This window comes from Somniosus microcephalus, unplaced genomic scaffold (assembly GCF_052327205.1).
Source record: "Somniosus microcephalus isolate GS21.2 unplaced genomic scaffold, FLI_Smic_1.0 unresolved_chr2, whole genome shotgun sequence".
Lineage (NCBI taxonomy): Eukaryota > Metazoa > Chordata > Chondrichthyes > Squaliformes > Somniosidae > Somniosus > Somniosus microcephalus.
In genome coordinates, this window is record NW_028225180.1 from 55,196,713 (window position 1) to 55,268,801 (window position 72,089).

The window sequence follows — 72,089 nt, forward strand, 5'->3', positions numbered from 1 at the left end:
GGCCAGCTTGTCAGGGGCTTGCACCCGTGGGAAGCCCCTGACACCAATTTCTGGGCCAACAATTTAAATTTTGAAAAAAAAAAATTAAGTTTCTAACGGGGCTAAAAATAAACTTACCTTGCTTTAAAGTATTTAAAAATAATAAACCTGTGGAAAAAATGTTTTCATTTTAATTAATTCACCACTTACCTTGTAAAAAGCAGGCCTTATGCCTGCTTTTACATGTCTAACTTCTGGAGACTTACCCTGTAAAAAAAAACCTAAGACTTACCCTGCAAACCTGTAGAAAAAAACTAACTTTGATGCACATGCGCAGCCTCTCCCACGCACGCGTTCGACATCTGAACCCTTTCTTTCAGGGCAATGGAAGTGTTGGTTTCCCACGCATGCGCAGTGCATGCACGACACCGGCACTTCCATTGGGCTTTGTTTATTAACCTCTTCCATTACCTTCTCCTTTTACATTGAATATCTCTTAATGTCTCTTAAACTCTCCTGCCTTCCATCCTATCACAGACCTTCCCTTTTGTCCTTTCATCACCTCCCCACTTTCCCAGCCGCTTCACTTGCTTAAAAATCTGTTCCATTTCCTGCTTTTTTCCAGTTCTGATGAAAGGCGATCGACCTGAAACGTTAACTCTGTTTCTCTCTCCACAGATGCTGCCTGACCTGCTGAGTATCTCCAGCATTTTCTGTTTTTATTTCAGAATTCCAGCATCTGCAGTGTTTTCTTTTTGTAATTAATAACAGTCTCGGCCTTGATCAGGTTGCTCACAACCACGAATATCAGGCTCCAGGTTTCACTTACTGGAACTGAATCAGTAAATATGTGTGGTAAACAAGCGAACCGTCGCTATCATTGGACAGTTAACTTTTATTGGTGGTGCTGCAAATTTACATTTAATTTCAGTAAAAAAAGTGGAAAGCAAATTCATTTCATTATGAGCCTGAGTGACTCTGAAAATTAAATCAATTTCCTAATTATAATTTGCATTTAACATAAATAATATAAACTTTATAAAATATCTCCCGATTCCTCAGTATCTGATTCCCCCTCCTCCTTCTCCGTGCCGCTCCTTCCAGTGCTTCATCTCTGGTTCCCCAACTATTCTGCTCCTGCTGTTTCCTCCCCTCCCCCACCTGTTACAATCCTAATTCTCTCCTTTGCCTTCCTTTCCACCTGCACAGGTCCTGATTCAGCCCCTTCATCCGTTTGCTCTCCGGCTCTCAATCTGATGCTCCCTGTCTTTCTTTTTCCTCTATACCTGATTAGTTTCCTTGCTTCCCTATCCATCTTGATTCACGTCTGGCTCCCCATTCACCACAAAGTTATTCAAATTACTCCAGCCTCACACTAAGTGTGCGCATCATTCCCCATAAACTGCAGAGTCCCTCTTCTATTATCTTCACCGAATGCAGTTATCGATTGGGAAAATGGTATCGACAATATGAGGCTAGCAATAAAAATGTATTTTTGCTCACAAAGCTTCATATCAAAATGGTCCATTGTTTATCACTCGACCCGCTTGTTTTGATCTGTCATCTCCCACTGCCCCACATCGGTCCTGTTTGGCCTTTTCGAATTGCTGCAATCCTTGCGATGATGATGCTACTAGGATTGTGCTAAGAATGCAATTGCAGGATTTTCACTCACTAACAATGTGGCGACCATGACATGTGCCTAAGTTAAGATCGGCAGTGACTTGCAGGGGATATTGGAACAGCGGGTACCTCACAACTTCGCTGCTCTGATCCTTATCAGTGGTAGACAGGGTAGATATGAGAGGCGATGCTAATTTAGCTTCGTGAGATGCTGTGGATAGTACGTACTACAGCAATAATGCACTGTTGGTGGATGGGGTGGATATTACAGTCTTAGAATCAAGCAGACTGTTTTGTCTTGTATGACACCGAGCTTTATGAGTAGTGTTGTGAGTATATCCTTATGACAATTGCTGATTACTTCATCACATTCTTAATATGAGATCTGAACCCGGTGGAGAGGCTGTCAGCAGTCAGAAAGAGAAACCCTTATCATGGAGAACTCTTCACTTGTAGTGTTGATATGGCTGTCCTGTTAATCATCTAGTCGATGGTGACCTCCGTGGTCTTCATGGGGCGGCACTAAGCGATTGTGTTGCCGTAAAATGTTGGAGGGAGATTGTACCTTTTCCTGTTAGAGCTGGTAGTTGCCTGGCACTGACACAGCACAAACGTTACCTGCCTCTTGTTATGGCTGGAAAATGTCCTGGTCCTGAATTTGACTGTCATCAGCTGATTTTTTATGTATGGAGTAGTAAATGGAGCAGGGCACTGTTGAGTCATCAGAGAACGGGTTGACTTGAGAACTTTTGACAGGTTCACTAGACTGATCCCTGGGTTGAGAAGGTTGTCCTATGAGGAGAGATTGAGTAGACAGGGCCTATAATCTAGAGTTTAGAAGAATGAGAGGTAATCTCATTGAAACACATAAGATTTTGAAGGGGATTGACAGGGTATAAGCTGAGAGGTTGATTCGCCTGGCTGAAGATTTTAAATTCTCATCCCTGTTTTCAAATCCCTCCATGGCCTCGCTCCTCCCTATCTGTGTAATCCCCTCCAGCCCCACAACCCCACGAACTCATCTAATTTTGACCTCTTGAGCATCCCTGATTATAATCGCTCAACCATCGGTGGCCGTGCCTTCAGTTGCCTAGACCCTAAGCTCCGGAATTCCCTCCCTAAATCTCTCCACCTCTCTACCTCTCTTTCCTCCTTTAAGTCGCTCCTTAAAACTTAGCTCTTTCACCAAGCTTTTGGTCACCTGCCCCAATTTCTCCATAGGTGGCGTGGCGTCACATTTTGTTTTCTAACACTCCTGTAAAACGCCTTGGGACGTTAAAGGCCTATATACATACAAGTTGTTGGTGTTCGCTGGTGATTCTTGAACTAAGGGGCAAAATCTCGGGATAAGGGGTCGGCCATTTAAGACTGAGAGGAGGAGGAACTTCTTCACTCATAGCGTTGTGAATCTTTGGATGTGAATGCTGAATCGTTGAATATGGTCAAGGTTGAGATAGATTAATTGTTGGACTCTAGGGGAATCAAGGGATATGGGATCAGGTGGGAAAGTGGAATTGAGGTCGGAGATCAACCAATGATTTTATTTAATGACGGAGAAAGCTCGAGGAGCCGTATGGCCTACTTCTGCTACTAATTCGTATTTGCTATTTAATATTTGGAACAATATTAAAAATGATAAGAACACGAAGTTTTGTAGTCTTTCCTCGGCTGTAGTTATCTCTACAAACTTAAATTCATATTCATACAGATTTGCGTCTATAGAGCTGGCAGATTCCCTTTACATTTAACGATGTTATCACGATGTTGCTCAAAGTAGTGTTTGACAGAGTGCGCCTGTTTCTATTGACTTGTCCAAGCGGCAGTGTGTTGAAAATTTAGTTATAGTGAGCCTTCACGGAAATTTGAAATGCAATGTGAGTTTAAATCGTATATCTATTCTGCAATTTTATCAAACTTCGGAATGAATTTTTGTCCTTGCAGCTCACAGTACTGATAAGAGAATCTGAGTAAAATAATTTGTCAGCGCTGCACACATTCTTTGTAACAATATGCAAAAGCTCCACAAGTCTGACTATTCAGCAACATTTCAACATTTACCTCAAATATCTGACAAGTTCCTTTCACATTTTTTACCTGCACTATTTATCAATCACAGTTATGTGGTGGAGCCACTAAGGGACTCTGATCAACTGTATATAATTCCCGTTAACAATATGTTAGCTACAGCCTGAGTCTGTATCTTTGTATATACTGTTTGCATGTACAGAGCACGGTCCCTTTAAGAGCGCGGGCAAACACGATGACGTCACACCATTCATCATGTGATCCTCCACCGGCGGGGAAAACGTGATGACGTCATGACGCCAGCCATGGGACCGCCCAAGCAGTCCTCGTGGAGCCTCCGAACTGACTAGACCTGTATTCGTAGTTCTCGTGCATTTGTCCGTTAAACTCAGTTTGTTTTACATTAAACATCGTTTGTTTGATCGCCTGAGTTGACCTCAGTCTCTTGATAGGGACTAGACATTCCTACATTGGTGACCCCGACTTTTGCAAACGGTTTTCCCAGAAGGAACGAAGCATGGAAACAAACGCCGTTGCATTGAAGCTACCGCAATTCTGGGAGCAACAAGCGACCTCGTGGTTCGTCCAGGTCGAAGCCCAGTTTGCACTACGGAACATCGTTGTGGATCAGACCCGTTACTTTTACGTCATCTCCACTCTCGACAGCTGCACCGCCTCGCAGATCGTCAGCCTGCTTGAGAACCGCCCGGACGACCGCAAGTATGATACAATCAAGGCGCGGTTGTTACAGGTCTTCGGGCTCATGAAGTCGGAGCGCACTCGCCGACTGCTCGCTATGCCCGGCCTCGGGGACTCCAAGCCGTCTGAGCTCATGAGCCAAATGCTCACGCTCCTTGGCTCCGAACCGGAATGCTTCCTCATTAGGAAGCTCTTCCTCAGTCAGTTACTGGAGCAAGAACAAGCTGCCCTGGCCAGGACCGAAGTCACAGACTGCGCAGCACTTGCAGCCAAAGCGGACAAGATTTTTGTGGTGATGCAGCAGAACGGCACTGCCACGAGGCGCCCATTCCCCACAGATGCTGCCCCAGCTCCTCAACCTTCGGGGCTGTGCTTCTACCATGCGCGGTTTGGTGCGAAAGCCAGATGTTGCCGCCCTCCCTGCAGCTTCTCTCCCAAAAAAAAACAACTGCAACCCCAGCAAAAGAGGAACAGGTCTGACAGGTGCCCCGCAGCTGCGATGGTAATCGGAAATGCTGGCAAGCTACTGTTCATCACTGATTTCATCTCTGGTCGGCGATTCTTATGTGACACCGGCGTGCAGTGCAGCATTCTACCCGCATCCGCTATTGATGTACAAGCTGGGAGGCACGGCCTCTCCCTCGAAGCAGCTAATGGCAGAGCTATCTGGACTTTCGGCAAACGGCGGGTCCAAGTGTGCTTCGGCGGCCAGCGATTTGTTTGGGAATTTGTTATGGCCAGGATTTCTCAAGCCATCCTCGGCACGGATTTCCTGTGCGCCAATAGCCTCCTGGTGGATGTGCAGAACCGGCGGCTGGTCAACGCGGCCATGTTTCACTCCATTCTTTGCCACCATTGTAACACCATGTCGCGCACCATCTCCTGCACTTTCCCAACTCCGGATGAGTTCGCTCGCCTGCTCGGTGAATTTCTAGACCTGACCAGACCTACGTTCTCCTCTACGGCCATGAAGCATGCTGTGAATAACCACATCACCACCACCGGCCCCCTGGTCCACGCGCGGGCCCGGCGCCTTGAACCCGGCAAGCTGGTGGTCGTGAAGGTGGAGTTCGCTACGATGGAACGCCTGGGGATCATTCGCCAGACGAATAGTCCCTGGTCTTTGACTCTCCACATAGTACCGAAACCTGGTGGCGGATGGAGGCCATGCAGCGACTATCGGCGACTTAATGATGTTACCACTTCTGATCGATACCCGATCCCCCACATTCAGGATTTCTCTGCCCATTTAGCTGGGAACACCGTGTTTTCTAAGATGGATCTGGTCCGAGGCTACCACCAGTCCTGGTACACCCGCAGGACATGCCGAAGACCGCAGTCATCACCCCATTCGGCCTTTTGAATTTTTGAGGATGCCTTTTGAGTTGAAGAACGTCACCCAGGCCTTCCAGCACCTCATGGACTCCGCGCTGCAGACCTCAAGTTCCTTTTTGTCACATCCTCGTGGCCAGTCGGAGTAAGGAGGAACACATAGCGCACTTACGCACACTCTTTCGATGCCTCAGCGAACATGGCCTGATTCTCAACACGGCCAAGTGTCAGTTTGGTCTGCCCCACATTGATTTCCTGGGACATCGCATTACATCGGAAGGAGTGGTGCCTTTGCAAGTGAATGTAGAGGCGGTGACATCCTTTCCATGACCGCAGACCACCAAGGCCCTGCAGGAGTTCCTCGGGATGGTAAATTTTCACCACCGTTTCGTGCCCAAGGCAGCTCTGCTCATGCAGCCCCTGTACGAGGCCCTCAAGGGCAAGTCTGGCAAGGACTCGGTAAGCTGGATCTTCGTCATGGACTGGGCATTTGTTGACACAAAAAGCACCCTAGCCAATGCAACCATGCTGGCGCACCCGCTGCCAGGTGCCAACATTGCCCTCACCACCGACGCATCAGACTATGTCATCGGCGCAGTGCAGGAACAGTGGGTAAATGGAACATGGCAAGCTATAAAAATAGGGAGGTATTGCTTCAGTTGTACAAGGTATTGGTGAGACCGCACCTGGAATACTGCATACAGTTTTGGTGTCCATACTTAAGAAAAGACATACTTGCTCTCGAGTCAGTACAAAGAAGGTTCACTCGGTTAATCCCGGGGATGAGGGGATGGACATATGAGGAGAGGTTGAGTAGATTGGGACTCTACTCATTGGAGTTCAGAAGAATGTGAGGCGATCTTATTGAAACATATAAGATTGTGAAGGGGTTGGATCGGGTTGATGCGGGGAGGATGTTCCCGATGAGGGGTGAAACTAGAACTAGGGGGCATAGTCTTAGAATAAGGGGCTGCTCTTTCAAAACTGAGATGAGGAGGAACTACCTCACTCAGAGGGTGGTAGGTCCATGGAATATGCTGCCCCAAAAAGCTGTCGAAGCTACATCATTACATAAATTTAAAACAGAAATAGACAGTTTCCTAGAAGAAAAGGGAATTAAGGGTTATGGGGAGCGGGCAGGAATTTGGACATGAGTCTAGGTTCGGATCGGTCATGGCCCTGTGTGTAGCGGAGCGGGCCCAGGGGCCATGTAGCCTGATCCTGCTCCTGTTTTGTGTGTCTAATTCTGTTAGATTCAGGAGATAGTCCTGTCATAGTGGATTGGCAGTTAGGATCAGATCAGCCATGATCTTATTGAATGGCGGAGCAGGCTCAAGGGGCCGATTGGCCTACTCCTGCTCCTATTTCTTATGTTCTTATGTTCTTATGTTCTTCGGCCATCAACTCCGGTGAAACGAGCGGAAGTACAGTACCTTCAACCGGGAGTTGCTGGCTCTTTTTCTGGCCATCTGCCATTTCCGGTTCTTGCTGGAAAGACGTCCCTTCACTGCTTTTGTGGACCAAATGCCACTAACTTTCGCAATGGCCAAGACCGCCGAACTGTGGCCTGCCCGACAACAACGTCAAGTAATGTTTATCTCTGAATTCACTACTGATATTCAGCACGTGGCCGGTAAAGACAACCTGGTGGCAGATTGCCTCTCCTGCGTGACCGTTCAGGCAGTCCAGCTCGGCATCGACTATGCCCTCATGGCTGCGGATCAAGCCTCGGATCCAGAGGTGCAAGCTTACTGAACCAGCCCCTCTAACCTCCAAGTGGCCAGCATCGAATTCCATGCCGCAGCCACCACACTACTTTGTGACGTCTCCGTAGGAGATCCTCACCCTATCGTGCTGGTCGCCTGGCGCCGCAAAGTTTTTGATGCCATACACGGGTTGTCAAATCCTGGCATGAAGACCTTGCAAAGGCTGATGTCATCCAAGTGCGTTTGGTGGGGCATGCACATGGATGTCCGCGACTGGGCCAACACCTGCGTGGTCTGCCAAAGGGCCAAGGTGCAGCGTCACGTCAAAGCTCCATTGGCCACCTTCGCTGTTCCGGAGCGACGGTTCGATCACGTGAATGTGGACCTGGGTTTACACATATCCTTACAATGGTAGGCCGCACCACTAGATGGCCAGAGGCAGTTCCCTTGTCATCCACCACTTCGGCAGACGTGGCCAGGGCATTCATCTCCTCTTGGGTCACCCGTTTTGGGGTACCGGCGGACATCTCTTCTGATCATGGACCGCAGTTTTCCTCTGAGCTCTGGAACGCAGTGGCTCAGGGGCTCGGCATCAAGCTACATCACACCACAGCCTACCATCCACAGGTGAATGGCCTGTGCGAATGATTTCACAGGTCGCTCAACGCCGCACTGAGGGCCAGCCTCCAAGGCGCTGGATGGGTTGACAGGCTACCATGGGTCCTGTTGGGTCTTCGCACGGCACCCAAGGAGGATCTTCGCTCATCCTTGGCAGAGCTCGTCTATGGCCAGCCATTACGCTTACCAGGGGATTTCCTTCCGACTCCAACAGAGCGATGGTTCGTATCCAATCAACTCATCAGCCACCAGGAGGCAGCCAGGTGTTTTGCACCAGTACCAACATCGCATCACGGCTTGCAGAACTCCCACGTCCCAGCAGAGCTGAAGAACGCCGAATATGTGTTCATCCGCCACGACTCTCATTGGGATCCGCTCAAGGCCCCTTACACTGGTCTTTTCCACGTGCTAGAGCCGGGAGACAAAACTTTCTCGGTGGATATCGGAGGTAAACCGGACCACATTTCGGTTGACCGGTTGAAGCCGGCACACTTGGACCTTGACCGTCCGGTCGAGACTGCACAGCCGCCAAAACATGGCCGACGGCCCACAGTCGCCATGCCAGATCAAGGGCAACCACCCGCCAGCCCGCCCGCCATCCAGCAGCTTCCACTTCATGTGTACAGAAGTCGCTCTGACAGGCTTGTCAGGCCTCTTCGCCGTTTCACTTTTTCTGTTCAAGACAATTCTGGGGGTCGCATGTGGTGGAGCCACTAAGGGACTCCGATCAACTGTATATAATTCCCTTTCACAATATGTTAGCTACAGCCTGAGTCTGTATCTTTGTATATACTGTTTGCATGTACAGAGCGCGGTTCATTTAAGAGCGCGGGCAAACGCGATGATGTCACGCCGTTCATCATGTGATCCTCCACTGGCGGGAAAAATGTGATGACGTCATGACACTAGCCACGGGACCGCCCAAGCAGTCCTCGTGGAGCCTCTGAACTGATTAGACCTGTATTCATAGTTCTCGTGCATTTGTTTGTTAAACTCAGTTTGTTTTACATTAAACATCATTTGTTTGATCGCCTGAGTCGACCTCAGTCTCTTGATAGGAAGTAGACATTCCTACAGTTACATAAATCTTTCAGTATTGGTGTAATTCAGAAAAAAATATATTACTCTGTTTGGATTCAGAAAAGGTTAAAAACGTAATTTCATTTTCGTTGATTAGTTTTCAGCTTTGGTCACCAATCGTGATTTTTCGTTTATATTGAAGAAGGCAAACATTACAGTTAAGAGATGAGTTCCCAATGTTTTGTATCATTAGGAAATTTACCGAGAGACTTGTGCTCTATTCCACGTGGCCCAGAAACTGTATGAAGTGGCGGCTGAAGCTGAGACCCCCATCTACAGAAAACATACCGAGGCAGGAGGGCAAATTACGTCACTGGTTCTGTGCCACCGGAAACTTGATTTGACAATTTATCTGATAAATCTAAATTGCTGGGCATGTGTTAGAAGGCAATTGTCTCTTTTTCTCAAGAATGTTATTCCATCAATAAATCTCGCCAGTGTCTATTCAAATGCCACCTTCGGAAAAAAGGTACAAACTGGTCGCTCTGAAATTGAGGTGTAACAACCCAGCAGCAATGACGACATAGAAGCATAGAATAGTACATAGAAAAAAATAGGAGCAGGAATAGGCCATTCGGCCCTTCGAGAATAGCATAGAGGCATACTATTCGGTCCATCCAATCTGCGCCGGCTTTTTCGAATAGCAATCCTGTTAGTCCCATTCTTCCATTCTTTCCCCATATCCCAGCAATGTTTTCTCCTTCAAGTATTTATCGAATTCGCTTTTGAAAGTTACTCTTGAATCTGACTCCACCACCTTATCAGGAAGTGCATCCCAAATGCAAGCCAAACGTTGTGTAATAAAGTTTTTCCTCATGTCACCTCTGGTTCTTTTGCCAATCACCTTAAACCTGTCCCCTTTGGTTATCGACCCTTCAGCCACTGGAAACCGTTTCTCTTTGTGCACTCTATCTAACCATTTCGCGAATTTAAACACCAGTATCTAATCTCCACTTAAACTTCTTTGCTCTGAGGAGAACAATTCCTGCTTCTCCAGTCTATCCACGTAGCTATAATCCCTCATCCGTGGAAGTATTCTAGTACATCTCTTCTATACCCTCCCAAAAGACTTCATGTCCTTCCTAAATTGTGGAGCCCAGAATTAGACACAATACTCAAGCTGGGAAAGGGGTGGGTGCAAACTAATCTTTTATATAGATTTAACTTATTTCTTGGCTTTTGTACTCTATGCCTCTACTTATAGAGCCCAGGTTCAAATCTTTGAAAGTGGCAGTACAAGTTAGTAAAGCAGTTCTAAGAGCCAATGGGAACCTGGGCATAAGTAGAGGCATAGAGTACAAAAGCCAAGAAATATGTTAAACCTATATAAAAGATCCCCTGGTCTCTCTCTGTTCTCGCACCCCCTGTAAAATTGTACCATTTAGTCTATATTGCCTCTCCCCAATCTTCCAACCAAAATATAGCACGTCACACTTGTCTGCGTTGAATTTAATCTGCCATGTGTCCGCACATTCCATCAACCTAACTATACCCTCTTGAAGTTAACTTCTCTAATCCTCATTTTTACTGCACTTCCAAGTTTCGTGTCATTTTCAAATTTTGAAATTTTCCCTTTACCCCTAATTTTAAGTCATTGATGTTTATCAAAAACAGCAGTGGTCCCAGTACTTAATCCTGGGGAAGACCAGTGTATTCCCCCCTCCAGTCCAAAAAAAACAGACATTCACCACAGCACTCCGTTTTCTATCCCTTGACGATTTTGTACACATGCTGCTAATGCCCGTTTAATTCCATGGCCTTCAATTTTGCTAACAAGCCAATTATGTGGTGCATTCATCAAATGCTTTATGAAAGTCAACATACACCACATCAACTGCACTGCCCTCATCCACCCACTCTGTTAGCTAATTAAAAGAACCAATCAAGTTAGTAAAACACGAATTGCCTTTAACAAATCCGTGCTGACTCTTCTTTATTAGTCCATGCTTGTCCAGTTGGCTGGTAATGTTCTCCCGAATTATTGTTTCTAAACATTTCCCCTCCATCAACGTTAAACTGACTGGCTTATAATTGTCAGGTTTCTTTAGGCGAATGTCAAGGAGATTGGGTGAATAAAACGACCCCCGCTTGGAGTTCTAGTCAGTTACAGCCTTGCTCAATGGAAAAGATCCCCCTGGGACTGGGTGGCAGGAGGAATTGCGGTAGGGCCGGTGTGAACCGAATGGATTTGTCACTAGAAGTTCAAATGAAGAGTGTTCTAAGTCAGCAGAATGTGTTGGTAGGATGATAAATAAAAGATTAACCCCAGGCCGTCCTTTCATTTATGGAATTGACAAATGAGGATAAGGAAGTCATCGAAAAAATAAATGCTGTTAAAAATATTCAGGACAAAATAACCTGCACTATTACAAATGCCGTGGCATGTGCTATCTCTCTGGCATATTGGGAAAATGCAATTAGTGTAAGTTTGAGGGATCTCTGTGAAGGTCGCCCACCAGAATGTGTTCCCCACTCCGCCTCGGACGGATGGTTGGGAACATGTTACCTTACTTGTCCAGCTGGACAGTTTGTTAATGCTTACCTGCTTAGGAGTTCATGCAAAAATATGAGAGATACTACTCGTGTTCCTCTGTTGGTTTGTTGATAAAGAAGGAGAACCGGTTCCACTTGTTCTGAGTATAGTTCATTGGGCAAGTCGAGGGAGGTCGCTTTGTGCAGATGAGAGACCCATCCCACTACTTGGAAAATGGAGAGAAGGAATGGGGAGCCGGAGGCCTTACAGGATGTGAGTGAGATGGGAATACTTGGCCTGAGGGCGCTCTGCTTCTTCCTTGAACAGAGGCCAAACCAGTCCCCATCCAACACCACCCTCCTCCGCCTGGCTGAACTTGTTCTCAAATTGAACAAATTCTCCTTTGACTCCACTCATTTCCTCCAAATCAAAGGTGTTGCTATGGGTACCCGCATGGGTCCTAGCTATGTCTGCCTTTTCGTGGGATACATGGAACACTCTTTGTTCCAGTCCTACATAGGTCCCCTCCCTCATCTCTTTTTCTGGTACATTGATGACTGTATTGGTGCCCTTTCCTGCTCTCGCCCTGAACTAGATAATTTCATTCACTTTGCTTCCAATTTCCACCCTTCCCTCACCTTCACATGGTCCATCTCTGACTCTTCCCTTCCCTTCCTCGACTTCTCCGTCTTCATCTCTGGGGCTAGGTATTGACAAACATTCACTACAAGCCCACTGGCTCCCATAGCTACCTGGAATACACTTCCTCCCACCCTGCCTCCTTTAAAGACTCTATTCCATTCTCCCCATTTCTCTGTCTCCACCACATCTGCTCTGACGATGGCACCTTCCATACCAGTGCTTCCGATATGTCTTCCTTTTTCCTGATCCGAGGATTCCCCTCTACAGTGGTTGACATGGCACTTGGCCATGTCCATTCTATCTCCTGCACTTCTGCCCTCACCCCTGCCCCGCCCTCCCGGAACCACAATAGAGTTCCCTTTGTCCTCACCTTTCACCCCACCAGCCTCCACAATCAACAGATCATTCTCTGCCATTTCTGCCAGCTCCAGCGTGATCCCACCACCAAAAGCATCTTCCCCTCACCACCCCTTTCAGCATTCTGTAGGGACTGCTCCCTCCATGACACCCTAGCTCACTCCTCTATCACCCCCAGCACGCCTTCCCCTTCACCCGGCACCTTCCCTTGCAAGCGCAGGAGATGCAACACATGCCATTATACCTCCTCCCTTCGCACTGTCCAGGGCCCCAAACACTGCTTCCAGGTGAAACAGTGATTTACTTGTACTTCTTGCAATTTAGTATATTGTATTCGCTGCTCACAATGGGGTCTCCTCTACATTGGGGAGACCAAACGCAGAATGGGTGAATGCTTTGCAGAACACCTCCATTCAGTCTGTCAGGGGGCCCCCGAGCTTCCGGTCGCCTGTCACTTTAATTCACCACTCCATTCCCACTCAGACCTCACCGTCCTCGGCCTCTTGCATTGTTCCACAGAAGCTCCGCGTAAGCTCGAGGAACAGCACCTCATCTTTCGATTAGGCACTTTACAGCCCTCTGGACTTAAATAGAGTTCAACAATTTCAGCTCATAACCTTGGCCCCTATCATATATATATTTTTTATCCACACTTTTTGTTTGTGCCTTTTTGTTCTTCTCTCCCACATGGCAGCTGTCTTTCATTCTGTCAGCGCAATTCACATCTCATCTAGAAGAAGTCAAGATGGCGGCCGAGATGGTCCGGTGCTGAGCGCGCTCTCCCTGCTTCGGGTGGCCAGCTCTTGCCACTCGCTCCCGCAACCGGAGCGAGGTGCTCGGCGAGTCGGGCAGAGGCAGCGCAGCACGGTGAGCAGCAGCAGCAGCCACATTGACCCGCTGGAGCACGTCGGCAGGCAGCTCCTCGGTGGGAAGGAATTCCGACTGGGAGGAGGGGAGCCGAGCATGGCGGCCAGAGGCCGAACTGTGAGAGGGAGAAGCAGGCCCCGGGCCGCCGAATGGTGGAGCTGGCGACGGTGAGGAGGAGGCCGCGGCGACCGGAGCATTCACATCCCGATGATGTGTTCGGTGAGTCGGGCGGAGGCAGTGCAGCACAACAAGGAGCAGCAGCAGCCACGACAACCCGCTGCAGCACGTCGGCCGGCAGCTCCATGGCAGGAACCTCGCAGTCTGACTGGGAGGAGGGGAGCCAGGCATGGTGGCCAGAGGTTGGATCATGAGCGCGAGAAGCAGGCCACCACTTGGAGCTGGCAACAGTGAGGAGGAGGCCGTGGTGACAAGGAAGATGGAGTGGCTGAGCGACATTGTGCTCCCACTGCCACGGGAAGCCACTGTATTGACTTTCTGAACGCGGCGCTGTATGAATAGCTGATGCGTCCCTACGGGGAGTAAGCATTCCATTGTAATTGTACTTATACTGGTTGCATATGGCAAATAAAATTGAATTGAATAAAATTAAATTGGATCTAGAGCCATGCTTTGTTTCTTAACCTGTTCCATTACCATCTCCTTTTGCCTTCAATATCTCTTAATGTCTCTTCAATTCTCCTGCCTTTTACCCTATCACAGACTTTCCCTTTTGTTCTTTCATCCCCTCCCCCATTTCCCAGCCCCTAAACTTGCTTTATAATCTGTTCCATTTCCTGCTTTTTTCCAGTTCTGACGAAAGGTCATCTGCCTGAAACGTTAACTCTGTTTCTCTCTTCATAGCTGCTGCCTGACCTGCTGAGTGACTCCAGCCTTTTCTGTTTCTATTTCAGATTTCCAGCATCTGCAGTATTTTCTGTTTGTAATACTTGGTTATGTGGCTATGTCGTCCTCAAAGACCAGGCGTGTGGTAACACATTGCCTCCCAGTTCCCAGTCTGTAAGATGTTCCTAATGTCGAACTAAGAAGGAACAAATATAGAAGGGTTGTCGCCTTTGGGCATCCGATATTCCCGCTCTCATTTGATTTCATGTTGGTCCTGGATCGGACTGCTATGTCCCATGAACATCTGGTCCACAGGCAGCAAAATAGTACCAGAACCAAACAGGAGAATCAACAGATAGGGAACCATTCATGGTGCGAGATGCTGTATAACACCGATCAACAGCCATGGTATCGCCTACTGTCTGAATCTCTAATCACTGGCCAGCGAGCTGGTGGGATTTTACTCACCTTAGTCTGGTGGATCAGATGGGTGAAAAGGCAGCTACATGAGCGAGCTAACGTACATGAAATGGCAACATGACTCAAAATGTAATCTTCTTATAATCGTATAATATTATAATAATAAGTATGTGTGTGTAACCAGGCTCCAAAACCACGGTTTGCGCACGGTTCCGTAACATTGTCACAGGATGCACAATAATGTTACATGCCTGAATGCTGAGATTTACATGGCCCGACTCCAAGCGATGGAATGTCAGTAATGCTGCTCAACCATTCTGTGAGACTCCACAGGAAGTAGACATGATAATGTTTTCCAATTCTTCATCTCGCCCTGCCTGTTTATGGGAAGTTAATTTGTCCTTCCGCAATACAAGCTGAGCCCGCAGGTTACTGTTTGGGAACTAACTGAGATCAAATCAAAAATCAAATCAACTTTTATTGTCATTGCTAGTGCACAAGTGCAGTACAATGAAATGTAGGCTTGCGGCTCCCGAGAGTGTACATTTAGATTAAGACATTTAAACATTCAACGTACATTTGGCTTGTAATACATTAACATAAACATAACCATAATAAAGTGCATTGGCAGATGTGCAGGCTTTAGAGTTTATTTGTGGAGTTCAGTAGGATGACAGCCCTGGGAAAGAAGCTGTTCCTAAATCTAGTCGTACGGGTGCGAATGCATCTGTAGCATCTCCCAGATGGCAGGAGGGCGAACAGACTGTGGCTGGGGTGGGTAGGGTCTTTGATGATGGACCGTGACCTCCGTAGACAGCGTTTCTGGTATATGTGTTCTATGGTCGGTAGTTGTTGCGGGAGCCTGACACTTACAGGTAACAGCTGGTGAACAATATACGGTTAGGGACAAGACCAGAGTGTACTAATTAGACCCTGGCATTTTGTGTATAATTATAGGGCGAGTGGTCAGTGGGGTGGTGCGGTGGGTACCAGATCACCCACATTCGAGTCGCAGTCTGAGCAGTTCGCGATCCACAGTAGTCAAGTTGTACAATTGCTTACTGTTATCATACTGTGATGGAGCCTTGAAGGGACTCTGATCAATTGTATATAATTCCCTTTAATAATATGTTAGCTACAGCCTGAGTCTGTATCTTTGTTTTCACTGTTTACATGTACAGAGCGCAATCACTTTAATAGCATGGGTAAACGCGATGACATCAAAAGTGATCCCCCACCGACGGGAAAAACGTGATGACGTCATGACGTTGCCCACGGGACTCCCCAAGTAGTCCTCGTGGAGCCTCCGAACTGACTAGACCTATATGCGATGTTCTCCTGTAATTATCTGTTAAACTCTGTTAGTTTTCATTAAGGCTCATTTATTCGATCGCCTGAGTGGACCTCAGTCTTTTGATAGGAACTAGACATTCCTACATTGGTGACCCCGACTTTTGCGAATGGTTTTCGCAGAAGTTACTGAAAATGGAAACGAACGCCATTGCTTTGAAGCTACCAAATTTCTGGAAGCAACAGCCAGCCGCGTGGTTCATCCAGGCTGAAGCCCAGTTCACAATCTGGAACATCTTTGCAGATCAGACCCGTTACTATTACGTGGTCTCCGCCCTCGACAGTGCCACAGCCTGGCGGATTGTCAGCCTGCTTGGTAATCCACCAGAAGATCGCAAGTATGAAACGATAAAGGCGTGGTTGTTACAGGTCTTCGGGCTCACGAAGTCGGAGCGCACCCGCTGGCTGCTCGCTATGCCCGGCCTCGGGGACTCCAAGCCGTCTGAGCTCATGAGCCAAATGCTCATGCTCCTGGGCTCTGAACCAGAATGCTTCCTCTTCAGGGAGCTATTCCTCAGCCAGCTACCGGAGCAAATTCAGGCTGCCCTAGACAGGTTGGAAGTCACAGGCTGCGCAGCGCTGGCTGCCGAAGCGGACAAGATTTTCGCAGTACTGTGCTGCCACGAGGTGCCCATCCCCCACAGACACGGCTCCAGCCCCTCAACCTGCGGGGTTGTGCTTCTACCATGCCCGTTTTGGCGCAAAAACAAGATGCTGCTGCCCTCCCTGCAGCTTTTTGCTCAAAAAAAAACAACAGCAACCCTGTCGAAAGAGGACCGGTTATAACGAGCGCCCCGCAGCTGCGATGGCAATCAGTGATTCGGGAAAACTCCTCTTCATCACCGACTCCCTATCTGGTCGATGTTTCCTCTGCAACACCAGGGCACAGTGCAGCATCCTACCCACGTCAAATCTTGATATACAAGCCGGGGGCCATGGCCTCTCCCTCGAGCTGGCTAATGGCAGGGCCATTCGGACCTTCGGAAGATGGCGGGTCCAGGTGTGCTTCGGCGGCCAGCAGTTTTACTGGGATTTCATCACGGCCAAAGTCTCCCAAGCCATCCTCGGGGTGGATTTTCTGTGTGCCAATGGCCTCCTGGTGGATGTAAGGCACTGGCAGTTGATCAATGCAGCCACTTTTCACTCCATCCCGTGCCACCACTGTAACGCCATGTCGCACACTGTCTCCTGTGCGTTCCCACCTCCAGATGACTTCACTCGCCTCCTCGGAGATTTCCCAGACCTGGCCAGACCCACTTTCTCTTCCACGGCCACGAAACATGGTGTCAAACATCACATCACCACTACTGGCTCCACGGGCCCGGCGCCTCGAACCTGGCAAGCTCGCGGCTGTGAAAGCGGAGTTCGACATGTTGGAGCAGCTAGGGATTATTAGCCGGTCGAATAGTCCCTGGTCTTCGCCTCTCCACATTGTTCCAAAACCTGGCGGTGGATGGCGGCCTTGCGGCAACTACCGATGCCTGAATGACGCCACTACTCCTGATCGGTACCCGATCCCTCATATTCAGGATTTCTCTGCCCATTTGGCAGGAAATACCATTTTTTCAAAAGTCGACCTTGTCTGTGGCTACCACCAGGTCCCCGTGCACCCGCAAGACATCCCGAAAACTGCAGTCATCACCCCATTCAGCCTGTTTGAATTTCTGCAGATGTCATTTGGATTGAAGAACGCTGCACAGGCTTTCCAGTGCTTGATGGACTCCGTGCTTCGGGACCTCAAGTTTCTATTCATCTACCTCGACGACATCCTCATCGCCAGCCCTAGTAAAGAGGAGCACATCTGCCATTTATGCACCCTCTTTAGATGCCTCAGTCAACACGGCTTGATCATCAACCCGGCCAAGTGCCAGTTCAGCCTGCAGCAGATTGATTTCTTAGGCCATCGCATCATATCGGATGGCGCAATTCCCCTGCAAACGAAGGTGGAGGCAGTTACTTCTTTCCTGCGCCCGCAGACTGTCAAGGCCCTGCAGGAGTTCCTTGGGATGGTTAATTTTTATCTCCGGTTCATCCCTAATGCAGCTCTGCTCATGCAGCCCCTGTATGAGGCCCTCAAGGGCAAGTCCGGCAAGGATCCGATTAGCTGGACAGTCAAAATGGACCGGGCATTCATTGACACAAAAGGCGCCTTAGCCAACGCAACCATGCTGGTGCACCCGCTGCCAGGTGCCACCATTGCCCTTACCACCGACGCGTCAGATTACGCCATCGATGCAGTGCAGGAACAGTGGGTGAAGGGGACATGGCAACCACTGGCGTTTTTCAGCCGTCAACTACGGTGAAACGAACGGAAGTACAGTACGTTCGACCGGGAGTTGCTGGCCCTTTTTCTGGCCATCCACCATTTCCGGTTCCTGCTAGAGGGACGTCCGTTCATGGTTTTTGTGGACCATAAGCCACGAACGTTCACTATGGCCAAGACCGCTGAACCATGGTCAGCTCGGCAACAACGTCAGTTGAAGTTTATCTCAGAATTCACCACTGACATTCAGCATGTGTCCGGTAAAGACAACCTGGTGGCAGATTGCCTCTCCCGCGTGACCATTCAGGCAGTCCAGCTCGGCATCGACTATGCCCTCATGGCTGCAGATCAAGCCTCGGATCCGGAAGTACAATCTTACAGAACCAACCCCTCTTGCCTCCAAGCGGCCGACATCACATTCCATGCCATGGGCACTACGCTACTCTGCGACGTCTCCATAGGAGATCCTCACCCTATCGTGCCGGTCGCCTGGCACCAAAAAGTTTTTGACACCATACACGGGTTGTCGCACCATGGCATGAAGGCCTCGCAATGGCTGATGTGATCCAAATTCGTGTGGCGTGGCATGCACATGGATGTCCGTGACTGGGCCAACACCGCATGGTCTGCCAAAAGGCCATGGTGCAGCGTCACGTCAAAGCTCCATTGGAAACTTTTGCTGTTCCAGAGCGTAGGTTTGATCATGTCCATGTGGACCTGGTGGGGCCACTTCCGCTTTTGCACGGGTTTACTCATCTTCTTACAATGGTGGACTGCACCACTAGATGGCCTGAGGCGGTTCCTTTGTCATCCACCACTTCCGCAGACGAACCAGGGCATTCATCTCCTCTTGGGTCGCCCGTTTCGGGGTACCAGCGGACATCTCCTCTGATTGTGGGCCGCAGTTTTCTTCTGAGCTCTGGAACGCTGTGGCACAGGGGCTCGGCTTCAAGCTACATCACACCACGGCCTACCATCCACAGGCGAACGGCCTGTGCGAGCGATTCCACAGGTCGCTCAAAGCCGCACTGCGAGCCAGCCTTCAAGGCGCGGGCTGGGTGGACAGGCTTCCATGGGTCCTTTTGGGTCTTCGCACGGCACCTAAAGAAGATCTTCAATTGTCCGCGGCGGAGCTCGTATAGGGCCAGCCACTACGCGTGCCAGGGGATTTCCATCCGACTCCAGCAGAGCCATGGTCCACATCCCAGCAGCTCATCAGCCACCAGGAGGCAGCCAGAAGTTTCGCTCCAGTGCCTATGTCGCATCACGGCTTGCAGAGCTCCCACGTCCCAGCTGAGCTGAAGAACGCCGACTATGTCTTTATCCACCACAACGCTCATCAGGATCTGCTCAAACCCGCTTACACTGGTCCTTTCCGCGTGCTAGAGCCAGGAGACAAAACCTTTTTGGTCGATAGCGGAGGTAAACCGGACCACATTTCGGTTGACCGGTTCAAGCCGGCACACTTGGACCTTGACTGCCCAGTCGAGCTCGCACAACCACCGAAACGTGGCCGACCGCCCAGTCGCCAAGCCAGATCAAACGCAACCACCCACCAGCTCGCCCGCCGTCCATCAGCTTCCACTTCTAGGCTACAGAAGTCGCTCTGACAGGCTTGTCAGGCCTCCTCGCCATTTTACTTTTGCTGTTAAAGACAATTTTGGGGGGGCGTATGTGGCAGAGCCACTAAGGGACTCCAATCAATTGTATATAATTCCCTTTAATAATATGTTAGCTGCAGCCTGAGTCTGTATCTTTGTTTTCACTGTGTACATGTACAGAGCACGATCATTTTAATAGCGCGGATAAACGCGATGACGTCATGCCGTTCATCACGTGATTCCCCACCGGCGGGAAAAACGTGATGACGTCATGACGTCAGCCACAGGACCGCCCAAGCAGTCCTTGTGGAGCCTCCGAACTGACTAGACCTATATTCGATGTTCTCCTGTAATTATCTGTTAAACTCTGTTAGTTTTCATTAACCCTCTTTTATTTGATCGCCTGAGTGGACCTCAGTCTTTTGGATAGGAACTAGACATTCCTACAATACTAACATTGTTACCGTTACTTAACTTCAATAAACTTAATCTTTGTAAGGAACCTCGCCATCACAAATTTACAATCTGGCATCCCTGGGTGGACCACAGATCTCAGGGCGTTAGAAAGTTCTAGGCCCTTATGACATCGTTTGACTGAAGGCCTTGAAATTTGTCTCGGGCGATGTCGAAAAATGGACCATATCAGATCGGTCGCCCTTTATCGGGAGGGCCTGGTATTCAGTTCCATTGACTACACTAGAACTGACTATCAGGCGCTGCATATAGCTTGTGTTCCGACCATGAAGCTGCTGCGACTCTGGAGTGGTGCCTATATCTCACTGGGTCTGGCTGTGCAGTCTGGGCTCCCGGAAGTGCAGATGTGGAGTTGTTGAATAGTTGTCTCCTGGCCGGGGCAGGAATCTTAATCTCAGGTCTCGGGGTGGTTATTGCCGATCAGTGGAGCGCATCTGATGAGTCAGTGGGAGAGGTGCAGAATATTGGAACCGTCCAAAGCAAATATTGGAAACTCCAGTCAATCTCCCAGGAAATCAGGCAATTCAGTAGGAACTGGAGCTCCGGGTACAGGAATAGAACTGGGTTAAAAATGGCATTGTTTGGGGAAATTTCTGAAGATCGCATTCTCCCCACGGAGCTGCAGCCGCAGGAGTGAAACCGCAGGTAAAGTCTGATGGTTCTGAGACCTCCAATGGCAGATGCACTAGATTCTTTTCGCCAAATATATAGTTACCATGTCTCTAAAATAATTTGTGTTGAGGGCTGTCGCATCAGACACAACTTCAGATATGTGCACATTCTAAAATCAAATGTAAGCTTTATTTATGACAGACTTGAAAATGAACAAAGCAGCGACATTCCCCAACAGTAAAAGCATTATCTCACTGCATTCCATAATCAGACAACCTTACCTAGCACAGGAGACAGCAATCACAACACACACGGCTTCCATGGAGGCTTCTCGCAGTTCGACTTCTAGGTGGAAAATTACTATTTTAATGCTGTTGCTGATGACTGTGCCATGGGTATTTGACCATCAGCATTTATCAACAGTTGTGTCCCTTCCAGTCCCCACACTCTTTGATTCACAGGAAATGTCAAATCAGATGTGTCCCTTCCTGCAGCGTAACACCTCACCTTATTCCTCCTTATCCTAACACCATGTCGCCCAGCACATACTCTTATGTAGTTGGTCACCCGTCTCTCACTGGGTACTCTCAGCTCCGAAGTAGTTTTCTCAACGATGTCTCTCTTTAGAAACGAGCGTGTCTGTGTCTAACTCTGACCACCGTGACGTTCTCACATTGGGTTCCCTACTGTGTCAAGGCAATAAACAGTCAGTTTGTCTTGTTTTTCATCTCTCCTGTTGGACGTGAACCCTATTGAACAGAAAGTTCCCCATCACACACATTTACATTAGTGAATCTTTCGTCTAGTAGGCCTCGCTGTGGAGTTAGACTATCGTGTTATTAGACAGGAGCTGGGAATGAGCATCAGAACACTCTCACAGCTAAGTGTTAATGAACTTTCATGAACCTTCCCTGATCCCAGCTGGTGTGGCTGCTGCCTCAGCGAACACTGCATCAGGTATTACTTTATTTTATATAGAAATATAGAAAATAGGAGCAGGAGTAGGACATTTGGCCCCTCGAGCCCGCTCCGCCATTTAATGAGATCATGGCTGATTATCCAAATTCAGTACACTGTCCCTACTTTTTCCCCATATCCCTTGATCCCTTTAGCCTCAAGAAATATATCCAACTCCTTCCTGAATATATTAATGAATTGGCCTCAACTGCCTTCTGTGGCAGAAAATTTCACAGGTTCACCACTCTCTGGGTGAAGAAATTCCTCATCTCTGAACTAAATGGCTTAACCCTTATTCGTAGACTGTGACCCCTGGTTCTGGTTCTGGACTCCCCCACCATCAGGAAGAACCATCCTGCATCTAGTCTGTCTAGTCATGTTAGAATTTTATAAGTTTCAATGAGATCCCCTCTCATTCTTCTAAACTCTAGCGAATATAAGCCTAATCGACCCACTCTCTCTTCATATGTCATTCCTGCCATCCCAGGTATCAGTCTGGTGAATCTTCGCTGCACTTCCTCCTTGGCAAGAACATCCTTCCTCAGATAGGGGAACCAAAACTGCATACAATACTCAAGGGGTGGTCTCACCTGTACAACTGCAGCAAGACACCCTTGCTCCTGTACTCGAATCCTCTCACTATGAAGGCCAGCATACCATTTGCCTTCTTAACCGCCTGCTGCACCTGCATGCTTACCTTCACCGACTGATGCACAAGGACACCTAGGTCTCGTTGCACTTCCTCTTTTCCCAATCTATTGCCATTCAGATAATAATCTGCCTTCCTGTTTTTGCCACCAAAGTGGATAACCTCGCATTTATCCACATTGTACTGCATCTGCCATGAATCTGCCCAATCGCCCAACCTGTCTGAATCATACTGGAGTTTCTCTGCATCCTCCTCACTGCACACACGCCCACCCAGCTTTGCGTCGTCTGCAAACTTGGAGATATTACATCTAGTTCCCTCATCTAGATCATTAATATATATTGTGAATAACTGGGGTCCTAGCACCGATCCCTGCGGTACCGCTCTAGTCACTGCCTTCCACTCGGAAAAAGACCCGTTTATTCCAACTCTGCTTCCTGTCTGCCAACCAGTTCTCTATCCAAGTCAGTATATTACCCCCAATTGCATGTGCTTTAACTTTGCACGCTAGTCTCTAATGCCGGACCTTATTGAAAGCCTTCTGATAGTCCAAATACACCACATCTACTGGTTCTCCCTTATCTATTCTACCAGTTACATCCTCAAAAAATTCCAGTAGATTAGTCAAGCATGATTTAACTTCTGTAAGTCCATGTTGACTTTGTCCGATCCTGTCACTGTTTTCCAAGTGCTCTGCTATTACATCTTTTAAAATGGACTCTAGCATTTTCCCCACTACCAATGTCAGGCTTACCGGTCTATAATTCCCCATTTTCTCTCTACCACCTTTTTGAAATAGTGGGGTTGCATTAGCTACCCTCCAATCCATGCGACCTGTTCCAGAGTCTATAGAATTTTGGAAGTTGACCAGCAATGCATCTACTATTTCTAGGGCCACTTCCTTAAGTACCCTAGGATGCAGATTATCAGGCCCTGGAGATTTATCGGCCTTCAATCCCGTTAATTTCCCTAACACCATTTCCCTACAAATACTGATTTCATTCAGTTCCTCCCTCTCATTAGACCATATGTTCCCCGACATCTCTGGGATATTATTTGTGTCCTCCTTTGTGAAGACAGAACCAAAGTATGTATTTAAATGGTCTGCCATTTCTTTGTTCCCATTATAAATTCCCTTGATTCTGACTGCAAGGGACCTATGCTTGACTTTACCAATCTTTTTCTCTTCACATATCTATAGAAGCTTTTACAGTTAGTTTTTATGTTCCCTGCAAGCTTACTCATAAATTCCAAAAATCTCTCATTTTGAGATTACAGGAAAGAAGATCATTCTTATACAAAAAACAAATTGAAATTCCGCTTTTGTCATGAGAGGAATATTTGGTTTCAATTAGTGTTTTTCGCATTTGTAATCAATTTCAGGATTATTGTCCAGGGAGATTTTAACACATTCACCAACTCTTCTCTAAATTTCCCCTGTGTAGCTGCATAAATGCATGTGTTTGTGCAGGAACTCAAATACATAAGCAGATACCTGCTTTCTGTGGCGATATATCCAGTGTTTGAGTAATCGCCTTGGTAATAAACGGTGCTTGACAGCCTGGTGGCTGCAAAACTCCTGACAGCTGTCAGCCACAGGAGTATAAAACTGCCCGATACAGTGAACAGTAAAATAATGGATTTCTTTCGGTTCTCCATCTCTGAATCGCTCGGATTCTCACTGCTGTGATCCCGGAGTCCCCTGCGGGCTCTACTGGCCAGTAAAATGCGTCTGACTGTCAAACAATTAAACAGGGCCACGAAAGTGAAGGGGAGCAATGGGACTGATAGTGTCTGGATCCAGATGTATACTGACCATGCGGGTAATGTAAAAACGTCCACCGTTGTCCAGCATCCCCACTGCACATATCTATAGAAGCTTTTACAGTCAGTCTTTATGTTCCCTGAAAGCTTATTTTCATAATCTATTTCCCCCCTCTTAATTAATCCCTTTGTCCTCCTTTGCTGAATCCTAAACTGCTCAGGTTTGCTGCATTTTCTGGCCAAATTATATGGCCTCTCCTTGGATCTTATGCTATCCCTAATTTCCCTAGTTAGCCACGGTTGAGTCACCTTTTTTGGTTTATTTTTATGTCAAACAGGGATGAACAAATTCTGTAGTTCATCCATGCGATCTTTACATGTTTGCCATTGCCTATCCACCGTCAACCCTTTAAGTAACGTTCCCCAATCCATCCTAGCCAACTCGTGCCTCATACCATCGTAGTTTCCTTTATTTATATTCAGGACCTTAGTCTCTGAGTCAACTACTTCACTCTCCATTTTAAATGAAGTATTCTATCATATTATGATCACTCCTCCCCAAGGGGCCTCGCACAACAAGATTGCTAATTAATAATTTCTCATTACCAGCCCAGTGGCATTACCACTACGCTACCTGTCGCATGTCTCTCCCGGATATCGGAGAAGGGTGTGACAAAGTTCCCGCTTTAGCGCCAAAAGCTAACCAGGCGCAAATGAGCTCAAAATTGTTCCAGTTTTAGAAGCTTTTTCACAGTTTCTGCTCAAACTAATTTGCATATCACAGAACGGAAAATCTTCCATGACTCAACACAATCGGGCAATGTTTTAATAAGTTTTTTTTAATGCTTTAAATATGCATTGATTATATTTAAGAGTTTTAACTTGGTGCAGTTTGATTAACAAGGCTGAAAGTGGGTTTAATCGTAAAAGAAATAAGCATTTTTAATCAGTCAATCCACCACCTTTGCAAAACTGGATTTTAATTTATTGAAAATAGCTTTTAAATATATACAGAACCATTTGTCAGTTATGTTGAGGTATAGTAATCATTTTCTTAGTAAATTAATAAAAAAAATTCAAAAAGCTTTTATAACTTGCTTATTCTGTCCTTGCACCTAAAATAAACAGCTTAATTTTTTAGAGCCTCCTCAAATATTATCCTCAAGCTCAGGAATACTGGTTCCAATTGGCATTGTCCCTGTGCTGCCCAGATGGAGCCGCACCCTGGGTCGTCCCTGTCTGTACATTTCCCCAGTGCCCCATTGATAAGGTTATTATCTAATAGGATGACACTGTTCATAAGTGAAATGTTCACACAATCACACTTAGTCCGGGTCTGGATAACCGCAGCGATTCCAGGTGTCTCTTTCCGTTTGAACTGAACTGATTCCCCCACAGCCTGAAACAGATTAAAGATTAAACAGGAAATAAACAGACTGAACAACAGTGTAAATAACAGGAGAGTCTGTTAATTATATAATTATAGTACTTGTCAAAAATTATTACACATAAGTGACTGAATCCGATTCACATTTTATTTATTATATAAATCATTAACACAAACACTCACCATATCCGCTCCAGACTCCTGCAGTTCAGTATGAGGCGGCATACAGCGGGGACAGATTCGTCTGTGAAGGCGTTTGATCCCAGGTTCAGATCCGTCAGTGACCGGTTTCTACTGAGAGCGGAGGCGAGATCCTCGGCACAAGAATCTGAGAGACCGACATCATCCAGACTTGGAATCAGAGAGAGAGAGAGAGGAATATCAGAAATCAGTAAATCCCTTATGTTTATTAATAATACTATTACTGATAATAATGCACTATTAGATATGCTGTTATTATAACAGAATCCCACATTGTCTGGTACAGCATCTTCTGTATTTTACATTTAGGTACTTACCGAAGTACCTGTATTTTACAGTCAGAGTTCCTCAGTGTCGCAGACAGTAGTTTCACTCCTGAATCTCCCAGTTTATTGGAACCCAGGGTCAGAATCGTCAGTGACTGGTTTGTACTGAGAGCGGAGGCGAGATCCTCGGCACAAGAATCTGTGAGACCAACACGATCCAGCCTGGGAATCAGAGAGAGAGAGAGAGAGAGAGAGAGACAGAGAGAGAGAGAGAGAGAGAGAGAGAGACAGAGAGAGAGAGACAGAGAGAGAGAGAGACAGACAGAGAGAGAGAGAGAGAGAGACAGAGAGAGAGAGAGACAGAGAGAGAGAGAGAGACAGAGAGAGAGAGAGACAGAGAGAGAGAGACAGAGAGAGAGAGACAGAGAGAGAGAGAGAGACAGAGAGAGAGAGAGAGAGAGACAGAGAGAGAGAGAGAGAGACAGAGAGAGAGAGACAGAGAGAGAGAGAGAGACAGAGAGAGAGAGAGAGACAGAGAGAGAGAGAGACAGAGAGAGAGAGACAGAGAGAGAGAGACAGAGACAGAGAGAGAGGTAAAAACAGAGATAGAGAAAGATAAAGAGAGAGCTAATCAGAATCAGGGTAAACACCCACTGTTTATTAATAACGCTATTACTGATATTAATAAACACTGCACATTATTATTAGTATTAGTAATATTGTTATTAATAAACACTGCACATTATTAATAGTAACGCTATTACTGATACTAATAAAAATGTTCAGAGTCAGACATCCAGTTATTATAAACACAATCTCACAGTCTGGTACTCACTTCAGTTTCTGTATTTTACAATCCGGGTTCCTCAGAGCCGCAGAGAGTAGTTTAACTCCTGAATCTCCCAGTTTATTGTAACTCAGTCTGAATAGAAACAGAGAGAGTGAGAAAAAAACTGAATCAAACCCCATATCTGATAACATTTCTATCTCTCACGTTACAGGAAACACTGAAAACAAATCAGGAAACTAATAGCCAGATTTTTCTGTCGCTGACAATATGTCTCAGAGGGTCAAAGTCCCCCTATATTCAGGGGCTGTTGGTAAATGTATCATAGAAATTTATGGCAGAGAAGAACGCCATTCTGCCCATTGTGTCGGTGCCGGCCGAAAAAGAGCTATCCAGCTTAATCCCACTTTCTAGCTCTCGTTATTTGGGGGTCTATAGTATACTACCAACAGTGTGATTGCCCCTATTTTGTTCTTCAGTTCAACCCATATGGCCTCATTTGTTGATGCTTCTAACATATCACCCCTCCTCACAGATGTAATTGATCCTTCAACCAATATTGCGACCCCCATTACTTTAATTTCCCCTTTCTATCTCATCTGAAAACCCTGTAATCAGGAATGTTAAGATGTCATTTATTCTCTTCTTTCAGCCATGTTTCTGTAATAGCCATGTTTCTGTAATAGCTATATCATCATACTTCCACGTGTCCATCTGTGCCCTCAGCTCATTTGCCTTATTAACTAGACTCATTGCATTGAAGTATATACCATTAAGCACTGTCAAACCCCTTTGTTGTCTATTTTCTAGCCTTTGTTTCCTCTGCTTCCAGATTCACTTACTAAATTACTGCCTTCCATTTCCAGCTTTGCTTCTCTCCTTTTTGAATCTACCCTCAGGATCCCATCCCCCGCCAAGTTAGATGATACCCTCCCCTACAGCATTAGCAAATCTCCCCGTGAGGATATTGGCCCAAGCCCTGTTGAGGTGCAACCCATCTGGCTTGTACAGGTCCCGCCTCCCCCAGAACTGGTCCCAATGCCTCAGGAATCTAAAGCCCTCACTCCTGCACCATCTCTCCAGCCACGCTGTACACTCTAGCACGTGGCACTGGATAATAATACCTTTGAAGTCCTGCTTCCTAAAGTGCTGTCTGTGTGAAGCCTTTAAATGTGCAGGAAGTGCATCCAGCTGCAGCTACTGACAGACCGCATTGCAGCGCTGGAGCTGCGATTGAATACATACTGGAGCGGTCACGATGCTCAGGACATCGTGAATAGCACATTTATCGAGTTGGACACACCACAGGTAGAGGTTGGACAGGAAGAAAGGGAACAGGTGACCAACAGGCAGAGTACTAGGCGCAGGCAGGTAGTGCAGGGGTCCCCTGTGGCCATCCCCCTCTCCAACAGATACACCACTTTGAGTACTGTTGGGGGGCTGGCTTATCAGAGGAAGGCAGCAGCAGCCAACTTCCTGGCACCAGGGGTGGCTCTGCTGCACAGAATGGGAGGAAAAAGAGGGGTAGAGCTATAGTAATAGGTGATTCAATTGTAAGGGGAATAGATAGGCGTTTCTGCGGCCACAAACGAGACTCCAGGATGGTGTGTTGCCACCCTGGTGCAAGGGTCAAGGATGTCTCCGAGCGGCTGCAGAACATCTTGGAAGGGGAGGGTGAACAGCCAGTTGTCGTGGTGCATATAGGCACCAACGATATAGGTAAAAAGCGGGATGAGGTCCTAAAAGCAGAATATAGGGAGTTAGGAGATAAATTAAAAAACAGGACCTCAAAGGTAGTAATCTCAGGATTGCTACCAGTGCCACGTGCTAGTCAGAGTAGAAATAGAAGGATACTTCAGATGAATACGTGGCTAGAGGAATGGTGCCAGGGGGAGGGATTCAAGTTCCTGGGACATTGGAACCGGTTCTGGGAGAGGTGGGACCAGTTCAAACCGGACGGTTTGCACCTGGGCAGGGCTGGAACCGATGTCCTAGGGGGAGTGTTTGCTAGTGCTGTGGGGGAGGGTTTAATCTAAAATGGCAGGGGTTTGGGAACCTGAGCAGGGAGACAGAGGAAAGGGAAACAAGGATAAAAGCAAAAGATAGGAAGGAGAAAAACAAAAGTGGCAGTCAGAGAAATCAACGGTTTAAATCAAACATGGCCACAGTAAATAATAATTCTAATAGGTCTAAGAGCGTTAACAAAACAAGCCTGAAGGCTTTGTGTCTTAATGCGAGGAGCATTTGTAATAAGGTGGATGAATTGGCTGCGCAAATAGAAGTAAACAAATACGATTTGGTTGGGATTACGGAAACGTGGCTCAAGGAAGGCCAGGACTGGGAACTCAACATCCAGGGGCATTCGATATTCAGGAAGGATAGGCAAAAGGAAAGGGAGGTGGGGTAGCATTACTGGTTAAAGAAGGGATTAACACAACTTTAATAAAGGATATTAGCTCTGATGAGGTGGAATCTGTATCGGTAGAATTGAGAATACTAAGGGGAACAAAACGTTAGTAGGAGTGGTTTATAGACCTCCAAACAGTAAGACGGAGGTTGGGGATGGCATTAAAAGGGAAATTAAAGAAGCGTGCAATAAGGGCACAGCAGTCACCATGGGTGACTTTAATCTACATATAGATTGGACCAACCAAATTAGTAACAATACTGTGGATGGTTTCCTGGACCAATATGTCGAGGAACCAACCAGAGATCAGGCCATCTTAGACTGGGTATTATGTAACGAGAAAGGATTAATTAGCAATCTTGTTGCACGAGGCCCCTTGGGTCGGAGCGATCATAATATGATCGAATTCTTCATTAAGATGGAGAATGAAGTAGTTGACTCGGAGACTAGGGTCCTCAATTTAAATAAAGGAAACTACGATGGTCTGAGGAGCGAGTTGGGTAGGATTGATTGGGGAATGGCACTCAAAGGGTTGACGGTGGATAGGCAATGGCAAACATTCAAAGACCGAATGGATGAACTACAGAATTTGTTCATCCCGGTTTGGCATAAAAATAAAACAAAAAAGGTGACCCAACCGTGGCTAACAAGGGAAATTAGGGATAGCATAAGGTCCAAGGAGAGGGCATATAAATTGGCCAGAAAAAGCAATAATCCTGAGGATTGGGAGCAGTTTAGGATTCAACAAAGGAGGACAAAGGGATTAATTAAGAAAGGGAAAATAGAATATGAGAGTAAGCTTGCAGGGAACATAAAAACTGACTGTAACAGCTTTTATAGATATGTGAAGAGAAAAAGATTGTTGAAGTCAAGCGTAGGTCCCTTGCAGTCAGAATCGGGGGAATTTATAATGGGGAACAAAGAAATGGCTGACCAACTAAATACATATTTTGGTTCTGTCTTCACAAAGGAGGACACAAATAACCTCCCAGAGATGCCGGGGAACATAAGGTCTGATGAAAGGGTGGAACTGAAAGAAATCAGTATTTGTAGGGAAATGGTGTTAGGAAAATTGATGGGACTGAAAGCCGATAAATCCCCAGTGCCTGATAATCTACATCCCAGGGTACTTAAGGAAGTGGCCCTAGAAATAGTAGATGCATTGCTGGTCATCTTCCAGAACTCGATAGACTCTGGAACGGTACCCATGGATCGGCGGTTGGCTAATGTTACCCTACTATTCAAAAAAGGTGGTAGAGAAAAGGCGGGGAATTATAGACCGGTAAGCTTGACATCGGTAGTGAGGAAAATGCTAGAGTCCATTACAAAAGATGTAATAGCAGAGCACTTGGAAAGCAGTGACTGGATCGGACAAAGTCAACATGGATTAACAAAAGGTAAATCATGCTTGACTAATCTACTGGAATTTTTTGAGGATGTAGCTGGTAAAATAGATAAGGGAGAACCAGTGGATATGGTATATTTGGACTTTCAGAAGGCTTTCGATAAGGTCCCGCATAAGAGATTAGCGTGCAAAATTAAGGCACAAGGCGATTGGGGGCAAGGTATTGACTTGGACAGAGAACTGGTTGGCGGACAGAAAGCAAAGAGTTGGAATAAACGGGTCATTTTCCGAGTGGCAGGCAGTGACTAGTGGGGTACCGTAAGGATCGGTCCTAGGACCCCAGCTGTTCACAATATATATTAATGATCTGGACGAGGGAATTGGATGTAATATCTCCAAATTTGCAGGCGACACAAAGCTGGGTGGGAGGGTATGCTGTGAGCAGGATGTCGTGAAACTCCAGTACGATTTGGACAGGTTGGGTGATTGGGCAGAAACATGGCAAATGCACTATAGTGTGGATAAATGTGAGGTTATCCACTTTGGTGGCAAAAACAGGAAGGCAGATTATTATTTGAATGGCAATAGATTGGGAGAGGGGAAGTGCAAAGAAACCTGGGTGTTCTTGTGCACCAGTCGCTGAAGGTAAGCATGCAGGTGCAGCAGGCGGTTAAGAAGGCAAATGGTATGTTGGCCTTCGTAGCAAGAGGGTTCGAGTACAAGAACAAGGATGTCTTGCTGCAGTTGTACAGGGCCTTGGTGAGACCACACCTTGAGTATTGTGTGCAATTTTGGTCGCCTTACCTGAGGAAGGACGTACTTGCCATGGAAGGAGTGCAGCGAAGATTCATCAGGCTGATACCTGGGATGGCAGGAATGACGTATAAGGAGAGATTGTGTCGATTGGCCTTATACTCACTGGAGTTTAGAAGATTGAGAGGGGATCTCATCGAGACCTATAAAATTCTGTCAGGCCTGGACAGACTAGATGCAGGAAGGATGTTTCTGATGGCTGGGGAGTCCAGAACCAGGGGTCATAGTCTAAGGATAAGGGGTAAGCCATTTAGGACTGAAATGAGGAGGAATTTCTTCACCCAGAGAGTGGTGAACCTGTGGAATTCTCTGCCACAGAGGGCGGTGGAGACCAGTTCATTAAGTATATTCAAGAAAGAGTTGGATATATTTCTTAAGGCTAAAGGGATCAAGGGATATGGGGAGAAGGCAGGGACAGGGTACTGAATTTGGATGATCAGCCATGATCTCATTGAATGGCGGAGCAGGCTCGAAGGGCCGAATGGCCTACTCCTGCTCCTATCTTCTATGTTTCTATGTTCCTCAGTCTAATCTCATTCCCTGATGATCAGAATTACCCACCTGGAGCTCAGTGACCAGTCCCGTCAAGTTTCGGGAAACTGGTCTCATTTCTGTTGATCCTAAATTCCAGGATTTTATGGGAATGGTGCGATTTCAATTAATATATTAAAGTGATGATTTCCTATGATTAATAATCAATACATTATATTAATCTGTGTGATTTTATGTAACACAGAGGGAATTACATCTTTAACCTCTTGCTATTATAATATTTTTTCTCGAATTAGACTCTTTCCTGTTCGACTGGACTGTTTTTCTTTTCTTTTAATATGGAGCAAACACGGTGAGTTTTCGACAATATATCCAACAGTTCGAAACAATAAACGTTACCTCAATTGCTCACACTTGTGCAGTACGGGTCCCAACCGCTGGAGTTCTTCACACTGGATGTAGCAGTTCCGTAGATCGAGGTGTTTTATTGTATCACAGAGACCAATGACATGAGACAGGACCACAGAGTCAATCGGGGTCAATCGCAATGCTTTCTGTGATTGCTTGTCTCCAAATGCAAGTGTTTCCACAGATCCCACTGTGGCCCGAGCTAGTCCTTTATTCTGAGACTCAAACAGGTAGTGGAATGTGTTCAGGAGGTTCCTTTTACCAGTTTCACTCCCTGTGTTTCCAATCTGTCCTTCAACCTTCTCCTTCACCCAGTCAATCACTCGGCAGGTGGTTTGATGAAGAAATGGACCCAGAAACTCCTCCAGGGGCCGAGCTGCCTGTGGGGAGGAGAGACCAGCAACAAAACGGAGAAATATCTCAAATTGTCCATCTTCCTTGCTGTGGGCTTCTCTGAGGAGTTTCAGGATGTCCCCGGGATCTGGAGTCAGGAATTGTGTGAGTGCGGCTACAAACTCTTGGATGGTGAGGTGCGGGAATGTGTACACCACGCTCTGGGCAGAATCATCTCTCTCCAAAAGTTCCATCATGAACCCAGACAGGAATTGGGAAGGTTGCAGATTGTACTTGATCAAATCTCCATTTCTAAACACAATCTTCTTCTCGGAGACTCCTGTGAAGGCCATCTCACCAAGCTTCAGTAACACATCACGGGGGCTTTCAATCTCTCGGCCGTGGTTTATCAGAATGTTGTAAATATAGTAGGAATATAGTTGGGTGATGGTCTTGGGAACTCGCTGCTGATTCCTGTCTCTTTGTGTAAAGAAAGGACCCAGTGCCAGACCGAGGATCCAGCAGTAGGAAGGGTTGTAGCACATGGTGTACAGGATCTCGTTCTCCTCCACGTGTTTGAAAACAGCTGCTGCCACCATCTGATCTTCAAAAAACTTGTTGAAATATTCCTTCCGCTCTTGACCAACAAATCCCAGGATTTCAACCCAGACACTGATCTCAGCCTTTTCCAATAAATGTAATGCAGTGGGGCGGCTGGTCACTAGCACTGAACATCCTGGGAGCAGCTTGTGCTGTATTAAACTATACACAATGTCAGACACTTCACACCAGTCTTCGGGATCTGTGCACATGTGCTGAGGTTCTGTACTTCTCCGATTGTCGGCAAAATCGATGCTGTCCTTGAATTCATCCAAACCATCAAATATAAACAGCAATCCCTCTGGGTTCTTCCAGAGCTCTCCCAGAATATTCCCAAAGTAAGGATACAGATCCAGTATCAGATTCCTCAGGTTTATTCTACAGTTAATAGCGGTCAAATCCCGGAATTTAAAGCTGAAAACAAATTGAAAGTGTGGGTATATTTTCCCAGTGGCCCAGTCATGAACAATCTTTTGTAACATTGTTGTTTTTCCAATCCCCGGGACTCCGCTCACTGCTACTGAACTCCCACATTTGGATTTTCTCCAGGAAAAACTGCTCTGGAACAATTGATCAGTTCGGATTTTTTCCAGTTCTGTCCGGAGATGTTTCTCTCTCCACTCTTCATGGTCTCGGCCTCTTGCCAGCAGTTCATGTTCTACAAGTGTCCGATCTCGAACAGTAGAAATGACCGTTAGCTCAGTGTATCGATCAACCAGCTGGAAAATCTTAACCTTCTCCTTTATTAGGATGGTGTTCACTCTCAGTGTTTCAGTTTGTACCTGAAGTGTTTCCTTGTGTTTCTGTTGAACATCTTCAATTAGAACAGACAAAAAGTGGTTCTCAATAATAGTTCTATTTACATAAAACAAATTCACAATACCTTTTGACTATACATTTAGTTGTTGAAAGATTTAATTCACAGCTTCAATAGACGTGTGGGTAGAAATTAAAACTCAGTTTATGGAAACTTCGCTTGGAAGTGAACAATGGCCGAGAAAATCTCCAGTCCTCACTGGGTTCCAATATTTACTGAACATAGAGATTTCTATTCAGTTGATATTTTCCTCTGAAGGGTAATTCTTTCCGGCCTGCCCTGTACTATAGACATCTCATTACAAATCCACACTTGATCGTGGTGCTACGACAGAAGAGGTACTCGCTGATCTACACTGGCTCCCTCTCCGGAAACGTTATCGTTTAAAAAATCTCATTATGGTTTACAAATCCCTCCATGGCCTCGCCCCTGCCCATCTCTGTAACCTCCCCCAGCCCTACTACCCTCGTGATCTCAGCACTCCTCCAATTCTAGCCTCTTGCACATCACAGCTTCTTATCACTTCACCATTGGTGCTCCTACCTTCAGTTTCCTAAGCTCTTGAATTCACTCCCTAAAGCACGCCGTCTATTTACAGAAGTTCCACTGTTATTGTATTATGATACGGAAGATTATTGGGGTATTTAGTGCAGTGAGAGAGGGACGGACAGTGAATGGACAGGAGTTAAATTGCTGTTGTTTCAGGACTCGGGTAGGTTATCTGGGTATTACCTGTACTTCTATAGTCATTGTGCTGTCTCTCCCTCTAACTTAACCTTACTGTATGTACATAACCTACTTAAATATGTATAACTTACCTGTTAGGGCCGTTGCCCCTTTAACTCACCGTTTAGGGCCATTGCCCCTTTAAGACGCGCCTTAGCGTGCTGACGTCACGTCACGTACGACGTGACGTACGTGCGTGAGGCGGCTGCCGGCCCGACTCGGCTCTCCAGAAAGGCTGCCGGCACAGCCCGGCCCAGCGTCTTCGGCCGCATCGATCAGCCGCCGGGAGCGCCGCTATCCTCCGCTCCCGCGGCAAGCACCGGCCCAGCCTGGCCTCCAGCTCCTGCTCCCGACCTAGGCCCCAACGGCCAGCGACGCAACTACCGGCAAACGCGACGACGTCACGACCCCGAGCGTGATGAGGTCACCACGCTCCCCACGGCACTGCGAGTTCATTCCTCGTGGAGCTGCCGCCGGAACAAGACCTGCGCCACGGTGCTCCTCGGTTGTATTGTCCCAATGCTTCAGTCTTGGAAATTGTTTGTCTGTGAGTACTTAGAATGCTATAGACGATTAGCGTACACTGCATGTTGTAGAAAATGTTTAGTTGTAACTTTCTCTGTCTGGCTGGTTAACTAGCAGCCGTATTTGATACACTATGTAAAGGGCTAATTTAAAGAGAATGCCTTCCAGCTTGCTAAATGTAATTCGTTGCCAGATGTACCGTGTTGCCCAGGCGTACCTAAATTTGTGTATACATATCAATTATGCGTCTGTATACTAATGTGTCCTTCCATTTCTGTGTTGTATTTCAGTTTTACAATTAGAATCGTTCAGTAAAGCGTTACAAGAAAAGTCAAGCCTTGTGATTTTATTGGAAGATATCGAGTTGTTCGCTATCTGTCTAGCTCTGCATAGAATCGCGTTGCGAGGGCAGAACAGTAAAAAGACAGCAGCACAGCGGGCTCAAGCACAGGAAGATACCACTCAGCTACCATGAGTCTACGCTCAGGAAAACAATATACTCTAGAGGAAGTCGACCAGCCAATCGAGAAGACTGAGCCTCTCCCAGCAAACGAGGCCAAGTCACAGTCCTCTAAAGCAGCCTCTAGAACATATCGGCGGTCCAGCAGACCGTCGTCACCGACAGCTCTCCCAGCAAACGACGCCAAGTCACAGTTCTCTAAAGTATCCTCTAGGTCATCTCGGCGGTCCAGCAGACCGTCGTCATCGACAGCTTCTACAGCCGCCAAAGCACGTGCCAAGGCAAAGGCCACCCAAGCGCAATTGTCCTTCGCTGAAAAAGAAGCTGACCTCATGAAGCAGAGAGCCGACCTCGACGCTAGTGTGATGAAGCAGAGAGCTGACCTCGAAGCTAGTGCGATGAAGCAGAGAGCTGACCTCGAAGCTAGTATGATGAAGCAGAAAGCCGACCTTGTAAAGCAGAGAGCTGATCTCGCTGCCATTCTCCACATTCTCCAAAGCCAGAGAGCTGCCGCTGCCGCTAAAGCCGAAGCCGCAGCTTATGAAGAAGATGAGGAGAGCGAACGCGGGGAGCCCAGCCAGGAAACATATGACCTGGAACAGCCCCTCAGTCCAGTGCAACGTACAAATGAGTATGTCCAACAACACTCCAAAGTGTTCTCAAAGGAAACATTCAGGTATCTCGACGTAGAACTAGCTACTCACCCCAGCAACAAACGGCCCGTTTTCGGAGACACTGAGCTCAAAAGAGAAGAAACGAGTAAGACTCACCTGCAGAGACCTCCACAACACTCGGCCAATCCAGCTAAGCAGTCCTCGCCCGAGCCGCAAGGCGCACAAGACTTCGCCAGGTACCTTACTCGCCGAGAATTGTTAAGTTCAGGCCTCCTAGAATTCGATGACCGTCCTGAAAATTATTGGTCATGGAGAGCATCCTTCCTGAGTACCACCAAGGACTTGAATCTGTCAGCCAGAGAAGAACTAGACTTGATGACAAAGTGGCTCGGAGCCGAGTCGTCAAGGCAGGCGAAGAGAATTCGCTCAGCGCACGTCCTCAATCCCACAGCAGGCCTCCACCTGGTTTGGCAACGTCTCAACGACTGTTATGGGACACCAGAAGTCATCGAACACGCACTGCTCAAGAAGCTTGAGGACTTCCCGAAGCTGACCAACAAGGATAATGTCGAGCTCAGAGAACTGGGCGACATTCTCCTCGAACTGGAGTGTGCCAAGGGAGAAGGTTACCTGACCGGCCTCTCGTATTTGGATACGGCTCGCGGGGTAAACCCAATAGTGGAAAAGCTCCCCCACAATCTTCAAGAGAAATGGATAGCTAAGGGATCCAAGTACAAGGAGGAAAATGGAGTGGCATTTCCCCCCTTCTCTCTCTTCTCCAGGTTTGTCCAACAACAGAACAGGCAAGGGTGAGGAATGATCCAAGTTTCGCTTTCTCCACCTCCAGCAGTTACGCTCCTTCGAGAACAGAGAAACCCACAAAGGACAGCAACAAAGCCTCTGTGAGTGTGCACAAAACAGAGGTTCCAGCCGAACCCTCAGTCAACCAATCCAGTTCTGCTGGGAATGAAGTGGATGACCCAGATCGTCAGTGTCCTATACACAAGAAGCCCCACCCACTCAAAAAGTGTCGAAGCTTTAGAGACAAGCCCATTGATGAGCGCACGTCATACCTGAAAGAGAACCACATCTGCTTCAGGTGTTGTGGGTCGACTACGCACATGGCAAAAGACTGCAAGGCGACAATCAAGTGCCTTGAGTGCAACAGCGAAAAACACATAGCAGCCCTGCATCCAGGTCCTCCTCCGTCAACCACCGAGAGCGCCGCGGTTGACAAAGAGGATAGCGGGGAGCAAAGCGAAAGCACATCTTCAGTCACCTCCAAGTGTACAGAGGTTTGCGGAAATGCAAGGAGCCCACGCTCATGCTCCAAAATCTGCTTGGTTAAAGCATATCCTGCAGGAGAAAGGAGAAGGCAATCAAAATGTATGCAGTGCTCGATGAGCAAAGCAACAAGTCCCTAGCGAAGACGGAATTCTTCAATCTCTTCGACGTCAAGGCCAGCACCGCTCCGTACACGCTAAAAACCTGTGCAGGGACAACAGATACTACGGGTAGGAGAGTCGGGAACTTCATGATCGAGTCCATGGATGGGAAACTACAGCTTCCCCTCCCCACCTTGATTGAGTGCGACATGATGCCAGAGGACAGGACGGAAATCCCCTCCCCAGAGGTCGCACGCCATCAGCCCCACCTACAGCCAATTGCCAATAAGATTCCAGCTGTGGACCCGGACGCTCCAATCCTCCTACTCTTGGGAAGAGACATCTTAAGGGTGCACAAGGTACGTGAGCACATCAACGGGCCCCACGATGCTCCCTATGCGCAGCGGCTTGACTTGGGATGGGTCCTCGTGGGTGGAGTTTGCCTGGGAACAGTCCACAAACCAGCGGATGTCAGCGTCTATAAAGCAAACGTGTCGTGCAACGGTCGCACATCCTGTCTCAGCCCATGCCCAAACAGGATCCAGGTAAAGGAGGACTACGACGACATGACGCAGCATCATAGGTCAACCTCCTCTGCCTGTGAGGAAGAGGCAGGCCCCACTGTGAGCACAGATGGCCTAGGATGCTCAGTGCTTGAAAGGTCCAAGGACGATAGACACAGCTGGGCGGCACCCCTGCCGTTTCGCCCTCCTGGACGCCATCTTCCGAGTAGCGGGGAGCAGGCTGCGGGGCGCCTCTGCTCGCTCAGGAGAACCCTGGTGCCGGGGTCCACCGACCCAGACACGCCTGCAGTCCCCACCCCAGCGATGCTCCTGACTCAAAAGATGAGTGCTATTTCAGCTCCCTCTGGAAACTTCGACATGGCCGAGCTGCACGGGAAGCAGTGGAAGCAAGTACAGTGTCATGCAGACACTTCTTGGAAGAGATGGGGAGGAGAGTATTTGCCCACCCTACAGAGCCGTAGGAAATGGACAGAAGACAAGCCGAATGTCAAAGTGAGAGATGTCGTCTTGCTGAAAGACAGCCAAGCACACAAACGAACGGTCAGTGGGACTGGCCGTCAAAACTCTGCCGAGCAGGGACAAGAGGGTCCGCAAAGTGGAGGTGAAGACCGTCAAGGAAGAGACTGTCAAGGTGTTTCCGAGGCCAGTCTCAGAGATCGTAGTCCTCCTTTCCGAAGAAATCTAGAGGACGGACTCTGAGCGTGTGGCAGCCAAAGGACGTTTTCTCCAGGTTATTTTGTATCTGTAGTGGTACAAATGGAATTGTACCAAGCGGGGAGTGTGCTGTCTCTCCCTCTAACTTAACCTTACTGTATGTACATAACCTACTTAAATATGTATAACTTACCTGTTAGGGCCGTTGCCCCTTTAACTCACCGTTTAGGGCCATTGCCCCTTTAAGACGCGCCTTAGCGTGCTGACGTCACGTACGACGTGACGTACGTGCGTGAGGCGGCTGCCGGCCCGACTCGGCTCTCCAGAAAGGCTGCCGGCACAGCCCGGCCCAGCGTCTTCGGCCGCATCGATCAGCCGCCGGGAGCGCCGCTATCCTCCGCTCCCGCGGCAAGCACCGGCCCAGCCTGGCCTCCAGCTCCTGCTCCCGACCTAGGCCCCAACGGCCAGCGACGCAACTACCGGCAAACGCGACGACGTCACGACCCCGAGCGTGATGAGGTCACCACGCTCCCCACGGCACTGCGAGTTCATTCCTCGTGGAGCTGCCGCCGGAACAAGACCTGCGCCACGGTGCTCCTCGGTTGTATTGTCCCCATGCTTCAGTCTTGGAAATTGTTTGTCTGTGAGTACTTAGAATGCTATAGACGATTAGCGTACACTGCATGTTGTAGAAAATGTTTAGTTGTAACTTTCTCTGTCTAGCTGGTTAACTAGCAGCCGTATTTGATACACTATGTACAGGGCTAATTTAAAGAGAATGCCTTCCAGCTTGCTAAATGTAATTCGTTGCCAGATGTACCGTGTTGCCCAGGCGTACCTAAATTTGTGTATACATATCAATTATGCGTCTGTATACTAATGTGTCCTTCCATTTCTGTGTTGTATTTCAGTTTTACAATTAGAATCGTTCAGTAAAGCGTTACAAGAAAAGTCAAGCCTTGTGATTTTATTGGAAGATATCGAGTTGTTCGCTATCTGTCTAGCTCTGCATAGAATCGCGTTGCGAGGGCAGAACAGTCATCTTATCACAGGTAAAGGTTACTGCCATTCTGAAGGTTCAGTGGGGATTCAGAAAGATATTAGATATTAGGAGTTTAGGTTGAGGGAAGGGTGAGGGGATTTGATGTAATGTGTTTCAGCAAGAGACTTCGCTATTGAATGTTCTAATGAAATTCTCAAACATTAGTGCAGGAAACAGATTCACAATTACCAAAATAATTAATAACGGAAAAAATTAAGTCAGAAGAATGGGTCACCGGGTAATTATTATTTTTATTTTTACACAAAGTGTAATAGAATGGGAAACCAGTTAAAAGGGAAGGACACAAAAGGGGCAATGTACATGGAGTCAACAGACAATTAAACGCGTTTGTGTGGATACACTGAGAGGAGGGGTAGTTGGGTTCATCTCTAACAGGGACAGGCTACTTTGGGCCAAATGGCCTTTTCTTGTCCCTAATCATTCCCGTTATATTGTGTTTCAGAAATTGCGATCAATTTTCATCAGTTTTGCGCACACATTCATTAAACGTGTTTTAGTAACAGCCTTGTCATATTATCGAATAGAATTAAAAATAGAACTGTCCACTTCACTCAGTGTAATGTAAGAAAATGAAACATTCACAGTTCATTTGAACTGGTCTACCAATAATTACACGCCGTAGTTTCATTTAGGTCATGGTTTCCTATAATGTAGTTTTGGGAAATTAGAAATATGTTACTTTTAGTCATTACCTTGGGTCTAAAAGAATTAAAGGACTATTCTTTGCATGGAACAAAGTTCTCTTTCACTGCCATTAGGAAGATAGCAAATAACTTCCAAGTCACCCCGAACATTGTCTTTTCCGCACGTCTCCACGGATTAATGTTCTATTGACTGAACAGCTATACATCGTCTCAGATTGAATTGAACACTTTTTGACGTTGCGTGCACTAGTAACTTTTGCATTTCTTCACCGCTTTCTCTGCAGTTTATGGTGGGATAGATTTCTATGTGCGCAGATAACACTAAAAATCTGGCTCAAGGCACTGCTCTTTACTGATGACATGAGCATCTGTGCAGCATGTAGGAATTATATATTAAGGTTAACTGCGTATCAGAATCTTACCAGGTGTGTATGGGGTTTTACACTGTATCAGGATCCTGCCAGGTGTGTATGGGGTTTCACAGTGTATCAGGATTCTGCCAGGTGTGTATGGGGTTTCACAGTGTATCAGGATTCGGCCAGGTGCGTATGAGGTTTCACAGTGTATCCGGATCCTGCCAGGTGTGTATGGGGTTTCACAGTGCGTCAGGATCCTGCCAGGTGTGTATGGGGTTCCACAGTGTATCAGGATCCTGCCAGGTGTGTATGGGGTTTCACAGTGTATCAGGATCCTGCCAGGTGTGTATGGGGTTTCACAGTGTATCAGGATCCTGCCAGGTGTGTATGGGGTTCCACAGTGTATCGGGATCCTGCCAGGTGTGTATGGGGTTTCGCAGTGTATCAGGATCCTGCCAGGTGTGTATGGGGTTCCACAGTGTATCAGGATCCTGCCAGGTGTGTATGGGGTTTCACAGTGTATCAGGATCGTGCGGGTGTGTATGTGGTTTCACAGTGTATCAGGATCCTGCCAGGTGTGTATGGGGTTCCACAGTGTATCGGGATCCTGCCAGGTGTGTATGGGGTTTCAGAATGTATCAGTATCCTTACAGGTATGTGCAAGACTTCACAAGTGATAGCGATCACCCCTTGGATTAAGTGAAGTAATGCACCGTTCGTATATTTACAGGTTGTGTCAGAAATCATATGCGTTGTAAGTTGAACTTTTTGAAGAATACTTGAAGATTCATGAAAAATCCAAACATCCTTCCATCCTTTTTCCCCCGCCATTGAAATTCTGATTCAACTGACAACCTTTAAACGATCGTCAAGAGTCAAACATTCTGATTCTCAGAGGTGAATTAAATGTTTTGAAATCTGCAGGTCATCACTTACCTTTCAGCTGACTGGGTATTTCGGATAAACCTTGTGCGATGTTCATGTAATCAAATGGATCAGAACCTGTTTAAATCAATTAACTTTCATGTAATCATATCTGTGTAATATTATAGTAAAATCTGCAGTGTTTGAATCTGAATTTGCATTCAGTGTGTGATTTAACCATACCAAGTTCCTGTATTTCTTTCAGTATTTTGTCCAGCTTTAGTACCCCATGGCGCATTTTCACAAAGGATTCCCACATCACCCTTCGGGCCCGAGAGCCTTTCTCCATCACCAGATTTAGGAGTAGTTTGGAACTGTCCGCCCGGTTTCCCTTCTCCGCGAGCTCAGTGACTTTCTGTAAAGAATAATTATGAATATATTGAGGAGTGGAGTGAAAGACAAACACTGAGAAGGAAAGGACCTGCTCAGTGATGGGGTCTCCGAGTCGTTTTGCACAAACAAAGTAATCACTGGGCTGGGCACTGATCCATTCAGAGAACAACTTGATTCTCTGGAAATAAATGTAATGGAACTAAAACTGGATTCAGGTTTATTTTTCAATGAGTGGGGAGTCACTGACAATCTGCGGTAATTTCAGAACGTAAGAATTAGGAGAAGGATTAGGCTGTACGGCCCTTAGAGCCTGCTCCGCCATTCAGTAAGATCATGGCTGATCTTTGACCGCAAATCCAATTTCCCGCCCGATCCCCATAGCCCTTGATTCCCCATGAGTCCAAAAATCTATCATTCTCGGCTTTGAATACACTCAACGGCTCAGCATTCACAGCCCTTTCAGGTAGTGCATCCAAAGATTCACAACCCTCTGAGTGATGAAATTGCTCCTCATTTCAGTCTTAAATGGCCAACCCCTTATCCTGAGACTATGCCCCCTAGTTCTAGACACTCCAGCCAGAGGAGACAACCTCTCAGCATCAACCCTGTCAATCCACCTCAGAATCTTGTTTGTTTCAATGAGATCTCCTCATTCTTCGAAACTCCAGGGAGTATAGGTCCAATCTACTCAATCTCGCTTCATAGGACAACCTTCTTCAGAAATCAATCTGGTGAACCGTTGTTGCACCGTCTCAAAGGCATGCGTGTCCTTTCTCAGATAAGGAGACCAAAGCAGTGCACAGTACTCCAGATGTGGTCTCACCAAAGCTCTGTACAATTATAGTAAGACATAAGAACATAAGAAGTAGGAGCAGGAGTAGGCCATACGGCCCCTCGGGCCTGCTCCGCCATTCAATAGGATCATGGCCGATCCGAACTTAGACTCACGTCCACTTCCCTGCCCTCTCCCCGTAACCCCTTATTCCCTTTACAGCTAGGGAACTGACTATCTCCGTTTTAAATTTATTTAATGTCGCAGCTTCCACAGCTCTCGGAGGTAGCAAATTCCATAGATTTACTACCCTCTGAGTGAAGAAGTTTCTCCTCATCTCAGTTTTGAAAGGGCAGCCCCTTATTCTAAGATTATGCCCCCTAGTTCTAGTCTCACCCATCAGTGGAAACATCCTCACCGCATCCACCCGAACAAGCCCCCTCACAATCTTATATATTTCGATAAGATTGCCTCTCATTCTTCTGAATTCCAATGAGTAGAAGCCCAACCTACTCAACCTTTCCTCAATTCAACCCCCTCATCTCCGGAATCAACCGAGTGAACCTTCTCTGAACTGCCTCGAGAGCAAGTATATCTTTTCTTAAATATGGAAACCAAAACTGTACGCAGTATTCCAGGTGTGGCCTCACCAATATCCTGTATAACTGCAGCAAGACTTCCGTTTTTATACTCCATCCCCCTTGCAATAAAAGCCAAGATTCCATTGGCCTTCCTGATCACCTGCTGTACCTGCATACTAACCTTCTGTGTTTCATGCACCAGGACCCCCAGATCCCTTTGCACTGTAGCACTTTGCAGTTTCTCTCCATTTAGATAATAACTTGCTCTTTGATTTTTTCTGCCAAAGTGCATAACCTCACACTTTCCAACATTATATTCCATCTGCCAAATTTTTGCCCACTCACTTAGCCTGTCTATGTCCTTTTGCAGGTTTTTTATGTCCTCTTCACTCACTGCTTTCTCTCCCATCTTTGTATCGTCGTCAAACTTGGATACGTTGCACTCGGTCCCTTCATCCAAATCGTTAATATAGATTGTAAAGATTTGGGGTCCCAGCACTGACCCCTGCGGAACACCACTAGTTACTGATTGCCAACCCGAGAATGAACCATTTATCCCAACTCTCTGTTTTCTGTTAGCCAATCTTCCACCCATGCCAGTATATTGCTCCCAATCCCGTGATTTTTTATCTTGTGCAGTAATCTTGTGTGGCACCTTGTCAAATGCCTTTTGGAAGTCCAAATACACCACATCCACTGGTTCCCCTTTATCCACCCTGTTTGTTACGTCCTCAAAGAATTCGAGCAAATTTGTCAAACATGACTTCCCCTTCGTAAAACCATGCTGACTCTGTCCGATTAAATTATGCTTATCCAAATGTCCTGTTACTGCTTCCTTAATAATGGACTCCAACATTTTACCAACCACAGATGTTAGGCTAACTGGTCTATAGTTTCCAGCCATTTGTCTGCCTCCCTTTTTAAATAAGGGCGTTACATTAGCAGTTTTCCAATCTGCTGGGACCTTTCCTGAATCCAAGGAGTTTTGGAAAATTACCACCAATGCATCCACAATCCCTACCGCTACTTCTCTCAAGACCCTAGGATGTAAGCCATCAGGTCCAGGGGATTTATCTGCCTTTAATCCCATTATCTTACCGAGTACCACCTCCTTAGTGATTTTAATCGTGTTTAGCTCCTCCCCCCCTATAGCCCCCTGTTTGTCCAGTGTTGGGATATTTTTAGTGTCCTCTACTGTAAAGACCGATACAAAATATTTGTTCAGCGGTTTTGCCATCTCCATGTTCCCCACCACTAATTTCCCGGTCTCGTCCTCTAAGGGACCAACATTCACTTTAGCCACCCTTTTTCTTTTTATATAACTCTAGAAACTCTTGCTATCGGTTTTTATATTTTTTGCTGGTTTACTTTCATAATCTATCTTCCCTTTCTTAATTAATCTTTTAGTTATTCTTTGCTGGCTTTTAAATGCTTCCCAATCTTCTATCCTCCCACTAGATTTGGCTACTTTATATGCCCTTGTTTTCAGTCGGATACTATCCTTTATTACTTTACTTAGCCACGGATGGCTGTCTTTTCTTTTATGCCCCTTTTTCCTCACTGGAATATATTTTTCTTGATAGTTGTGAAATATCTCCTTGAATGTACACCACTGCTCATGTACCGTCTTACACTTTAATCTATTTTCCCAGTCCACTTTAGTCAATTCTGCTCTCATACCTTCATAGTCTCCTTTATTTAAGCTTGGTATGCTGGTTTGAGATCCAACTCTCTCACCCTCCAACTGAATTTGGAATTCAACCATGTTATGGTCACTCATTCCAAGGGGATCCTTTACTGGGACATTTTTTATTAATCCTGTCTCATTACACAGGACCAGATCCAAGATTGCCTGCCCCCTGGTTGGTTCAGTTACATACTGCTCAAGGAACCCGTCCCTAATGCCCTCTATGAATTCTTCCTCAAGGCTGCCCTGCCCAATTTGATTTGTCCTGTCAATATGAAAGTTAAAATCCCCCATGGTTATAGCTGTTCCCTTATTACAAGCCCCAACTATTTCCTGATTTATACTCCGACCAACTTGTCCTTTCTCTTGTCAGTCGTGGCTCAGTTGGTAGTACACTCACCTCTGAGTCGGAAGGTTGTGGGTTCAAGTCCCGCTCCAGGAACTTGAGCACGTAAAGCATGGCTGACACCCTAGTGCAGAGAGAGTGTTGCACTGTCGGATGTGCCGTCTCTCAGATGAGACGTTAAACCGAGGCCCCATCTGCTCTCTCAGGTGGATGTAAAAGATCCCATGGCACTATTTCAAAGAGCAGGGGAGTGATCCCCGGTGTCCTGGCACATATCTATCCCTCAACCAACATAATAAAAAAAAAACAGATTATCTGGTCATTATCACATTGCTATTTGTGGGAGCTTGCTGTGCGCAAATTGGCTGCCGCGTTTCCCACATTACAACAGTGACTGCACTTCAAAAGTACTTCATCGGCTGTAAAGCCTTTTGAAACGTCCGGTGGCCGTGAAAGGCTCTATATAAATGTAAGTCTTTCTTCCTTTCTTTTCTTGTACTCCAACCCCATGGAATAAAGGCCAACATGCCATTTGCCTTCTTAATTGGTTGCTGTACCTGCATGCTAACTTTCTTTGTTTCCTGTACAAGGACACCAACATTTAATGTGATTAGTTGTCTCTATCCTTCAGTGTCCAATATATCATATTATTGATTGATCAACTTTTTTTCCTGCTGTCACACTGTGTGATTTACTCAGAAGTAAATCAGCAGTGAGCCAGAACTCAATTGGCAGGAAATGGACAAATCTGAAGTGAGGGCAGCAGTTAGAAAACTATCGCGTGCGGTAGTGAGCTGGTTATATTACAGGACCAGTAAGCCAGAGACAAGACACAATCCCAGCAGGAATGTTTGTGAATTTGAATTTAAATTTCAAATTGAAACATTTGGAAACAAAACGCCGGTGTCAGTAAAAAAAAGATTCTCGCAAAACCGAACGTCTTTTAGGTATGTATTTATGTGACTCCAGTCCTTCACCAAAGCAGTCGCCTCTGAAATGACCTAGCACACCTCTATAAAGCAGGATATCAAACCGGGCGGGCCATGTGGCTTTAGCCTCGGCAACAGGTTCAGACACGCTGAAGGAACACCCAGGCAAGTCGACCCTGTAAATCCTCCTCATTAATATCTGGGGTCTGGTGCCAATGTGGGGAAGAGGTCAAGCAATAGTGATAAAATCATACTTATTAGCCAACGTCCCAGATTCCTTTATCAGAATCCCGGGCTATGTCTTTTCCACCGGCAGAACAGACCTACTAGAGGTGGCAGCACAGTGGGAGACACTCGGCTGGGAGCGGCCATGAAACCGCTCAATATTGACTCCGGACCCCATGCAGCCTCATGGATTCAGGTCAAAAATAAACATGGAAACATCCTGCTGATGACCATCTACCGCACGCCCTCCGCTGAAAAATCAGTACTCCTCCATGTTGAACACCAGTTGGAAGAAGCACTGAGGCTAGCATAGGCATTGAATATACTCTAGGTGGTGGACTTCGATGTCCATCACAAAGACTGGCTCATCAGTACCACCACTGGCCAAACCTTGAATGATATTGCTGCCAGGCTAGGGTTGTGGCAGGTGGTGAGAAAACCAACACGAGGGAATAATCGACTTGACCTCCTCCTCACCAATCTACCTGTTGCAGATGCATCTGTCCGTGACACTGTTGGTAGGAGTGACCACTGCACTGCCCTTCCTAAGTCCAAGTCCTGCCTTCACGTTGAGGACACCCACCAGCGTGTTGTGTGGCATTAACGCCATCCTAAGTGGGAAAGATTAGAAACAGATCTGCCAGCTCAGAATTGGGCATCGAGGTGGGCCATCAGCAGCAGCAGAATTGTATTCCACCATAATCTGTAGCCTCATGGCTCGGCATATCTCTCAATCCTCCATCACCATAAAGCTAGATGACCACCCCTGTTTCAATGAGGTGCCAACCTGGTGAAGCCACAACACAGGATTAAATGCATGCAAAACAGCGGAAGCTGCATTCTATAAACAGAGCGAAGCAATCCCACAAACAACGGATCAGATCAAACCTCTGTAGTCTTTCCACATCCAGTCGCTGTGAATGGTGGTAGATAATTAAGCAAACAACGGGAGGAGGAGGCTCCATGAACATCCCTATCCTCAATGATGGCAGAGCCCTGCATGTGAATAAAAAAAAAGGCTGAAGCACTCGCAACCATTTTCAGCCAGAAGTGCCAAGTGGATGATCCACCTTGACCACCTCCCAAGTTCCCCACCATCACAGATGCCATCTTTTGGCCAATTCAATTCACTCCACGTGGTATCAAGGGACGGCTGCGACCTGGACTAATACTCTAGGGTGTGGGAGTTCAAATCCAACCATGACTGTTGTGAATTTGAATTCAGTTTTAAAAATAACCCCCCCCCCCCAGGAGTCTTCAACATTGACTCCGGACCCCATTAAGTCTCATGGATTCAGGTCAAATATAGGCAAGGAAGCCTCATGCTGATTACAACCTACGGTTTTCCTTAAGCCAAAGAATCAATGTTCTTCCATGTTGAACACTATTTGGTGGAAGGACTGAGGTTAGCAAGGGCACAGAACATATTCTAGGTGGGAGAGTCTAATGTCCAGTTTCCACCCAATTCGATTCACTCAACGTGATAACAAGAAACTGTTGAGTGCATTGGATACAGCAAAGGCTAAGGGTCTCGTACAGCCTTGGTCCAAACATGGACAAAAGAATTGAATTCCAGAGGTGAGGGAGTATGACTGCTCTTGACATCAAGGCAGTATTTGACAATGTGTGGCACTGAGGATCCTTAATATAACTGGTCAATGGGGATCAGAGGGTATTCTACAGTGGCTCGAGTCATAGCTTGGACAAACATAGATGGTTGTGGTTGCTAGAGGCCCATCATTTCAGCTGCAGGTTGCAAATGGTCAAGTTCAGTCTCAGACAGTGGGCATGGACAAGACGAAATGAATTGGCGAGGAAACGGAGGTTGTGGTGAGGGTGGGAGACGATGGCTTCAGACATCCCAATATTTAACTGGAGGCAATTTCAAACTAAAGAAATGGCGGGAGCTAAAGAAAGACACAAGTTCTAAACAGTGAAAGAATATAAGATGTCACTACCGATATTTCGTGCCTCAGTCGTTTTCTCCGTAACCAAAGCCGAACAGAAAACAATACATTAAAGTGAACCGTCGGAATAATTATTGTCTGAATGAGCTCAAATTACTAATGATCCCTCTGGGAGTGACGTTACACAACAAGACCACAGGGGCAGGAAATTTCCTTGGCAGTGTGCAGTTTTGGGAATCCATTATCGGAAGGTGCAAAATCAATGGGAAAAACTGCCGTGCAGATTCATCAGGATGTAACCAGGAATGTGCAGACACTGCTAGAGAGGGATTTGAGAAATCTGGGCTGATTCCACTAGAGATGAGCAGATTAAGTGAGGAGTTGCTGCAAGTGTTCAGATTCTGAAGAGTTATGATCAAAATTAGTTACTGATACTTACCACTGATTGACCAGAGGGCACATATTTAGGCAAATTTAGGGCATTCGGGGTGAAGCTGGATAAATTTATCTATGCAGGAAAGTTTTGAAATTCACTCCCATTAACTACAGTACTGTGGAAGTAAATTGTCTAACCTTTATAGAAGATAATCCAATTGTTGATTGCATTAAAAGGAAAAATAGAGTATGGGGAGTGAACAGAAGATTGGGAACAAGGCTTTTTTTTAAATTCGTTTATGGGATCAGGGCGGCGCTGGCAATGCCAGCATTTATTGCCCATCCCTAGTTGCCCTTTGTAATGATCATATAACATGTCATTCTATAGTGGACACTAGGTGGAGCCGTAGAGCTGTATATAGCTGTATATGTATATAAGACTACACTACCCAGCTGTATGTATATTAAGACTACATTACCCATGAGGCACTAGGCTACCCACAAGGCAGCAGTCAAGATGGATGCCTCTACAGATACTGTACCTAGTCCACATGTGCTCAATAAAAGTGTCTAGCAAAAGCTAGCTGTGTTCATAATAAGAATGTCTATTTATTAATGAACATAAGACCCTTGAGAAGGTGGTGGTGAGCCGCCTTCTTGAACCGCTGCAGTCTGTGTGGCGATGGTACTCCCACAGTGCTGTTAGGTAGGGAGTTCCAGGATTTTGACCCAGCAACGATGAAGGATCGGCGATATACTTCTAAGTCAGGATGGTGTGTGACTTGGAGGTGGTGGTGTTTCCATGCGCCTGCTGCTCTTGTCCTTCTAGGTGGAAGAAGTCGCGGGTTTGGGGAGGTGCTGCCGAAGAAGCCTTGGTGAGTTGCTGCAGTGCATCTTGTAAATGGTACACACTGCAGCCACGGTACGCCAGTGGTGGAGGGAGTGAATTTTTAAGGTGCTGGATGGGGTGCCAATCAAGCGGGCTGCTTTGTCCTGGATGGTGTCGAGCTTCTGGAGTGTTGTTGGAGCTGCACTCATCCAGGCAAGTGGACAGTATTCCATCACACTCTTTACTTGTGCCTTGTAGATGGTGGAAAGGCTTTGGGGAGTCAGGAGGTGAGACACTCCCCGCAGAATACCCAGCCTCTGACCTGCTCTTGTTGCCACAGTATTTATGTGGCTGGTCCAGTTAAGTTTCTGGTTAATGGTGGGATATTAACCATAATGGTTAGTGAGCAGGAGGTTGGGTTTAGATTAGGTGGTATTCTGAGATAACTGATATTGAACAGAAGGTTGGGGCTAGACTAGGTGGCATAATAACAGTAATGGGTACTGTGCAGGAGGTTGGGATTTCAACGATAATGGGTAGTGAGTAGGAGGTTGGGATTAGAATAAACTGGGATATTAACGGTAATGGGTAGTGAGCAGGAGTTTTGTTTGAGATTAGACTGGGTGAGATATTAACGGTAATGGGTAATGAGCAGGGGAATGGAATGAGACTCGGTTGCCTAGAATTTCAACTAGGGCTGTAGGTAGATGATCAACCGTCCATTATACACCCTGCCCGATTTTCATCTTCATTTTGTTCAATGCTATTAAACAGTTAACTATTAGAACATTACAGCCTGCTTGCCTTTAATTTCCTGAAGTGCCTCCCGGGGAGTGACGCTCCACAGCAGGTTTTACCGCCCGTTTTGCACCTCCGCTGAAGAACAGATGCTGTGCAGGGTTTTCCCTCCCCCATACAAAACCGCAGGTCAATTCCACGGTCTCCATAGTTTTCTTGGTTTAGTTTGTGTCTCATACATTTTTACCGTTTGTTTTTGTTCTTGAAATGTCTCTCATTTACTCTGTAGATGATTTTTGTCATCTCTCAGATCCTTTTACTCTGTAGATGATTTTTGTCATCTCTCAGATCCTTAATTTACTTGAAGTCGTTCTCCGGTCAGTCAAATCGTGGCCTTCTAACTCCTCTCTATTGCCTCTGGTCTCTCCTTTTCCCAGTCCCACTAAAACTGTTTCACTTTGCTTTCAGTCCACAGATTACTTATATCTGAAGCGTTCCCCTGTCCTTTGTACAGATACTGTTGGATCCGCTGGGTATTTTCACCCCTTCGTATCATTGTTTCAGATTCACAATATTTTCAGTTTTATCCATCTCTTTCTTATTTGGCCTGTTTCTCTTCTGTAACATTCTATGATTCTAAGATCTGATATCCAGTCAGTGCTGTGATGTTTAAATAATCCAAACTCATTCTGTGTCCCTCCCACTCACCCGATGTTCTTGTCCACTGAAATGCCACTCGTATGTTAAGAACGAGCTGACTCCGTCCACCCCCCCTTCAATCGCCTGTTCCAGTCTGTCCCGGTAGAATTTCGTCAGCATGAACAGCTGGTAATCGTCGCACTTTGTCAAGAACTCGGTGATTGTAGAGTTCGGATCTGTGAACACAAATGGAGAAAACTAAACACATTATCCACTTTCTATCGAGGCTGCTACATTGCCTCTTAGACCAAATGGCTGAGCCTCCTGTGAGCCACATTATTATATATCTGCTGAAAACCCATATACACCGCATGTGCTGCATCCCAGCCATCTATATAGTCACGTTTCAACAAAGTGGTGTCACATATTTCAAAGACGATTCATCTACAGCTAATCCATTCAGCCTTCCCTCAGCATTCCTTGTATCTCTAAGTGCTGACGAATTCGACCCGGAATTACAGATTCCAGGAGTTTGCCCACAACTGATGTAGTCTAATTGGTCCCCTCTCCCTATTTTAACAGACATTGTTTGGGCTCATCAGTGCACCAGTGCATTTTTGATATTAAATGAGGATTGGAAAATTTGATCAGAGTCCCTCCTAACTCCTCTTTGACTTACTATAACAGCCTGGGGTACATTATCTATGGGCCCAGTGACTTACACTATTTTACTCAGACCCAAATCCTTCTCTACAGTGATCTCTAACTACGGTCCCACATCGCCCTCTAGTACACCAACATTCTCACTTCCTCCATCATTTTTATAAACTAAATGAAATATTTTGTATCTCCTCAAAACTTCATCCTGCAGTTAGTTTCCCAGGTTCCCCCTCTATCTCACCTCCATTGCTTGCTGGCCTGCAAAACCCACCGAGAATTGTGCTATTTCCCTTCCGACTGCTTAACTGTGTACATATGGGGGCAGTAATTCCTCCCCAAACGCGTGAGTACGGAAGGGGTACTCACGCGTCTGGCCGGAGGAAATGCCGGTTTTCAGCATGCACAGCGCATGCGCTGAAAACCGGCATTTCCTCTCCTCTAACCCAAGAGGTGAAGAGGCTAGCGCGTGCGTCTTGGATTTCCTCTGTTTTGGGGGATTTGCGCATGTCTAAAGGCCTCCGGTCTTTACGCTTGTAAAAAGCACACGTAAGTATTTATTTTTACAGGTAAGTGGTGTTTTAGTGTAATTTAGAAGTTTTTTTCCCCCACAGGTTTATTATTTTAAAGAATCTACAATAAGGTAAGTTTAGTTTTAGACCCTTTTTATTAAAAATTTATTTTTTCAAAAACAAAAATTGTTTAAATTATTTTTTTAAACTTATTTATACTTAATTTAATGATTGGGATGTTTTTTAAATTTTTATTTAAAGTTTAAATAGCGTTTTGGGCCCCCGTAGTTTTCATGAGTTTGACAGTTCTTACTCTCAAACTCATGAATGAACCTTCCCCTCCCCTGATTGGCTGCACAGTGCTCACCTGATCCCAGCCGGCACATCGCACTAACTACGCCGCTGGATCAGGTAAGCACTGCGCGCTGACATCTGAACCGGGCCCGTCACAGGAAATGCAAGCAGGCCCGGGCTTCAGATGTCAGCGCGCAGGGTGAGCGCAGATCGGGGGCTTGCACGCGCGGCAAGCCCCCGACACCAAGTTCTGGGCCATGGATTCTATATTAACATAGCTCACTGGAACCTCCTTATGTTCCAAACCTCTCCGCCTCTCTCCTTAAAACCTATCCCTTTCACCAAGCTTTTACTCAGCTGTCCTACTATCTCCTTATGTGGCTCCGTGTCATGTTTTTCTGATAACACTCCTGTGAAGCGCTCTGGCACGCTTTACAATGTTAAAGGCGCTATATAAGCGCAAGATTGTTGTTGTTCCAGCGCTGTCGCAGATCCCTTTATTAATACTGACTCCAGCTACTTTTCTGTCCCCTCAAAATGTTATAACCAGGAAAATTTCCCCGAGTCCTATGAAAAAACAAGCCCGGTCTTTTAGATACTCGATCACATCTTTCATGCTTTCGACTTTCCAAATGTGTTTGGAATGATACCAGTTCGAATTTTTGGAAATGTTCATTCTTCCTCGTTTTTCTTTTTTTTAAATACCAAGTGACTTTATCTCACTGCTTCACAACCTCCTTCATTTTCCCTGCTAACATCTTTTCACTATTTCATAAATATTCTGTTTCAGCTCCCACAGTTTTATGATTTCCGCTCTCTAGTCTCAGGTCCGGATATTTTCCACTCTCCAGTCCTATCGGCCGATAGCCTCCCACTGCTCCATTCACCTTTTCTGTAAAACCATTATTCTTGGTCGGTTCATATCGTGGCCATTCCTTCCCTTCTCCCTGAACTCACTCTAGCGTCCCAAGAATGCAAACCCTTCCCTCCTGCTCCAGTCCTGCAGCAGCACATTGACCTGCCTCATATTTCCCTCCTTAAGCAGCCCAGTGCAAAGGAGACCACCACCACGAGGCTGTGTTTTTTAGTTTAGTACCTAAGTCTGTATATTCCCTCTATCAACGTATTTCTATCAGTGTTACTGGTGCAAATTACCACTCGTTACCAGATCATGGCTGCAGAAGATGCTGTCTATTCTCCTCAATATAGAATCTCCCACCACTATCACTCTCCTATTCCTGTGCTCAACCTGCCTCACACCCCCACCCCACTCGGGGTGACCTCCTAGAAAAAAGACATAGAAAAATAGGAGCAAGTGTAGGCCATTCCGCCCTTCGAGCCTGCTCCACCATCCAATATGATCATGGTTGATCCTCTATCTCAATACCATATTCCCAATCTCTCCCCATACCCCTTGATGCCTGCTGCCACTGTTGCTCAGGAAGACCCTCCCCTGAGATACTGCCTCTATCCACCTTACAGTCCCCAATACCAGGTATCTATTGGACAGTTCTAGTACTCAGGGATTCCCTCCACCTGTGACTGCGATGCCTCTCTAGAAAGAGGGAAGTGAGTGACCATCTACTCAGCTGCTCTCCTGTTGCCTCTTCCTGTGAGCATTGCAGGTTCTTGCAGGAGATCTGGACACTTTGTCAGGAAGGAAATATATTTTAAAGACATTTCTGAACCTACCGGTGTCCATTCTCATTCTTTTTGAAGATATTGCATCTTCTCCCCTGTTTGGACCTTCAGCCATGATGGTCACAGGCGTTCACAGATTCTAATGTTCTGTAACAAATATATTAATAGGAGGGTTAGACGGAAATATTAAAATGAGGAGAGCGTTGCCTTGTTAAACATGATTTCAAGTCCCTCCTCCCACATCAGTACACCAGCTGTTAGCTCTGGGATCGATCATTTCCTGAGTGTTACGATCAACTCTCCACATCAGGTGTGGCAGGCATCTGCCCAGTGAAATCCAGTGAGTCCCGCTAATCTCCACAACCCAGTTCCAGACGGGCTCCCGTCGGCCGAGACTTTTCACTGGGAGGACCCATTGATGAGATTTACTCATACAGCGCAGGTTAAAACCAGCCTTATTCATGGCATAGAGAATATTCTGCAGGGAAATAACGAGCGGGTGATCATTGATGAATTGAATGATCCTTCACTTGCTTTTACAAAGTCTCGCACTATTGTATTATTTTTATTCACAGATATGCGATCGCTATTATTGATTTGTTGAGTTTTGATATTAAATTCATATTAATATTAATTAAATTTGATATTAATATTAATGAGCAGAATATCGATCCACACACAATATATAGCTGGGTGTGATCCCCTGGTCTCTATGGGCAGTGACATCGTCCGTGCATTCATGTAGATGTGTCCTAGTTGGTACAGGAAACTTTCGTTTAACCGGAGGTTAAATGTCCAGAAAGCTCTATCTACCGGCAAAATTCAGGAGCCGTTTCCTATAAGTTTTTTTTACTTCTCGTTGCTTTATTTTCCCCCCAGTCAGGCTCTGTAAGGTCTAGCTGAAGCTGTTGCTTAGCTACAGAGACGCTTTTAAGCTGCGGCCCACTGTTTTGAAGCTGTTGCTAAGCAACAGGGTTTGTTGAGTCACACGGAGCTGAAAAGCTTTGTATGTTTTAACATTTGCGCTGGTTTCTCCGGCACTTATGATGGGACGGCACCAACTCGGTCCCGTCAGTGCCAGATACCAGAAAGTTTCCTGTACTTCTATTTGAATATATTTACCATATCTCACATGGTGTCAGCACCTGACTAAAGAGCACTGTAGGAGGTGAGGACAGTTACCGCTGTTCTACTGATATAAACACTAAACGTATAATTTTTGAATGATGTCATTTTAATCAGTGAGGTGATGCACAGCATTTCTGTTTGGAATCTTTCGGGGTCTTACAATCCCAGAAAACACCATAAGTATCCGTTGTCAATTTGCCTGCTGTATTGCAATCCTAATTCTCCACTTGTGCATGTGTGCCGCTGTGTCTGCGTGTACACGGACACGCGTCTACTTATAGAAGAGTCCTCATCTTTTTTCATTCCCCACTCTGGGAATGTAAAGGCGAGTAAGTCATGGACATTATAAAATTCAGTTATCTGCTGTTTCACTCATACTGACACTAGTACAATAAACACACAGCAAAAACTGGTATTTCCACAGTGCCTTGAACATCCCATCACAGAAACGTATCAGTCAATAGATGGGCGCTGAAGAAAAGGAGGTAGAAGGGAGGAGAGCAAAAGGTTGGTCAAAGAAATGGGTTTTAAGGAGTGTCCTAAAGGAGGAGAGGGATGTGGAGATGTTTAGGTGGGGAATTGCAGAGCAAAGAGCAGGAGAGTTGAAGGCACGGCCTCCATCGACGGGGTGAGGAAAGGGTGAAATGCTCAAGATGTCAATGTTGGCGGAATGGAATCAGGGGTTGGGGGCTTGTAGAACTGTAGGAGGCTAGAGAGAGAGGGAAGGACGAGGACATCAATGGAGCTAAACACAACGATGAGCGCATTTTATAAAAAAGATTATTGATGGGGCCTCCTATCTCTTGATAATTTAAGTAGTTAATTATATTGAGATTGGTGATGGGTTCCTCCTATCTGTGTGAAATGTGGTTTCTGCCCTTCGGTCGCTTTCCATCTAAAACATTCCTGAAGTTTGATTTTCTCTAAAGTCAACCACCGCATTAACAATAACATATTTCCACTAAAACACAAGTCCCTGTCCCATTCTACTACCTAATTCACATTGGTTCCTAACTAACTAAAACTGACATTGCTACGTTAAACATTAATCAATTCTTATAATTAATCGGAACACGTTTTATCTCTGAAGTTGCTCCGATGCTGTGACTCAATCACGTTCAGTCCAGCCTCAGGTAACCAGAGGCTGATTTCCCAGGTGCTCGGCAGAAGGCAATAATCGGCCAGTGAACCATTGTAAGAACCATTTACTGAACTGAACTGTGTGTTCGGTCTGAACTGCTGGTCCCGCCTTTGATCAGTTAAATAAAACTATATCGAGCACCAAATGCTTCATAAGTACATAAACAATAGGAGCAGGAGTAGGCCATTTGGCCCTTCGAGCCTGCTCCATCATGCAACAAGATCATGGCCGATCTTCTACCCAAACTCCACCTTCCCATACTATCCCCATATCCCTTAATTCCCTTAGTTTCCAAAAATGTATCGACCTCTGTCTTGAAAATACTCTACTGAGCATCCACAGCTCTCTAAGGTAGAGAATTCCAAAGATTCACAACCCTTTGTGTGAAGAAATTTCTCCTAGTCGCAGTCCGTAATCACCGACCCCTTATTTTGAGACACTGACCCCGTGTTTTAGATGCCCCAGTCAGGGAAAACATTTTTTCAGCATTAACCCTGTCAAACCCCTGAAGGATTGTATATGTTTCAAATAGATCACCTATCATTCTTCTAAACTCTAGGGCATATAGGCCTAGTCTACTCACTCTCTCCTGATAGGGCAATCCCCTCATCGCAAGAACCAGTCTAGTGAACCTTTTTTGCCCTTGAGGATCCCTGATTATAATCGCTTAACCTTCGGTGGCCGTACTTTGTTACCTAAGCCCTAAGCTCTGGAATTTCCTGCCTAAACCTCTCCACCTCGCTTTCCTCTTTTAAGGCACTCCTTAAAAACCTACCTCTTTGACCAAGCTTTTGGTCACCTGCCCCAATTTATCCTAATGTGGATCGGTGTCAATTTTTTTGTCTTAAAATACTCCTGTGCAGCGCCTTAAGACGTTTTACTGCGTTAAAGGCGCTATATAAATAGAAGTTGTTGTTGTAAGACTTCTTTACTCTTATTCTCCAATTCCTTTGTAACAAAAGCAAACATACCATTTGCTTTCCTAATTGCTTGCTGTACTGCATGGTAATTTTGTGATTCATGTACAAGTACACCCAGGTCGCTCTGAATGCATACATTGCCCAGTCTCTTGCCATTCTGTTTTTTTGTTTTTCCTAACGAAGTGGATAACTTCACACATCCCCATATTGTAATCCATTTGCCATGTTCTTACCCAGTCAACCTGTCTATATTTCTCTTCATCCTCTTTGCGTCCACCTCACAGCTTACTTTCCCACCTAAGTTGCATCATTAGCAAACGTTACATTCAGTCCCTTCATCTAAGTCTTTAATATAGATTCTAAATTGCTGAGGCCCAAGCACCGGTCCTTGCGCTACCCCGCTAGTTACAGCCTGCCAACCCAAAACAGTGCCATTTATTCCTAATCTCTGTTTTCTGTCCATTAACCAATCCTCAATCCATGCTAATATATTACCCACAGTCCCATCTAATCTTGTGTGGCACCCAGGTTTGTCAAACACGATTTCCCTTTCATAAAACCATGTTGACTCTGTCGAATCATATTACGATTTTTTTAGGTGCCCTGTTACAAATCCCTAATAATAGATTCTAACATTTTTGCCAACTACTGATGTCAGGCTAACTGGCCTATAGTTCCCCGTTTTTTATCTTCCTCCTTTCTTAAATAATGGGGTTATGTTTGCTACCTTCCAATCCATGGGGTCTGTTCTAGAATCTAGGGAATTCTGGAAAATACCAGCGCATCCACTATCTCTGCAGCTACCTCTTTTAAAACCAGAGGATGCGGGTCGTCAGGTCCAGGGGATTTGTCGTCACTTAGTCCCCTTAATTTCTCCAGTATTGTCTTTACTTATACTGATATCTTTAAATTCCTCTTTCTCTCTGGACCCTTGGTTCCCATTATTGCTGGAATGTTTTTTGTGCCTTCTACTGTGAAGACAGATAGAAAGTATTTGTTTAATGTCTCAGCCATTTCCTTATTGCCCATTATAATTTCTCCTGTCTCCGTCGCTAATGGGTTCACATTTACTTTCACTAGGGTTGCAAAATTCTGGGAATTTTTAAAAAGAGGAAACTTTCCATGGGAATTTTCGGGAATTTAGAGTTTTTTTGCACACTGATGGTTTTTGTCTCTGACCCTTATATTATCTTTGTCGTCAAAATAGACATACTGTTCCATACAAATAAAAACAGGCTTTCAAAACTTTATTTAGGTTATAATTTTGAACTTTATTGAACCCCCACAAAAAAGACCCATCTAAAATAAAATAAAAAGAACATCAACTTATTTAGCCTGAAATTTGTCCTTATTTTGTCCCTTTGAGTCTTCTACTCATGAGTCTTCTACTCCTCATTGCTCCTCCTGATTCTCTGACGTGTCCATTTCCTCCTCTGTGTCAGTGTCTAGCTGTGTGGTGGACACTTCTGTATCTGGCTCAATAAGTTGTAGGTTCGCCCGGATAGCCACCAGTTTCTCCACTCTCTTGTTAGTCAGCCTGTTGCGCACCTTTGTATGTGTATTCCCAAAAAGTGACCAGTTTCGTTCAGAGGCCGCTGATGAAGGTGGGATTTGGAGTATCACCGATGCAATAGGTGACAGGGCCTCAGATGCACAAAGTCCCTTCCACCAGGTATGTGCACTGATATGCTTGCATGATTCCCATATCCCATCCCCATTCGAAAGACCTTGCTTGGTAGAGAACTTTGCCAGACTTCCCAGAACTTTGCCCACATCCAGATTGAGATGGTGTGAGAGGGTAGAAATCACACTGTAAGCGCTGTTGATCTGTTCTCCAGAAAGTATTGGTCTCCCAACATGCTTTGGGTCCAGCATGTATGCTGCAGCATGAATCAGCTTGACACAAAATTCTTGACGCGTCTGTATGAATTGAACAATTGCCTTCTCCTCTGCTTTGAGCAGCAGGGATGTGGGTAGGGCAATGCTGATTTGTTCTTTTAAATCAGTAAAAAGCCTGAGAACATCTGACAAGACAGCGTCATCTCCTTCAATCTGAGCAATTGCAGATGCTACTGGTGAGAGTAGTTTAAGGCTGCTAACCACTCTCTCCCAAAACACATCATCCAGCAGTATTTTCTTGATGGTGGTTTCCATATCCCCAGACTGGGATATTGCCATTTCTTGCAGCGACTCCTTACCCTCCAGAAGGTTGTTGTACATTATGACGCCACCCCATCTAGTGTTGTTGGGCAGCTTCAGTGTGGTGTTCTTGTTCTTTGTCATTTGCTTGGAGTTGTAGGTTGCTGCAACTACCTGTTTTCCCCTGACATACTTAACAACTTGCTTGGCTCTCTTGTACAGTGCTTCCATGGTTCTCAAACCCATGATGTCCTTGAGGAGCAGGTTAAGCCCATGACCTGCGCACCCAAGAGATGTAATATGAGGGTAGGCCTCCTCCACTTGAGTCCAAGCAGCCTTCATATTCTCAGCATTGTCAGTAACTAGGGTTGCAAAGGGGTGGAAAGTTTCCGGTAAATTTTCAGAAATTTTCCACGGGAAGTTTAGCTTGGGAATTTTGCCCAAAAAAGCACATGCTAGCATAATATTGTTTTTTTTGTATTTCTTTCTTTTTTTTTCCCCACAGGTCCGCTGTTAAAATTACTAACAGAGATGGAATCTTAATTATTAAGGAATTTCTTAATCAATATATGTTTATCTTCTTACTTGGCTTGTTTTAATAATTACAAGTTTTGTGTGTGACTGTGAACAAATGTGTCCTGATTGGTTGGATGAGTGATTAGCTCCCTCTATTTGTAATATTTGCATATCGAATTGTGATTGGCCTGCAGGCATCTGTAAGACTGCTATAGTTTTTTTAAGATCCAGGTTAGGGGTCCTGAGGGAAGTCATTTTGTTTTCTGCTGATGTTGTGATGATGCAGTAAGTAAATCAGACTTTATAACAAATAAACCAGTTACTTGTTGAACTCTGTTGTCCTTCAATTTAAAATATACAAAATAATACACTATTGGTGATGTAGCGTCGTGTGTGTACAGGTCATGCTTCCATCACATGGAGCATCAGCAAAAATGTACTCACCCTGTTGCAATCGTGCTGATCGACCGCAGTTCGACACAGAGATGAATGCCCTTTATTTCTCTGCATAGAACAATGCCACGTTTACCGTCGGATGTGTGGAAGCATTTTACCCCAGGCATTAAAGATGGAAAGACTGTGTACATGTGCAAACACTGTAGAAAGCCATATGTAAAGAATGCCACAAAGATGCAGCAGCATTCATCCAAATGCAACAACTTCACTCAAAGCTCACAGCAGTCAGCCCAGAGTTCCTCTGCTTACATTCAAGAAGATGATGGTTCTCATTCAGCATCAGGTTCCTTATCATCAGCAACTCCTGGCCCACTTGGAAGGTTCATTGATACAAAGGATAACCATAGCCAGAAGAATGCAGATGAGTGCCTTGCTCGAGCTGTATATGCAACAGGCTCACCCCTCATGCTCACAGCCAATGTGTACTGGAAGAGATTTTTCAATGTTATTCGCCCTGCATACTGTCCTCCCACCAGACGTGCTTTGTCTACTTATTTGCTGGAGGCTGAGTATAACAGAGTCCAAGGAAAGCTCAAAGAAACGGTTGGACCACTTTCCCGTGGGAGTTTTGTGCCTTAAAAGGAATGTACGTGTTTCCCTTAATCTGATATTACTGATGTTACAATGCTCTTTAAAGTTCCAATTTGTTGTAAATTATGTATTATTTATTTAACAGCTATCCATTGCTTGTCTACTGTCATAACTTTTAATATAGATTTCCAATCTACCTTAGCCAACTCGCCCCTCAAACCTATGTAGTTTGCTTTGTTTAGATTTAAGAGCTGGTTTCGGACTTAACAAAATCACTTTCAAACACAATATAAAATTCAGTGATCAGAAATATCCAGTTAAAGATAAAAGCATATGGAGTGAAAAAGGACGAAGTTCTCACACCCATTTACTAAACTGAAATCTAAAGTGGGGAGGAGATGCCGCTGGACTAGAATGGAGTAAATTCCCAGAGTTCGTGTTCCTGCTTTCTGTCCCGAAACCGCTTTAAAATGTTTCTGTGGGGAGACTGGTGGAGACCAGGAGTGGGTTTTGCCCTGAAATCCCCGGTGTAAAATGGACTGCACTCAAGCACAGTCTGAACGCACACTCACAGAATAGCCGCAACCCCAGCAATGGGGAATATATCAGACCGCGGGAAATAAACTTTAGAGAGGAAGACTAAAAGGACAAATGACAGAATAATGCAAAGAAATGAAGCTTAGAAGCTACATTAACTGTACCTTGATCCTGCAAGGATTTTCTGTCTCTATTTCCGTGCAGACTTTGCAAGTTATATCCTTGTTATTTCACTACAACCAATCAGGTAGAAGTTCCTGGTTTGGTTTTAACTGGTCACAAATTGTGAATTTGATCTGATCCTTGTTCTGTGAGATTCAGAGCTCCGCCCTCTGTGAAAGCTGCTGCCCACCCGCAGGATGGATTTCAACTCAAACATTCCTCATTTGCTTCAGAACAGGGAGCGGCCTTTCTGGTCAAATCAAATCCAACCGGTTTAACAATTTGCTGCCGCTTCACTCATGAACAAAGTTCGTTGCAAATTTTACTTTATGTTACCTTTTCCAAGGAAGTTCAGTAAAACAGATACATGGGCTGTGATTTCGCCAGCCGTGGCGAGTCCGGTGCAGCTGGAGCAGACAGCGGCCTCAAACTCCTCACCAGTCTTCATCACGCCTCCTCCAAGTGAGTTTCCGTTGATTGGTTTGTTAAGCACGCCCTGCGAGGTTCCCATCCAATTAAAGGGAGGCGGTTCTGATGACGTCATGCAGGAAGGATGTTCCCGATGGTCGGGGAGTCCAGAACCAGGGGTCACAGTCTAAAGAGAAGGGGTAAGCCATTTAGGACAGAGATGAGGAGGAATTTCTTCACCCAGAGAGTGGTGAACCTGTGGAATTCTCTACCACAGAAGGCAGTTGAGGCCAATTCATTAAATATATTCAAGAGGGAGTTAGATATATTTCTTAAGGCTAAAGGGATCAAGGGATAAGGAGAGAAAGCAGGGACAGGGGACTGAGTTTGGATCATCAGCCATGATCGCATTGAATGGCGGAGCAGGCTCGAGGGGCCGAATGGCCTACTCCTGCTCCTATCTTCTATGTTTCTATGTTTTCTATCTGATGACGTATCATCAGCCGGTTTCCTTAAAGGGACCATGTCCACATTTATTTTGACAGTTGTGCTGTCAGTGCTCTACAGCATTGAGGTTCTGCAAACACTGACAAGCACTGCACAGAGGAGCAGGGCTGCACCCAGGCTCTCCCATGACTCTCTCCATATGCTTATGGAGGGAATCACAGCACGAAAGGAGGTTCTCTTCCCTTCCACTGGCCAGAAGAATTCTCCCCAGGAGACCAAAGCAGCCCAGTTGCACAATTCACAGGAGGGCAAAAGCAATAATTTCATGAGGGCACAAGCAGCTTTCATTTATATAGTGTCCTTAATGTAACAAGACCTTCCAAGGCACTTTGCAGGAGTGTGAATTTGACACCCAGCCACATATTGGGACAGGTGACCAAAAGCTTGGTCAAAGAGGTAGGTTTCAAGGAGAGGGGGAATTCCAGACTTTAGGGCAGTAGAAGGCATGGCCACCAGTGGAGCAGTGAATACAATCGGGGATGCACAAGAGGCTAGAATTAGAGGATCGCAGAGATCTCGAGGGTTTAGGGTTGGAGGAGGTGACAGAGATAGGGAGGGGCGAGACCATTTCAAAACACAGATGAGAATATATCATTCAAGTTGTTGCTGGATCGGGAGCCAACGGGTAATGGGTGGACAGGACTTGGTGCGAGTTTGGGATGAGTTCAAGCTTATGGAGGGTGGGAAATGGGAGACCGACCAGCAGTGCTTAGGAATAGTCTAGTCTAGAGATAACGAAGGCAGGGATGTGGGTTTCAGCAGGGGTGGAGACGGCAGTGTTACGGAGGTGGAGGAAGGTGGTTTTGGTGATAGAGTGGATATGCGGTCGGATGCTGATCATAGGGTCTAATATGACAGCAAGTGTACGAACGGCCTGATTCAGCCTCAGACAGTGGGCAGGGAGAGTGACGGAGTCGATGCCTCGGGAACACAGTTCGTGGCGGGACTGAAGGCAATGGCTAATGTTACCTGTCTACCTGTCCCACAGGTGCTGCTCACCCAAGAATCCCTCCCGCTGACACGGCTTGTGGATGCTTTTCATGCGTCTCCACACATCAACAGGGTGCACGGTCAAGGAAACACTTACTCTGGAAAGTCTGGTCACATGCACAGGCTGAGGGGTGCTCCAGGGGGCAGAGGGGGGCCCGGTGGGCTAAGGGAAAGGACGGGGAAGGACAGGAACTTATGGCATTCTGGACAGTCTTACCCTGAATATAATGGGCATTGTAGCAGGGAGGAAACAAACATCTCTTCCAATATCAAAAACAACTTCTACTCTTATTACAAATAGCAAAATACTGGAAAAGGCAGAAAATGGTGGAAGCACTCAGAGTCAGGCAGGGTCTGTGGGGAGGAGATGGTGGGGTTAACGGTTCAGGTCAATGACCTTTCCTGAGAACAGGTTCAGGATCTGAAACATTAACCCCACCTTCCTCTCCCCGCAGACACTGCCTGACCCGCTGAGTGTTTCCAGCATTTTCAGCTTATATTTCTAATATTTTTACTCATCCCCATTTCAGACTATATTCTGTGTTTCACTTGGTTTGGGTTCTTTCCATTTCAGAATATACTGGGAATCTGAGGCTAGCTGTGTATCTGACGTTGATTTTGGAAGCACATTCCCTGCTTGCTTTGACCAGTGTTGTTCTATTTCTGTATTGCGTGTGTCTGTGACCAATGAAACAGGAGGCAAACACTCACCCGGCGTTTAATGTCTTTTCCCCCCTCACCAGAAATAAAAATGTGAGATGTCAAAAGGTAATGAAGCTGTGCTCAGCATTCACTATCTGACAATACAACATACCTGGTCACAGGCTGTACTGATGTTTGAGGTTTGTCTCTGTATCATGTTCAATAAATTGACTATAATTAGTTTGTCTTTTCAATCTTTCCCCTTGATTTGTCACCAGATCAGCGCTATTTTAACATTGAGATCTGATGGTGTCAATGAGTTCAGCCCCACCTAATAAACAGACACGTGTCAGTCTGCTGGGCTCTGCCCCAGATTGGAGTCACCTCTTCGATCAAACCTCTTTACTCCAAAATACACACAAGATTCGCTATGACTTTGTTGAGAGACAGAAACTGATCTCATCACATTCCATTGCACGGCCTCATGCTGGATAATTGTGCTTAGTGGTCAGACTCTCCCAGTCTCATTCTCACCATTTCCTGCCTTACCCTGTAACCTTTGTGGACTGTCTCCATGGCCAGTGTGTATCTGAGTCAATGGGACTCTCTCTGACCTTTCTCCCCAGTCCATCTCCCGGACCAGTGTGTATCTGAGTCAATGGGACTCTCTCTGTCCTTTCTCCCCAGTCTATCTCCAGGACCAGTGTGTATCTGAGTCAATGGGACTCTCTCTGACCTTTCTCCCCAGTCGATCTCTGGAAGCTCTTTGAATTAGAACGGTTCTCTCTGGTTGGTGCTCTCACAATCCTCTGCTGGTTCACCTGCTGTTGTTCCTCAGTCTACAATCCATGTTTGCTCCAGCTGTGGACCTTCCTCAATCACACAGTCATTCCCCAGGAGATCTAATTATGGCAGAGCAGAAAATGAGACCGATATTGATGTTGTGAAGTGAAATGTAGTGTACAATTTTCCTCTGTTTCAGAGAAGTAAAAGTTCAGGGCCGAGTATTTCTGTTTAATTTTCTCAGATCCTCGTCCTGCCCGCCTGGGCTTCTGCAAAATCATCAAAATTCTGGATGGAAATGTACAATTTCTCTGAGCTTTAGAGAAATTGGCGCTATCTGACCTCACTGGGCCCATCCTCCCCGGGTTACACACTGTCTGATCTCACTGGGCCCATCCTCCCCGGGTTACACACTGTCTAATCTCACTGGGCCCATCCTCCCCGGGTTACACACTTTCTGATCTCACTGGGCCCATCCTCCCCAGGTTACAGACTGTGGTAAATCACTTTTATCGTTCACTATCGTTACACTATAGTTATCACTGTTATATCGTTACTCTATGGTTATCACTGTTCACACTGTTGTATCACTATACGAGGTCGCCTCTTGTCACGCTGCTATACCTGGGCTGACCAGTGCTGACTCCGCCCATGACTCCACCTACCTGCCCAGGTATAAAGGTAGTCGACTGGCTGGCATTCCTCCTTGTTGTATCCGATCACCCACGAGGGTGGGCTCTGTTATTTAGCCAATAAAAACCTATAGTTACTTTCTTAACTCGTCGCCTTTCATTGGATGAATTGATAGGTATATCAATTTTATTGGCTAAATTTTAAAATGTCGACAACTGAGCAGTCAAACGACCAGCCAAGCAACCAGCCAGACGCCCAGCTACAACAGCCACAGCAGCCGGCCTGGCTGCGATCCCTCAGACCACCGTACCTGGATCTAAACCCACAGGCAGCAAACTCAGCCCTCGACTTCGAACACTGGCTGAGCTGCTTCGAAGCCTACCTGGGAGAATCCGGCGTGCCTCAGAAATCCATGCTAAGAGTTCTGAACGCCCAAGTGAGCCCTAAAGTATTCGCACTCATCCGGGACCTTAAAACATACGAGGACGCCATCAACCGGCTGAAAAGACAGTACCAAACCCCGGTAAATTCCATGTATGCCAGACACCTCCTAAGATCCCGCCCGCAACAGCCAGGAGAGCCCGTGGAGGAATTTTTACGGGTGCTACAAGCACTCGGCAGAGACTGTAACTTTAAAGCGGTAACGGCAACAGAAAATACTGAAGACAACGTCCGCGATGCCTTCGTGAAAGGCCTGCGGTCCGACTACTCACGGCAAAGACTACTGGAAGCAAGGGACCTCAACCTGGACCAAGCTGCAGCCCTCGCTCTCTCTCTAGACGTGGCCCATCGGGACCTCGAGGCATACTCAAGGTACTGTAACTCGCGACCCTGGGACTTGGGACCGACCCCGACCGCGATACCCCCTGCAGCAACCCCGCTGGGACCTACCTCAGCGTCGGCGTCCCGGACCCGATCGAGACCGCCACCCCCGGTACTGGCTCCGACATCGGACCCCCGCGATCGAGACGCCGGCTGCTTCTTCTGCGGCCAGGCGAAACACCCGAGGTCGCGCTGCCCAGCCAGGAACTCTACCTGCTCAACCTGCATGAAGAAAGGCCACTTCGCTAAGGCCTGCAGGGGTGGATCATCAGAGGCCAGCAGTGCCTCATGCGTGCTGTGGGGGCGGCCATCTTCCTTCAAGGCAACAGAGGCCAGCATCCCCACATGTGAGTCATGGGGGTGGCCATCTTTGATACGGGCAACCGACACCAGCAGTGCCTCATGTGAGTTATGGGGGCAGCCATCTTCTCCGCCATTTTGTCCAACCTCCTGGAGACGCCATTTTACCCACCACGCCCGACCGCCACCGCGCCTCTAGACCCGACTACCGCCTCAACCGCAGACTACAACAACTCGCTCAGCTATACACTAGCCTCCGTCACACTGGACCAGGCCCGCCCGCATCACCTGTCCAAGTCGATGATGGACATCAAAGTAAACGGCCACGCCACGACCTGCCTGTTCGACAGCGGAAGCACGGAGAGCTTCATCCACCCAGACACGGTGAGCCACTACTCCCTCCCTGTCCTGCCAACGCACAACCGGATCTCGATGGCATCGAGGTCACACGCCACAGACATCAGCGGCTATTGTGTTGTGACCCTGTCGGTTAAGGGTACGGAGTATAAAAATTTAAAACTCCTCGTCCTGCCCCAGCTATGCGCTGCCGTCCTACTAGGCCTAGACTTCCAATCCCACCTGCAAAGCGTCACGCTAGCATACGGCGGACCCCTCCCCCCACTCACAGTCGACAACCAGCAGACTTTAAACCGCCCACCACGTAACACCTGCGGCCTATCCACCCTCAAGGTCCCGCCACCTTCCCTGTTCGCTAACCTCACCCCCGACTGCAAACCCGTCGCTACCAAGAGCAGACGGTACAGCGCCGGGGACAGAGCTTTCATTAGCTCTGAGGTGCAGCGTCTCCTGAAGGAGGGCATCATCGAGGGGAGCACCAGCCCCTGGCGTGCCCAGGTCGTGGTCATTAAGACCGGCAATAAAAACCGCCTGGTCATCAACTACAGCCAGACCATAAACAGGTACACCCAGCTGGACGCATACCCCCTTCCGCGCATATCTGATATGGTCAATCAGATTGCACAATACCGAGTATTCTCTACCATCGACCTTAAGTCGGCCTATCACCAACTCCCTATCCGCCCTGAGGACCGCCAGTACACAGCCTTCGAGGCGAACGGCCGCCTCTACCACTTCCTTAGGGTTCCCTTCGGCGTCACCAATGGGGTTTCGGTCTTCCAAAGGGAGATGGACCGGATGGTTGACCAGAACGGGCTGCACGCCACGTTCCCCTACCTAGATAACGCCACCATCTGCGGCCGCGACCGGCAGGACCATGACGTTAATCTGGAGAGATTCCTCCGTATGGCCCAACGGCTGAACCTCACGTACAATAAGGATAAATGTGTGTTTAACACCTCGCGCCTTGCCATCCTCGGCTGTGCAGCAGAGAACGGAGCCATCGGCCCCGACCCCGAAAAATGCGCCCCCTCATGGAGCTACCCCTCCCCCACTGTCCAAAGGCACTGAAGAGAACCCTGGGGCTCTTCGCCTACTATGCCCAATGGGTGCCCAATTATGCGGACAAAGCCAGACCCCTCATGAAGTCCACATCCTTCTCCCTTACGGAGGAAGCGTGCGCAGCCTTCTCCCTCATTAAGGGAGACATTGCCAAGGCCACTATGCACGCAGTGGATGAGTCCATCCCCTTCCAAGTCGAGAGCGATGCATCCGACTTCGCCCTAGCCGCCACCCTTAACCAGGAGGGGAGACCGGTGGCCTTCTTCTCAAGGACCCTACAGGGCCCTGAGATCCAACACTCGTCGGTCGAGAAGGAGGCCCAGGTGATTGTGGAGGCGGTACGACGCTGGAGGCACTACCTGGCAGGCAAACGATTTACCCTCCTTACCGACCAACGTTCGGTCGCTTTTATGTTTAATAACAAGCTGAGGGGCAAAATCAAGAATGACAAGATCTTGAGGTGGAGAATCGAGCTCTCCACCTACGATTATGATATCTTGTACCGGCCAGGTAAGCTGAACGAACCCCCCGATGCTCTGTCACGAATTACATGCACCAGCGCGCAAAGTGATAGACTTCAGACCCTCCACAACGACCTCTGCCACCCCGGGGTCACCAGACTTTACCACTTCATTAAGGCCCGCAACCTGCCCTACTCCATCGAGGAGGTCAGGACCATGACCAGGAACTGCCAGACCTGTGCCGAGTGCAAACCGCACTTCTTTAGGCCGGACAGAGCAAGCCTGATCAAGGCCACCCGCCCCTTCGAGCGCCTGAGCATCGACTATAAGGGGCCCCTCCCGTCCTCTGACCGTAATGTGTACTTCCTCAACATTGTTGATGAGTACTCCCGTTTACCCTTTGCCTTCCCCTGCCCAGACATGACCAGTACCACGGTCATTAAATGCCTGAACGACCTCTTCGCCTTGTTCGGGTTCCCAAACTATATACATAGTGACCGGGGCTCCTCCTTCATGAGCGAGGAACTCCGTCAGTTCCTACTAGCGAGAGGTATTGCTGCAAGCAGGACCACCAGCTACAACCCCTGAGGGAACAGCCAGGTAGAAAGAGAAAACTCGACGGTATGGAAGGCCGTCCTCTTAGCCTTAAAGTCTAAGGGCCTCCCAACCTCCCGCTGGCAGGAAGTCCTCCCGGCAGCGCTGCATTCCACCCGGTCACTACTTTGCACTGCCATCAACGCCACCCCCCATGAACGAATGCTTGCTTTCCCCAGGAAGTCGACTACGGGAACCACGCTACCAACCTGGCTGACATCTCCGGGGCCCGTCTTGCTGCGAAAGCACGTGAGGGCCCATAAAACGGACCCCCTGGTCGAGAGGGTGGACCTCCTGATAGGCAAGTCACTCTCAAAATTAATGTGAAATTCTAAATCTGAAACTAGAGTCTTAAACTTAAATAAAGTCAATTACATAGGTACGAGGGGAGAGTTGGCCAAGTAAGATTGGAAAAATAGATTTAGCGGTGTGGCGGTAGATAAACAGTGGCTAACATTGAAATAAATATTTCATAATTCTCAACAAAAATACATTTTATTGAGAAACAAAAACTTCACGGGAAAAGTGATCCAACCGTGGCTAACTGAAGAAGTTATGGATAGCACTAGATTGAAAGAAGATTATAATGTTGCAAAGAATAATAGTGAGCCTAAGGATTGGAAGAGTTTCAGAAACCAGCAAAGGGTGACCAAAAAATTGATAGAAACGGAAGAAATGGAATGAGAGAAAACGAGCAAGAAATATAAAAGCAGATTGTAAGAGCTTCGACAATATGTAAAAAGGAAGAGAGTAGCAAAAGTAAACATTGGCCCCTTAGAGGCTGAGACAGGAAAAATTATTAAACAGAATAAGGAAATGGCTGAAATGTTAAACAAATATTTTGTACCTGTCTTCACAGTAGAAGACACAAAAAGCATACCAAAAATGGTGGGGAACCAAGGGTCTAATGAGGGTGAGGAACTTAACATAATTAATATAAGTAGAGACAAAGTACTAGAGAAACCAAAAGGACTAAAAGCCAACAAATCCCCTGGACCTGACAGCCTACATCCTAGGGTTCTAAAAGAGGTGACTGAAGAGATAGTGGATGCATTGGTTTTGATCTGCAAAATTCCCTAGATTCTGGAATGGTCCCAGCGGATTGGAAGGTCACAAATGTAACACCGCTATTCAAGAAGGGAGCGAGAGAAAACCCAGGGAACCACAGGCCAGTTAGCCTGACATCAGTCGTCGGGGAAATGCTGGAATCCATTGTTAAGGAAGTGGTATCACAGAATCACAGAATCACAGAAACCACACAGTGCAGATAGAGGCCATTTCGGCCCATCGAGCCTGCACCGACACATATCCCACCCGATCCCCGCAACCCCTACACCAACACATATCCCACCCTATCCCTGTAACCCCACATATTTAATCCCCCTAACACTAATGGTCAATTTATCATAGCCAATCAACCTAACCCGCACATCTTTGGACTGTGGGAGGAAACCGGAGCACCCGGAGAAAACCCACGCAAACACGGGGAGAATGTGCAAACTCCACACAGACAGTCGCCCGAGGCCGGATTCGAACCCGGGTCTCTGGCGCTGTGAGGCAACAGTGCTAACCACTATGCCACCGTGCTGCCCGTTAGTCAGTTAGAAAAATCATAACATGATTCGGCAGAGTCAACATGGTTTTATGAAAGGGAAATCATGTTGGACATTTTATTCAGAGTTTTTTGAGGATGTAACTAGGGGTAGATAAAGGGGAACCAGTTGATGTAGTATATTTGGATTTCCAAAAGGCATTCGATAAGGTGCCACATAAAAAGGTTATTACACAAGATTAGGGCTCATGGGGTTGGGGGCAATATCGTAGCATGGATAGTGGATTGGTTAACGGACAGAAAACAGAGAGTAGGGATAAACGGATCTTTTTCAGGTTGGCAGGCTGTGAAAAGTGGGGTGCCGCAAGGATCAGTGTTGGGGTCACAGCTATTTACAATCTACAGCAACCTTTTTCTTATCCGGCACCTATGGGACCAGGATGGTGCCGGTTGATGAAACATTCTGGATAATAGAGAGGTCTACCTACCAAGGCAATTTTTAACAAACAAAAATAAAAACCACTGACTAACTCGGCCACCGCGGGAGACTCGGACTCGGCAAAATGAGTGCTGGATGGAGTCGGCAAGATTACTGGTTATCTATTTTGCCGGTTATTAACGTATTCCAGATGATTAAGTGCCGTTTAAACAAGAGTTTACTGTATATTAATGACCTAGATGAAGGGACGACGTGTAATGTATCCAGGTTTGCTGATGATACAATGCTAGGTGGGACAGTAAGCTGTGAGGAGAAGACAAAGTGTCTGCAAAGGGATATCGATAGACTGAGTGAGTGGGCAGTAAGGTGGCAGATGGAGTCTAATGTAGGGAAATGTGAGGTTATTCACTTTGGTAGGAAGAATAGAAAAACAGAATATTTTTTAAGTGGTGAGAAACTTTTAAATGTTGGTGTTGAGA

The 72,089-nt window shown here is 46.6% G+C and overlaps 2 protein-coding genes across 3 annotated transcripts; one reads left to right on the forward strand and one right to left on the reverse strand.

Moving 5' to 3' along the window:
* Window positions 1-25,263: 25,263 nt before the first annotated feature.
* Window positions 25,264-54,645, reverse strand: LOC147092662 (NACHT, LRR and PYD domains-containing protein 3-like). Its single transcript, XM_085975978.1, has 9 exons — window positions 54,582-54,645; window positions 51,496-51,662; window positions 42,249-42,420; window positions 42,078-42,143; window positions 32,432-34,187; window positions 27,024-27,110; window positions 26,240-26,410; window positions 25,905-26,072; window positions 25,264-25,733 (listed from the first exon to the last, which is right to left on the reverse strand). The coding sequence occupies exons 1-9, from the start codon at window positions 54,643-54,645 to the stop codon at window positions 25,646-25,648; spliced, it is 2,739 nt and encodes a 912-aa protein (XP_085832104.1). The 3' UTR covers window positions 25,264-25,645.
* LOC147092663 (uncharacterized) lies at window positions 34,942-42,603 on the forward strand. 2 transcript variants are annotated; one of them, XM_085975977.1, is made up of 4 exons: window positions 34,942-35,463; window positions 35,732-39,721; window positions 39,990-40,130; window positions 42,271-42,603. In XM_085975977.1, exon 2 carries the CDS (start codon window positions 35,913-35,915, stop codon window positions 37,326-37,328), a length of 1,416 nt encoding a protein of 471 aa, XP_085832103.1. In that variant the 5' UTR covers window positions 34,942-35,463; window positions 35,732-35,912; the 3' UTR covers window positions 37,329-39,721; window positions 39,990-40,130; window positions 42,271-42,603. The 2 variants fall into 2 exon arrangements, with proteins under 2 accessions (XP_085832103.1, XP_085832102.1); XM_085975976.1 differs by lacking the exon at window positions 42,271-42,603 and adding an exon at window positions 41,872-42,246.
* Window positions 54,646-72,089: the final 17,444 nt, after the last annotated feature.

Excerpts from the sequence above, each read along its gene's own strand:
- LOC147092663 (XM_085975977.1), top strand. The coding sequence starts at position 35,913 with ATGAGTCTACGCTCAGGAAAACAATATACTCTAGAGGAAGTCGACCAG.
- LOC147092662 (XM_085975978.1), bottom strand. The coding sequence starts at position 54,645 with ATGGCTGAAGGTCCAAACAGGGGAGAAGATGCAATATCTTCAAAAAGA. Across the intron at positions 26,411-27,023 it reads TGTAAAATACAGAAACTGAA|GCTGGATCGTGTTGGTCTCA; the intron begins GTGAGTACCAGA and ends TCTGATTCCCAG. Across the intron at positions 26,073-26,239 it reads TGTAAAATACAGGTACTTCG|TCTGGATGATGTCGGTCTCT; the intron begins GTAAGTACCTAA and ends TCTGATTCCAAG.